Source organism: Melospiza melodia, chromosome 7, assembly GCF_035770615.1.
Source record: "Melospiza melodia melodia isolate bMelMel2 chromosome 7, bMelMel2.pri, whole genome shotgun sequence".
NCBI lineage: Eukaryota > Metazoa > Chordata > Aves > Passeriformes > Passerellidae > Melospiza > Melospiza melodia.
The window spans coordinates 12600147-12671787 of NC_086200.1; the positions used below are offsets into that span (position 1 = coordinate 12600147).

General features: G+C 48.6%; 4 protein-coding genes across 4 annotated transcripts; 3 read left to right on the top strand and 1 right to left on the bottom strand.

The window, feature by feature from the left end:
- The first annotated feature begins 9372 nt into the window (after positions 1-9372).
- Positions 9373-10068, top strand: LOC134420879 (olfactory receptor 14J1-like). The gene has a single exon (XM_063161289.1). It carries the CDS (start codon positions 9373-9375, stop codon positions 10066-10068), a length of 696 nt encoding a protein of 231 aa, XP_063017359.1.
- Positions 10069-32644: 22576 nt separating this feature from the next.
- LOC134420880 (olfactory receptor 14J1-like) lies at positions 32645-33196 on the top strand (the record flags this gene model as incomplete). The annotated part of the gene is made up of 1 exon (XM_063161290.1): positions 32645-33196. A coding segment is annotated over one exon (552 nt), but the record flags the coding sequence as incomplete, so codon positions are not given.
- A 16854-nt stretch (positions 33197-50050) lies between these two features.
- Positions 50051-54528, top strand: LOC134420881 (olfactory receptor 14J1-like; the record flags this gene model as incomplete). The annotated part of the gene is made up of 2 exons (XM_063161291.1): positions 50051-50512; positions 54517-54528. Coding segments are annotated over 2 exons (474 nt in total), but the record flags the coding sequence as incomplete, so codon positions are not given.
- A 16168-nt stretch (positions 54529-70696) lies between these two features.
- On the bottom strand, positions 70697-71410 carry LOC134420582 (olfactory receptor 14A16-like; the record flags this gene model as incomplete). Its single annotated transcript, XM_063160738.1, has 1 exon — positions 70697-71410. A coding segment is annotated over one exon (714 nt), but the record flags the coding sequence as incomplete, so codon positions are not given.
- Positions 71411-71641: the final 231 nt, after the last annotated feature.

A 71641-nucleotide genomic window follows, 5' to 3' on the forward strand; every position in this document is an offset into this window, starting at 1 on the left:
GAAGGAGAGGGGGCTGAAGAGAGCAGTGCTGGGGCAGGATGAGGGCACTGTTGGTGTGTGGGAGGTGCCAGGCACAGCTGGGCAGGGGAACACTGTCCTGAGTGCCCGGCTGTCTCTGCCCTGCTCTCTCAGGCACAGCACCACAACATCTTCTCTTGGTTCTGCCCTGCCCTGATATTGTCACTGTTATCTGCTGCTCTCAGGGAGGCTCTAGCATTTGCAGCAGCTGAATCAGGCACTGCCCTTGGCATTCCTGCCAGGCAGGGCTGTCCATGGGAATGGGGTGTCCAAGCTTCCCTGGCACCTGTGGGGCTGTGGGCAAAGCAGTCCATGGGAAAGGGGAATTAGCTGAGCCCCCTCCCTGAGATCCCATCATGGGCAGAGCCGGGGATCTCCTTGCTGTGCCCTTCCAAGCTCTGAGCTGCCCCCCTGGGGGTCTGCATACACAGGCCTCGCTGCTCCTGGCACACCAAGCCAGCACACCTGAAGCTCAGGAAGGGACCTGGGTGAAGGTTTTCGCAGAGCAGGAACAAGGGTGGGTGAGTCCCAGTGGGACAATCTAGAGGGAATGGCCAAGGTTTGGCTCAAAGCAGCCTCTCCAGACTTGTCACTGTCCTTTCTCCATGTGCAGGCACAGCAAATGTCCAACAGCAGCTCCATCAGCCACTTCCTCCTGCTGGCATTGGCAGACACGCGGCAGCTGCAGCTCCTGCGCTTCTGCCTCTTGCTGGGCATCTCCCTGGCTGCCCTCCTGGGCAACGGCCTCATCATCAGCACCGTAGCCTGCGGCCACCACCTGCACACGCCCATGTTCTTCTTCCTGCTCAACCTGGCCCTCACTGACCTGGGCTCCATCTGCACCTGTCGACGGAAGGGAACCAGGACATCAGTTTGATCATCACAGGCTCAATTTTATTGATCAGTACAGCGGGTTAAATACAGTTAATAATGAGCTTCATACATATTGCAAAAGTTGAGCTCAGGATTGGTCAGCTTACATATCAGCACCTACGCCTACTTCTACATTCCTATGGTTCTACTTTTGATACTTTCTACATATTCTTAGGATGTGTTCAGGACTAATCTCAACTCCCTATCCTCATGTTGCAGCAAGGTCACTGCTGACTCTTCCTTTTAGCTTGCTGACTGCTGACTTTTCTCCTTCAGTTTAACCAGTGGCATTATATCAGTGTGGCCTTTCTCAGCTAACCAATTATTAATAATACTCTCCACATTTCCCCCGTTTTCTTCTTGTGCAAGGAGATTAGTTTGCCATGTTTTTGCTATTGTATGGCTGACCATGTTTTGGATACAGTTAAAGATACAAGGCAAAATAAGCAAAAACAGTAAAATTACACCCAGCAATCCTATAGCATAGATCACAAGGTTCCTCAGCCACGGTCCGAGTCCCAGGCCTTTAAGCCATTCGTCAATTCCTAAACCGTCTTCTTCCTTAAGTTTGTGAAGTCCCTGTTGTAACTCTTTTATCTTAGTGTGAATGGACACTGAATGATCAGACAGATTCATGCAACACATTCCCTCGAACTCTTCACATCCATGCCCTTGTGCTAAGAGCAAAAAATCTACAGCAGCTCTATTTTGCAAAACAGCATGGTTAACACTTTGCACATCTGCAGTTAACATGTCTAGAATTCGTGATGTCTTGTTCAGCTCATCCCTTGCCCAGCATCCTAATTGTTTTGCTAAATTCATGGCTTTATTGGCAGATCCTCCTGGTAAGATAGTTGAAACCACCACCTGTTTGAATGTGCCCCAAAACCGTGGATCTCCTATCTGGCTGCAGTCTAAGTCATGTATGCTACGTTTTCTCCTGTTTGAATTTTGACTCAGCTGCATTAGCAAGGACACATTAGGATGAAACAATGACAATTTTCCCAAAAAACAGGGTCCACCCTGTGGTTTAGCTGGTATACAATTCCACGCCCTGTCTCCACAAATCAAAAATATTCCTGTGGGTAATTTCATTGGTGCTGTGATATTTGTGCTGTTACATTGACTGTAATGCTGTGGAGAGAATTCACTCACATTCAGGGATGAATCTAGGGTGGCCCATGTTTCTTTAGGTTGGTTTAAATTCTGAGCACCCGAAAGTTTGAAGCTAAACCATCCACCAGCTGTAGTGTTAGATATGCTGGCATTTGTACTTCCAAAAAGATCCAATTATTCAGGAGGAGAATGCAAAGAGGTGTTAAGTGATTGGATTAGTAAGCATTGACGATAGCCATCACTCTGACCTGCAGAATATCCTTGTTGCACTGGCAATGTGATGTTTGACATGTTAGACATACATAAGGTTTGATTGTTTATCAAACTGCAAAATTCTCCAGGAGACCACACCGGAAGTCCCACCAGGCATGTTCGAAATGGGTTAGTGACTCCTCCAAGACTAAGACAAAGTGATGATTGGTTAGTTTGATTAGCAAGCGTTACCCATAAATTTTCCCTTGGTTGACTAAAGTGTGTTACTCCTACTGCTTCACTTGCTACAGCATTGAGCAGTATTACAAAAACAAACCTCATTTTTCTTTCTGCTTGCTTTGCTTCTCCTTTTCTTCCCTCTGCTTACGTTGTTTTTCCTTTCTTCGCTGTCTTTTCCCTGGTTTGCTAGATTGTCTATTGTAAGGCTGAGTCAATTTTTGAATATACTGATCTAATTCTAAATCAGCATCCTTGCTCACAGGTATAGCACGAGGTAAGTTTGCAGGCAAATCAGCTTTGCAGCGAGCTGCTATGATGCATGAGGCTTTAGTAATTTCAAATATTCTAAGGTTTTCCTGTAACTTCCACCTAAGATATGCTATAACCACTTGTTCTGCACTCTCAAAGAGCTGTAATCCTGTCCGTCCTGGCAGGCCAGTACTTTGTTCAAGAGCTCTAACCCAGATATGATTTCGAATCCACTTTCCAAAACAAGATGTACACCATAAATATCCCAATGACTTCTGTGAATACCAATAAACCTGATTACAATCTGCACAATGCAAAGCTACCCATGCATAGCATTTATCTTTATCCTTTTTGCAAACATAACAAGGAAGCGAATGTAAGTAAGGACCAGTATAAAATTGTGTATCTTCAAGCCAAAGCAACCAATTCAATGGTGGTGATCGCAAAGCCTCTTCAGCCTTTTTACTATATGAGGCTAACAGCTCAAGGTCTTTCTTTAACACAAGGTGTATCTTATTTCGTAATCGTAGTTCTTGTTCGTTATCCTCCTCAACAACTATATCCTCCCGAGGGTCCCACAACAGTAAAATTGTTCTAATCATAGAAAATTAATTAGCAATCACTGATACCCCTATTCAAATGAGACCGTTCCCTTTTTTGCCTTCTTTTTCTTATCTGTCTTCAATCTTGCTGCTCCTAATTTCACTGGTCCTGCCACTTTCAAACTTAATTTTTTCAACTTATCAATGCAGCAATCTAATGCTCTATCAGGATCCCCTTGGAAGGGTCCTACAACTGAATGCTGTGTTAAAGGCACTAATTTCCTACACCTTATAGAAACTATTTGTGATTTACTTTGAACCTTAATTCTATTTACAATACATTGTATTTCCCATCGATAATAAGCAAGAACCTTCTGTTCAGGAGACTCATAAAGATTTAAAGCTATATATGCGTTTTGCCCCGTTTGTCTCCTTAATTCATCTTGCCAGCTTTTTCCCCACGTATGCTCGTGTTCACAAGTATGACACCACAAATCCCGTAATAATGATTGTTCTATCCAAAAAGTTCTTTTACAACCCCCACAACGTAGAGCTATCCAGGCAGCACAATGTGGATTGTGACAGTCAAGGCAATGTAGTTTCGCTGGATCTGTTAAATGAAAAGTTGATAATGAGTCAATGAAACCAATCAACTCCTGGGCCGTCCGGTAGTGACGTCTCAGTGCTCTGTCCACCGCTTCCGAATACCCCTTCAATTGAAACAGCAGTGGTTGTAGGACTAGAAGCAGTTTCCTCCCCAGTCGCTCCCTGTCCTCCTCCGTAAGGCGATCCACCAGAGGCTGCATCAAAAACAGGTTTAGTCCACTTAGCAGGCACCCACAAAGGCCCTGTAGGTGAGGAAACACAAAGATACCCCCGACCCCAATATAATACCTTTGCAGGTTTTTCCCATAATCCTGAACTTGGGTTCTTATACTTAACCCAGACCTCTGTTTCCTTAGTATTTTCCTGACCTGACCTCGGATGATGTTTCATTGCAGGGGGGGTATCATCTTCCCCAAAAATGCATAAATGATTAATCACATATAAAACCTTAGCCAAACATGCTTGTGGATCTGTCAAATCTTGATGTTTTTCAATATACTGCTTAAGGGTACCGTTTGCTCTTTCCCGTAAAGCCTTCCTTAACTGTATCAGTAACTCATACAATCGTTTATTATTCACTTCCTTAATTGCTGCTTCCTCTATTCGTTTGACTACTCCTGCAACATACATAGAGTCTGTGACCACATTTAAAGGCTCCTGTAAGTTGGACACCGCCCATACTACTGCTAACAATTCCAAAGTTTGTAAGCTATCTGCAGGGTCTGCTGTGAGGAGTTGATGCTTCCATTGTCCTTTTTCTTGCCAGGTAACAGCAGCACGCCTTGATTTCTTTCCTGCATCTGTAAAAACTGTAATAGCTCCTTCTATGGGGTTTTCTTCTCTCAAAGGTCGAGTAATCCAGTTCCATTCTGTCATCCATTGCAAAACTCTAGGCACTAATTTACTAGTCTCTACTTTAGCAGGTGACATCAATAATGCTTCTTGTAAATTCCTTGAATTTATCAAGTACCAGTCCAAGGTTTCTTTTTCCATAGGCAGTCTAATAGTAGCAGGTTCTCTACCATCCACTTCAAGAATTCTGAGACGCCCCTTTTTGATTAATGCAGCCAATTGTTCAATTTTTGAAGATATTGTTTTCTTATGCTGTAGTGGTGGTGATAACCATTCCAACACCCGTATCTCCCCCGTTTTCTTTCGCAACTGAGAGAGAGCACCAAGCAAGTGGCAAGGGCTATTCCAGATAGTAAGGTCAATGGGGTGGTCGAGTTGTCGACGAGACACATACCCTTGCTGTACACAGTTACTAATTTGCTGCAAAGCAAGATGGTGCTCCTTTGTCAGGTGTACAGGAGTAGTAGGGTCCACACCTTTTAACAAAGGCCGTAGGGCTTCTAATAAGTGATTTGGTATTCCCACAATAGGCTTCAGCCACTGTAAGTCTCCCAGCAACTTCTGTGCATCATGTAGAGTTTCAATGTGCAATTGTAATTCCAATTTTTGTGGTATCACTATTTGATCCGTCAAAGTCCATCCCAAATATTTCCAGGGCTTTGTAGTCTGAATTTTCTCTGCAGCAATAACAAGTGAATATGCAGCAAGAGTATTTTTAATGGTGTTAATCTGTAAAGAGGAGAATGGCTGTTGCTGTGCAAACAAAATATCGTCCATGTAATGATATATTATAGTTGCTGGCCATTTACGACGTAGTGGCTGTAATGCTGCATCAACATAAAGCTGACATAAAGTGGGAGAGTTGCGCATGCCCTGCGGAAGAGATGTCCATTCAAATCTTTTATCTGGTTCCCCACGATTTATTGCTGGTAAAGTAAAAGCAAATCTCTTCATGTCATCAGGATGCAGGCCAATAGTGAAAAAACAATCCTTTAGGTCAATAATTAAAAGTGGCCAGTGTTCTGGAATCATAGCTGGATTTGGAAGACCAGGCTGTAAGGCCCCCATTGGTTCCATTTGGTCATTTACAGCCCTCAAATCATGTATCAAACGATATTTCCCTGATTTCTTTTTGATTACAAAAATAGGTGTATTCCAAGGGCTTGTGGACCGTCGCAGGTGTCCCTTTGTATATTGTTCCTGTACCAATTCATGGGCATGCATAAGACTCTCCCCTTTTAATGGCCATTGCTTAACCACCACCGGTGTATCCGTTTTCCAGGTGAGTGGAATGGGGAAAGTCCAAGCAATGGCAATTACCCCAAAGGGTGCTGATTAGTTAACACCACTCCCAATTGTGTTAAAATGTCCCTTCCAATTAAGCAGGAAACTGTAGGAGGCAGTTGAACAATTGAAAACACAGCAGATATTTGTTGATTCTCAATGCACACAGACAAAGACGGCGACCTGCTTGCCAATGTAAATCCTCCCACTCCTGTGAGCATGTTTGATGAAGGAAATAGAGGCCAATGTTGTGGCCAGGCTTCTGGAGAAATGATGCTAGTATCTGCTCCTGTATCCAATAATCCATAAAGGGTTATGCTTTGATGCCCATAGGTAATTTCAACCTTTTGCTTTGGTCTATTTTGTAAATCCACAGTTAAAAGGGTAACACCAGTAGAGCCAAAACCTTTTTCATCCCGTGCTTGCCCAGTAAATGATTGTATTCCTGATGTCATTTGTGACAGTGGTACCAATTGTGCAATGCGTTGTCCTTTTGTAATTTTAATCGGAGGATAAAGGGTGTAAGCCATAATTTGTATTTCCCCGGTAAAGTCCGCATCGATAACACCAGGCAAAACAAATAATCCCAACATAGTTATAGAGGAACGTCCCAGCAATAATGCTCCACATGTTTGTCCGTTTAGTATAAGAGGACCCTTTATTCCAGTGGGTATCCTCTCAGGCCGGTTTGTCATTAGTGTGACGTCTACTGCTGCTGATAAGTCCAAGCCGAGGCTCCCGGTTGTTGCGGGTTGCAGACAGGAGGTGGCAGTGATGTCACGGCAGCTGCTGGTGTCTCCGATGTCACGGCGGCAACTTGTGTCTGGGCACGGCCCCCATGATTCGCGCTCTGCAAATGGTTTCCCGACCGGCGCCTACAAGCCGTAGTGTTGTGGGAGCTGGATCTGCAGTGTTGACACCATACGCCAGTTGCTCGGCACGTTCGGCGTGTATGTCCTTCGTTGCCGCATCGGTAACACTTGAGGAATGGCTTCGAACCCCCTTGAGTGAATGCCTGAGAGCCATTTCGGAGAGGAGCAAGAGCAGCTAGCACCTGATTTTGAGTGGACTCTGCTTGATTTTGCAACCCCAATCCTAATTCCTTTAAGGCTTCTGCTATAAATGCCTGTGAAGCTGTTGGCATTAATGCCATTCGCTCTAATGCTTCTTCAATAGTCCAATTTGCCCTAAAGTAGCTAACACTCTCTGGGTTGCTGGATTGCTATTTTGCAAGGCACACTGCTTCAATAGCGCCCCCTTCATGTGATCTGCCACACCAGCCCGATCTATAGCAGTAGCTGCTCTATCTATAAAATTTCCAAATGATTCTTCCCTTCCTTGCTTAATACCCATATAAGCCGGTAACCCTCCTGGCTCTTTAACCATATCTATTGCAGCACGCACCAACCTCATAGACTCTCTAAGTTTATCAGCTCCCGATATCATCTGTGCCTCTGTACGCAAATATGCCCCTAAGCCCATCAGCTCCTCTACTGTCACTCCATGTAATGGGTCTCCCTGGGCTCGTTGTACAGCAACCGATTCATTTACCAACGCGTGCTAATGGGCATTAAATAATAACTGCTGATGCTGAGTAAATATCAACCGAACTATTCCTCTTAAATCATTAGGACATAAAACCTGAGTATTAAAAAGATAATCTAACATTTGCTTAACAGGTTCACTTTTTACTCCAAACTGACTAACCGTAGAATGTAGCTGAGTTTACAGCTTCCAATCTAAGGGAGTATATTCTGCTATATTATGCGTAAGGTTCCCCTGTGCATCATATTGTGGTGTGTATGTGACCGGACATGCAAGACTAGAAGCTATTTCCACCGCCTCACCATCCCCCATTTGCAATACTTCTTTCGCCAAAGCAGCCCAAGCTTCCCTCCTCTGTTTAGCCATCTCCCCCCATGGATCACGGTGTGCCCCTGGGATGGGATCTGGCCCTTTAAGGGTGCTATGCTGCTGGCGCTTCGGTGCAGACACCGAGTTTTCGCGCGGGGGGGGCAGTGAAGCAGAGGCTGGCTCGCGCGGGGGAAGCGGGAGCCCCCCCTCCCCCGCTGGAGCTGACAGTGAAACCGGAGCCGACTCAAGCGGAGCCGGCCTGCGAGGGGGAACCAGCCCCCCCGCTGGAGCCGGCTCGGGCGGGGGAATGGGCCCTTCCCCCACCGAAGCTGTAACCGGAGCCGGCTCACTGAGGGGTAGCGGCGAAGATAAGGCTGGCGGCGGAGGCGAAGCTGGCTTGCCGCTCCCCCCACCATCCGACCCGCCTGAAGCTGGTGGCGGAGGCAAAGCTGGCTTGCTCCTACCTCCACCATCCGAGTCGCCCTCCCCCTCTGACAGAAAAGGTGCAGACGGTTCCACTGCGCCTATAGAGAAATCCTCCACACCACTTTGCTGGGGACTCTTAGGCATAAGTACTTTAGTTACAGAGGGTGCCAGGGGATCATCTTCACGACCATACCATATATTCCTCTTATGAGCTTCTGTTGCCCTTTCTGCTGCCTTTCTCTCAGAGACCTGCTGAAGTAACGTGTTATACACCACCCGCCATAACTTCCCGAATTTCTTTGCTGACTTATCATCATCTAGTACTGTATCCCACAATATTTCCCCAAACTTTCTCCACTCTGATAACTCATGAACTGTATGAGGATTAGAAAAGATACCCTTAGCATGGCCATAAGCTAATAACCCTGGCAACTCCTTTTTTAAATCTATCCCTTTTATCCCACGCCGCTCTAAATAGGCGGTAAATAAATCATATGCCGCTTGCCTATCCATACCTATTAATCAGCGCGCGCTGTTGCAGCTCTCCAGGCTCCGGCGGACATGTATTGGCTTAAGTCACAGTTGTGAACCTTAAGGGTGCTTCAAATTCCGGCACCGTCCCAGCTGCAAGGACCCAAACCCAACTTCCGGACCGTGGCGTAATCCCTTTTTCTTTTAATCCGAGAAAAAGGGCAGAGATTCGGTTATGCCCGCATTCTCCACCATTTGTCGACGGAAGGGAACCAGGACATCAGTTTGATCATCACAGGCTCAATTTTATTGATCAGTACAGCGGGTTAAATACAGTTAATAATGAGCTTCATACATATTGCAAAAGTTGAGCTCAGGATTGGTCAGCTTACATATCAGCACCTACGCCTACTTCTACATTCCTATGGTTCTACTTTTGATACTTTCTACATATTCTTAGGATGTGTTCAGGACTAATCTCAACTCCCTATCCTCATGTTGCAGCAAGGTCACTGCTGACTCTTCCTTTTAGCTTGCTGACTGCTGACTTTTCTCCTTCAGTTTAACCAGTGGCATTATATCAGTGTGGCCTTTCTCAGCTAACCAATTATTAATAATGCTCTCCACATGCACCACTGTCCCCAAAGCCATGCACAATTCCCTCTGGGACACCAGGAACATCTCCTACTCAGGATGTGCTGCTCAGCTCTTTTTCTTTGTGTTATTCCTCTCAGCAGAGCTTTCCCTTCTGACCATCATGTGCTACGACCGCTACGTGTCCATCTGCAAACCCCTGCACTACGGGACCCTCCTGGGCAGCAGAGCTTGTGCCCACATGGCAGCAGCTGCCTGGGCCAGTGCCTTTCTCAATGCTCTCATGAACACAGCCAATACATTTTCATTGCCCCTGTGTAAAGGTAATGCCCTGGATCAATTCTTCTGTGAAATCCCCCATATCCTCAAGCTCTCCTGCTCATACTCCTATCTCAGAGAACTTGGGCTTATTGTGATTGGTGCCAGTTTAGCCTTTGGTTTTTTTGTGTTCATTGTTTTCTCCTATGTGCAGATCTTCAGGGCTGTGCTGAGGATCCCCTCAGAGCAGGGAAGGCACAAATCCTTTTCCACCTGCCTCCCTCACCTGGCCGTGCTCTCCCTGTTCCTCAGCACTGGCTTTTTTGCCTACCTGAAACCCTCCTCCATTTCCTCCCAATCCCTGGATGTGGCCCTGTCAGTTCTGTACTCGGTGGTGCCTCCTGCCCTGAACCCCCTCATCTACAGCCTGAGGAACCAGGAGCGCAAGGCTGCTGTGTGGACACTGATGACTGGCTGCTATCAGAAATATTAAACTGCTGGCCAGTCTCTTACAATCATTTGTAATGAAAGTCACTTTTGATACTTCTTGTTTGTTTGGTTGTGAGTTTTTTCTTTTCTTTTACTGTTTTCATATGGTCGACAAGGACATGTCATTCTTTGTGCCATTTCTCATTTTGTTTCTCTCCACCTTCCATGTGGCCAAAGACTGTGTCAATGAGAGGCTGGTTTCCTTGTGGCTCTAAAGGAACTAAAGGAACTCCCAGCAAAGTTTTCTGCAGAGATGCCCTTTTGTTGTCTCCTCTGGAGCTGCAGCACCAATGTCTGTGTGCAGAGCTGGGGCAGATCAGTGCTGGCACAGCAGCTGTGCCCAGCAGCAGCAGCACTTGGTGTTGCCAGTGCTGCTGCCATGGCCCTGCCCTGCTGCCCTGGTGGCCCTGGTGTTGCTGCAGGGCCTGAGTGCTCTCGGGGCTGGGCACAGCCCTGGGGATGGCAGTGCCGGGGCTGCAGCAGGGACAGGCCATGGGCACTGCTGGGGCAGCGATGATGCCTCAGGCCAGGGCCTGGGGGCTCCAGGCTCCTTGCCCAGGCTCTCTCAAGAATACGCCCAGGCCAATGCTCAGCACAGAAAACCCCCGTGAGCAGCCCCAGGCTGGCCGTGGGGAGGCTGGGGGCAAACAGCATGGCTGGGGCTCTGCAAGGGCCCTGGGGCAGACGGGAAGGAGCAGCAGAGCAGGGGCTGATCCATCCCCAGTGCGCTGGACAGCCCAGGGCAGCGTCCCAGAGCATCCTGATGGAGCTGCCAACAACATCCCCCCTCTGCAGCCCTGGCCTCTCCCCCAGCTCACACAGGTGCCCCATCCTTGCAGGCACTCACACGGCAGCACTGGCTCAGCAGCCCCTGTTTGCATTGCACACAGCAGGGGGAGCACCCCCATGCTGTTGGTGTGGGGACATGAACCTGAGGGAGCACAAATGCCATCAGCCCCTGGGGCCAGCAAGGGCTGGGGGACACCAGGGAAACCACTCAGCTTTGTCCTTGCCTCTGCAGTCAGCCAGAAAGTTTGTTCCCATCAGCAGGGAGTTTCCTGTGCCACAGCAGATAGTGTTGCTCAGAGCCAGGGCTGCCTGGCAGCCACCCCCAAACTGCCCTGAGCATTTCCTCTGCTTCACATTTGCTTTCTTTCCTCGTCCCTGATACAGATTTCTTCCTATTGCCCATCCCTTTTCCTTCCCCTGCAAACTGCCCATCCCTGTGTGCCCTTTTCTCTCCAGCCCCACTCCCCATTGCAGTTCCTGACCTGGCACCATGGGAACGTCCCTTGGGCAGCAGGATCATCCTACAAGTGCTGCAGGTATTGTCTGCAGGCTCCTGCCGAGCCTGGTGCTGCTCCCTTGCCAGAGGCACCCCAGGCCAGGGGGGCACATCTGGGCTGCTGTGTCTGCCTCTGGGGCTCCCTGTTCTGGGCAGTGAGGAGGAGCTGCAGAGGCTCTGCAGGACTGACAGGATGGGCTTTGGGGCTGGCAGGAGAAGCTGAGGGACCTGGGCTGCTGGAGCTTCTGAAGAGGAGGCCCAGGGCTCCTCCTGCAACTGCTCCAAGGGTGGTTCCAGAGAATTCCAGAATCAGCAAGGTTGGAAAAGACCTTGGAGATGATCGAGTCCAACCTCTGCCCTGACACTGCTTTGTCTCCCTGACCTCCTCCTCTCCAAGATAAACAACCCCAGCTCCCTCAGCTGCTCCTCACAGGACTTGTGTTCCAGACCCCTCACCAGCCTATTTGCCCTTCTCTGGACACACTCCAGCCCCTCCATGGCCTTCCTAAATTGGGGGCTCAGAACCGGACACAGCACTCGAGGTGTGGCCTCACCAATGTCGAGTGTAGGGGAAGAATCCCTGCCCTGCTCCTGCTGGCCACACCATTCCTGATCCAGGCCAGGAGCCATTGGCCTTCTTGCCCACCTGGGCACACTGCTGGCACATGTCCAGCCTGCTGCCCATCAGTCCCTGCAGGTCCCTTTCTGCCTGGCTGCTCTCCAGCCATTCTGGCCCCAGCCTGTAGCACTGCAGGTGTTGTTGTGGCCAAAGCGCAGTACCTGGGACTTGGTCTTGTTCAACCTCACCTTGTTGGATTTGGGCCCTGAATGCAGCCTGTCCAGGGCCCTGTGCAGAGCCCTCCTACCCTCCAGCAGATCCACACTCACACCCACCTTGGTGTCATCTGCAGATTTGCTGATGTTGGACACAATCCCTTCATCCAGACCATTAATGCAGACATTGGAATCCACACTGGCTAGCACTAACCCCTCGGCCATCCTGTGGGTGCCCTGTCATCACGATGGCACTCAGGGTGATCTGTTCCATAACCTTGCTGGGCACCCAGGTCAGGCTGACAGGCCTGGAGTTCCCCAGCTCCTCCTTCCAGCCCTTCTTGGGGATGGGCTCACACTGGCACCTCCAGTCCTCTGGGCCCTCCCTGCTGAGCCAGCACTGATGGTGAATGATGGAGAGCAGCTTGGGGAGCTCATCCACAGCTCGTTCATCCCCCTGGGATGGATCCCATCTGCTCCCAGAGACACCTGTGAGTATCTGAGTGGCTCAGCAGGTCACCAACTGCTTCCTCCTGGATTCCAGGGGGCTGTTCTGCTCCCTGTGCCATTCCACCAGCTCAGGAGAACACTTGTCCCAAGGGCAACTTGACTTGTTTTTGGAAAATGAGGCAAAGAAGGGGTTAAGTGCCTCAGCCTTTCCCTCATATTTGGTAACCATATCTCCCCCAATAATGAATGGAGATTGTCCTTGTACTTTGTTTTGCTATTAATGTATTTATAGAAACATTTTTATTCTCCTCCAGAGAAATGGCCTGGGGAAGCCTTAAGCTTTCACCTCTCTAACTTTCTTTCTGCATGACCTAACAACATCCTCACACATTTCCTGAGTTACCTGCCTCTCTGTCCAAAGGTGATGCACCTTCCTTTTTTTCCCCAAGTTCCTGCAAAAGGCCCATCATGGACACAATGTCACCTTTTGGGCTGAAGTATGCCTCAGAGGAGGACAATACAAGAGTCTATCAATTAAAAGAAAGAAAGCAAGCTAGGAAAGTAAAAGAAGAAGAAGAGGCTGGGAAGGCTAACAAAAACTGGGACCCCCTTGACCACGTACCTCCTCCTACCCTTGCAGTACCTCAAATCCTTCCTCCAATTCCTCTTGCTGTGGACCCAGTTCCTCCTCCTCTCCCAGCTGTCATTCCTTTACCACCTCCTAACCCAGTTATACCTCCACCACCTTCCCCTCAACCCTCTCCTTACTCTCTTTACCCTTCACTACTGTTCCCTTACCTCTGCCCTCTCATGCACCCCTAATTCACCAGCAAGTTCCTGCTCCGCCTCCCCCACCACAAATGAGAAGCCAAACAACATCTCAGAATCTCATGCCCAAGAGTGAAGTTAACCAGTCAGCCTCCACAGCTGATGTTTTACCACTTGGACCAAAGTGGATGAAGTGGAAAAATTGTTCCCCCTCAGAGAAGTTCCCATGGGTGGGGTGGCCAGTGAGATTGGATTTGTAAACGCTCCTTTGACTGCGTCCGAAGTTGGAAACTTTAAGAAAGAATTGGGAAATTTAGTGGAAGACCCAGTAGGAATAGCAAATCAAATTGACTGATTTTTTAGCCCCTAATATTTAGACATGAGGAGATTTGTACATCTTAAACATCCTATTTTCCCCAGAAGAGACTCGAATAATAAGAACTACAGGAATGAAAATTTGTGAGCCAGAAAACCAACCCGAGCCCCAAGGTAACAGAAAATGCCTTTAGTGGAGCCTGACTGGGACCCTAATCAAGAAGAGGGGAGTAGGAATATGAGAGATCACAGGTCCCTGATGACCAGAGGGATAAAAGAATCAGTCCCTAGAGGGAGTAATACCAAGTTAGCGTTTGACAGCACCCAGGAAAAAGATGAGACCCCAGCACCATGGCTTAATAGGCTAAAGCAAAACTTCCAGATTTACTCTAATGTTGACCTAGATAGCCCCAAAGGCCAGATCCTTCTCAACATACAATTTGTAACTAAATCCTGGCCAGATATTAGATGAAAGTTAGAAAGAATAGGGGACTGGCAGGAAAAAAGTATAATGAACTGCTGAGAGAAGTCATAAGAGTATATCTGAGAAGAAAAAAAGACAAAAACAAAAGCTAAAATTATGGTAGCCATAGGCAGCGAAAGTGGAGGAGCCAACAAGGATGGGCCAGTAGAATCACTTAGAAGAGACAAAGATTTTCTTGGACCAAAAGGGGCTAAGGCTCTACTCAATGAAAAATATTGTTATTACTGTGGAGGGAAAGGACACCTAAAGAGAAACTGTAAGAAAGTCCAATTAGATGAAGCCATAGCCTGGGAGCAAGAAACTCTAGAGAACATCTTAAAAAGAGACGAGAAATATGCGAAATAAGGGCGTCAAGGGTTGTATGCCCAGGGGAATTTAATGAATCATCTAGAAGAGCCCTTTGTAAATTTTGAGATTGGTTCCCAGAATGATGAATTTGAAGTTTTAGTTGATACCAGAGCAGACAAGTCATGTGTGACAAAATACCAACAGGAATCACAGTCGGTAAAAAGGTCTCCAAAGTACGAGGGGCCAAAGGAGAACCATTGGAGGCCCAGATTATAGAAGATGTAGAAATTAGAGGAAATTCAAGAGAGCTAAGTTCATTTACATCCCCAAGTTCGGTTGTGATTTATTAGGATATGATTTACAAATCAAATTAGGAATTGGAGTAATGCCAAAAGAAGGAAAAATGGTAGTACAAATAATGGTCTTAACTAAGGGAGACATAGATGAAATGAATCCAAATGTGTGGGTGGGGGAGGGAAAAATTGGTTGTTTGAATATTCCACCAATAGAAGTGGAGATGCAGAAAGACATATCCGCCATTTGGGTAAGGCAGTATCCAATTTCCCCAGAGGGAAAGAAAGGACCAGCCCCAGTAACTAACCAGCTGTTAAAGGAAGGATTTTAGAACCATGCATGTCTCCACATAATACTCCCATACTAGCATTGAGAAAAGCTGATGGAAGGTATTGATTAGCACAAGATTCAAGAGAAGTTAATAAAAGAACGGTTGCGAGGCACCCGGTAGTACAAAACCCGTACACATTGTTTTAAGCCAAGTACCAGAGGAGCATGCATGGGTCTCTGTCATGGATTTAAAGGATGTCTTCTGGGCATGTCCCCTGGCTGAAGAGTGCCGGAACTGGTTTGCCTTTGAATGGGAGGACATTGAAAAGAAAAGAAAACAGCAACTAAGGTGGACACATCTTCCCCAGGGGTTTACAGAATCCCCCAATCTCTTTGGCAAGCTCTAGAAGAACTCCTAGAACAGTTTAAACCTGAGAATGGAGTAAATATTTTACAATATGTTGATAATTTACTTGCATCAGAGGGAGAACAAGACAAAGTTAGAAGTTCTAGCATACAGTTCCTAAATTTCTTAGGGGAAAAAGGCCTAAAAGTATCACAAAAGAAACTGCAATTTGTGAAAAAAAAGTAACATATCTAGGACATATAATCACCCAAGAGTATAACAGGTGAAGCCCCAAGAGAATGTTGGGAATTCTGTCCATCCCTGCCCCAATAACCCCAAAAGAGACGTTAGAAAATTACTAGGTTTGTGTGAGCATTGCAGATTATGGCTTGATCAGTATAATAAGTGTTAAATTTCCATATGGCAAATTGAACAAATCAGAGCCTGTAACCTGGACCTCAAATGACAAGGAACAGCTTCGGTATCTGAAAATTAAATTGTCCCCTGCCCCTGTACTGAGCCTATCAGACCTTATAAAGATCTTTGACCTATTGGTAAACGTGGAAGAGGGGACAGCTTGCGGAGTCCTTACACGGGATAGGGGAGGATTCAGGAAGCCGGTTGCATCTCTCTCCAAGTTACCAGATCCAGTAGCCAGAGAGTGGCCAGCCTGTGTGCAAGTGATAGCAGCAACAGCCACCCCAATAGAAGACACACAGAAACTAACCTGAAAGGGGAAGATCCGGGTTCATACCCCACACAATGTAAAAGCTGTTTTAAGTCACAAGGCCCCTCAGTGGCTAACCGACTCCCAAATACTAAAGTATGAAGTCATCTTAATAAGTACCAAGGGCCTTGAATGTGTCACTTCAAAATGTTTACATCCAGCCCAGTTCCTCACAGGAGAGCTGTTAACAGACCTGGAGCATGATTGTTTAGAAATTATTGAAATGCAGACTAAAGTGATAGAAGATTTAGAAAAAAGGCCGCTCGAATACGGGAGAATTTTATTTACAGATGGATCATCACAAATGGTAGCCAGTAAACGGGTCTCAGGGTATGCAGTCATAGATGGGCAGAACATGCAAGTTGAGGAAATGGGAAAGCTACCCTCAAATTGGTCTGCCCAGTGCTGTGAAATCTGTGCCCTGAAGAGACGGCTAGATTTACTAGAAAAAGATAAAGGAACAATCTATACCGACTCCCAGTACGCATTTGGAATTGTCCATACATTTGGAAAAATATGGGAAGAATGGGGGCACATAAATTCTAAAGGCAAAAATTTAATACATTAAGAGATAAGAAAATTAGTACTAGAGTTCCTAAGGAAACCAATAGAGATAGCCAAAGGTCACATAGAAGGACATCAAAAAGGGGACACCCTTGAAATAAAGGGAAATCATTTAGCTGATCAAGTAGTGAAAGAAGTAGCTTTGGACCAAGGTAGACCAATTAAAATTCTTAAGATAGAGGGAACACCTAGTAGAGAAAGAAAAGAGAAAAGACCCATCTTTGACGAGAACGAATTAGGAGAGTTAGAAAAGATGAGAGGACAGCAAAAAGAAAATGGAGAATGGTGGACCCCTGATGGACGGCAAATTTTAAATAAAGCTCTAGCCAGAAAGGTGATAACGGAGTTACACGAGTTGACCCATTGGGGAATACAAGGATTATGTGACCACTTTCCAAGGGATCATATGTGCATGGGAGTATGTACCATAAGAAAGGCAGTTACCAAGGGATGTTTAACTTGCCAAAAAAATCAATCAGAAATTAATGAGAAGAGTACTGTCTGATCTGGGGAAAGAGAGTTGTCCTTGTGGCCGTTCCAAAGTGTGCAGGTAGACTTCACAGAAATGTCCCCTGTCCAGGGACACAGACACTTATTAGTGACCATGGATCACCTCACCCATTGGGTAGAGGCGTTCCTGACCAAAACAGAGACAGCCCAAGCAGCCACAAAAGCAATCCTAGAAAACATCATTCCCCAATATGGGTTGATAAATAATGTTGATTCTGACCAATGTCCACATTTTGCTGCCCAAGTCTTAAAACAAATTGTTGAAGCCCTGGGAATGAAATGGAGGTTGCACAGCCCATTGGCATCCCCAGAGCTCCAGAAGAGTAGAAAGAATGAATAAAACCATCAAAAACATGTTAACTAAATTAGTTACAGAAACCCAGATGAATTGGCTTAAATGTCTACTCTTAGCACTGTTACAAATTAGAACAAGGCCTCAAACAGGTATAAGAGTCTCACCTTATGAAATGATGTTTGGACTCCCCTTCTTGACAACCCCGTATAGCACGGCAATTTATCCAGAAGGAGAGACAGCCACCCAAAAATAGGTAAAGGCCATAGGAAGGAGATTCAAAGATCTGAGGAAAAAGGATTATCTCCCTCAAACCTCTCCCTTAGACACTAAGGAACATAACATCAATCCAGGAGATTGGGTGTTAGTTAAATCATGGAACTCTGCACCTTTAACCTCTAAGTTTGAAGGCCCTTTTCAGGTCCTACTCACCACCAATACAGCCATACAACCCAAGAGAAGGGGTGGACACATATAACCCAGACTAAAGGACCTGCACCACCTCCCACTGAAGAGTCAAAACCAACCACATCCCCTACTAAGTCTTCTAATGAATGGATTTGACTAATCACTCAGACAATCTAAAGCTAACCCTCCAGAGGAGACCTAAAGACTATTGGAGACTGTCTATAGTCAAAAACTTGTTAAGAACTGTTTAAATAATCAAAACTTGTTAAGAACTGTTAAAAATTGCAGTTAATGCTATTTATATTTTACTTTTGAGTTTGAAAAGTAGATACTTTCCTGTTGCATGTATTATTAGTTAGTGTTTATTAAATAATGAAGAATTTTTAGTTTGCGTTGGAGCCTTTGTTTGTTTCGGCGTATATTATGATTTTGTAGGATTAGGCATAAGGTGTATTATGATTTTGTAGGATTAGCATAAAATCATACTATTATTTTGTAGGGTTAGGCATAAGAGTAAATACCTTGTTATTTGTTTGGTGTGAGTATTTTATCTATCATTTTGGATACTGAAAATTCTTAAAGTCATCTGACCATTGAGTTCAAGGTTTTTAGGTCATGTTTTTGTGTTAAAAAGTTAAAATACCCCAGTGAACTCCAATCTTAGTGTACAAAGCAATCTCCTATAAAACATCCCTCAGGGCAAGAATAAATTAGTAAAGGAAAGAGAAATGTGTTGACACTGAGAGAATAAAAAGTCTGTACTAAAACCAACGAGCTCTTCTGTAGGAGAAAAGCATAACCAGGAGGCAAGGCTGGGTGAGTCTACAGTCCGCCTAAAAACAGCCACTCCAATCACTGGGTGCAGCTCAGTAGTTGTAGAGTTTAGGGGAATGCCTCATACCAGACTCCTGGGAATGCTCTTACTGATCTTACTGGTTAACATCACGCTGGGAAGTCAGAAGAGCCCATGTGCTAAATGTTACTACCTCCTTTACAGTGGGGAAGAAACCAGATCTTTAATACGAGTACATACAAATTTAAACTTAAACTGTGTCAACCTCTCTCTGTTAGCAACCTGTCTAGGGGAAGGCAAGACTTACTGGATTTCACAAAATATAGAATGACTGCAATGACTGCTTGGGAAGCGTCATATAGGAGATGCTTGGCTTTGCTTTGAACGTAAGTCCAATCAAAAAGGCAAAGCAAACTTAATAAAAGAGAAAGAAGTAACAACATCAGTAAATGAGAAGGAAGACCTAGAAACATCTCGTGGGAAAAACTTGTTCATAGATTTAGTGGAAAATATCAGGAAATAGTTACATTTAACTAATTGCTGGATCTGTGGAAATACACAAATGGCCGAAGTCTGGCCTTGGGAAGGGATCAGCTTAAGACCAATAGATATCCTAAAATAGACACAAACAAGACAAAAAGTACCAGCTATTGGACATATAGGAACAGAATGGTGGGAATGAAAGTCTAAAATAATTGGAGAAGAGTAGTGTATATCTAGGAAAGGGAAAATGCATAAAATGTATAAATTTATAAAACCCCAGTAGGAGAAATATCCTGTAAGAGATATTTAGAAATAAAACATCCATTAGCTGGGGAGGTCCCTAGAGAACCCAATAAATACTGGAAGCATTATTTATTCTTTATATATTGGATAAATAAATATTATTTATTAAATAATAAACAATACCATTTAAATTTATTAATTTTAATTTTCATTAAATATTGAATAACATTATTAATTTATTAAAATATTATTTATTAAATAATAGGAAGTAATATTAATTTATTAAAAGAGTATTTTAATATTATTAAATCATACATTAAGCAATATTATTATATATTAATGTTATATATAATATTAATATTATATATATTATAATAGATATTATATTATATTATATTATATTATATTATATTATATTATATTATATTATATTATATTATATTATATTATATTATATTATATTATATTATATTATATTATATTATATTATATATTATATTATATTATATTATATTATATTATTATATATAATATTATTGATTAATATATATTATATATCATATATTATTATTATTATATATAATATATATTATATTTCATATAAAATAATATATCATATATATACTAATATATATATTATAATTATATAGCATATATTATGTATTATATAATATATATTATATATAAAATAATAATAATTATATACAATATATAATTATATATATATAATATAATATATATAAAATAATATTATTAATGTTAATTGTATATTAGTTATATATAAGTTATATATAATAATATTTAATAATCAATATAGAATCTATATAATATAATATAATATAATATAATATAATATAATATAATATAATATAATATAATATAATACATATTATATATATAATCTATGTTATATATTAATATAATAGTAATAATAATAATAATAATAATAATAGTAATAATAATAATAATAATAATAATAATAATAATAATAATAATAATAATAATAATAATAGTAATAAATAAATTTAACACTGAAAATCCATTGAGAAGAAAGAAACAGGGTGTATCTACCGAGAAGGATCTAAACTCCATGAGTGTACTGGAAAAGGAATAAATAAAGGAATTAATAAAGTAATAAATAAAGAAATAAATAAAGGAATAAAAGGAATAGACCCATTCTGGGGAGTGAGAGAAATATCCAAGTACTGGGAATTTCCAATGACTCTCAGTGATGCTTCCTGGAAAGCTCCAGAAAACCTGGTTTGGATATGTGGGAATGTGGCTTACACTGAATTACCCGGGGAGTGGAGCAGCACTTGCACTATCGGAATTATTACACCGTCATTTTTCTTACTCCCAAAAGAGTCTGGATTGAACCAAGGGGTCCCAGTATATGATGATTTGAACAAATCTAGCTGACCAAAAAGAAACTTAATTGAAATTGGAGGAACACAGACACGGAAAAACACAGTATGGATCCCCAGGAAATAATTTGCACTCATGGATCGGCGACCCGGGTTAAAGATGGGTCCTGTGGACACCGGACCCCAATTTATATGGGGTTAAATCGGATTCTGAGATTACAGGCAGTACTCGAGATGGTATCGAACCAAGCCTCTCTAGCTTTAGACCACATAAATGACCAACTATCCCAGACTAGAACTGTAGTGTATCAAATCAGACTAGCAGTAGATTATTTATTAGCTGATGATGGAAACATATGTGGAACATTTAACTCCTCTGAGTGCTGCTTGGAAATAGACGACTGCAGTGAAGTCATTAGAAATATCTCAAAGGAAATCTGGAATTTAGCTTAAGTTGGAACACAAGAGTGGACCCCTACATTCGATACCAGCTGGTGGGACAATTTCTGGTCATTAAAAAATCTGGTGGGAAAAACCAGCCTTTTTCATCTTATGTGAAATTGCTGGTTTGATCCTCCTACCTTGCATGCTCCCCTTTATAATCCGAGTTGTAGCATCTGCTGTACAAGCAAGTGTAATGATACCAAAAGAGCTTAATAAAAAAGAAGTAAAAGTAATCATGATAATGAATGATCAAGAATGTGAAGATGCCAAGCAAATTTACAACCAATATTAAAAATTGTACTTTCAAGAAGAAGTAATTGCTAAATGATGTAGGCTTGAGCCCAGTCAAACAATTAGAGGGGGCAATTGTAGAGAATCAATTGTTAAATGAGTTGATATAAAGTTCATTGTTAAAGGAGTTAATATAAAGTTCCAATGTTATTTATAGATTGTTTGTTGAATGTTTAATAGTTATGTCAAGTTCCAAAGCTAGTTAAAGGATTTATAATTATGTAAATCTCCTCACTGTCAGGTGTCACCCCCACTGCTCCTGTTAGCGTTCAGAAGCACATAATCACGAGAAGGATTCTATGCAGGTGCTTTTATTGAAGAGCTCTGGGTGTCAGGGGTACAAACACAAATCTGTCTCTGACATGCATTCGGGACAAACATGTTTTTATATTCAATCCTTATATAACTTTCATGTTCATTATTAAACTTATATTGTTCTATTGTATACATAGATTTCATCCAAGCATGGGCTCCTCGTGACCCCCCCCTCAAACATCTAACATAGTTTCTCAGGATTCTTCTTATGATTATACAATAATTGTATTGTAATTTAATTACTAAACAATCATCACATCTAACAATTATATCTTTTATCATATACTGCTTACGCAGGTGCAATTTCACATGATCTGGCAAACACAAATTCTTACATTTTCAGAGTCTATTTTAAACATTTTCCAGGGCCTCACTAAGTCTAGCTTCTTTCTAATTCCTCAGATTTTATGATTTTAAAACCTTTTACTGTCACTCCCACTCATCTAAGATGGCGAACCATCCGACACCATAAAGAAGAGGACTGTGTCACATAATAACCAAATACAAAAATGCCATAAGACCTAGCAGAAAAGAATGACCTAACAAAAACCCCTAGAACAACAAGCCACCATGCAAATGAAGAATTAAAATAACACCTCTAACCAAAGAAAACATGAGCATGGTCAGAGCTTTTTGCCTTCGTCACCCTAACCAGAGCAGGCCAAGAGCAGCACAGGGACCATGGACCTGAAACCAGCAGTGCCTACCCAGAGACTCTTGAAAGGAGAGAAAACCCAGCCAAGCCAGGCCTTGCTCAGCATTGCAGTTCCCTGCCCAGAGCCTTGGGCTCCCTGCAATCCTGCCCTCAAGGATCTGCTCTCACCAGGCCCTGGGCAGCCTTTGGCACTCCCTGCCCTCCCTGGGGCCCAGCCATGCTCCAAGGCACTTGGAGTTTTGCTGCTGACTCCTTGAGCAGCTTCTCCATCCTTCTCTGCGTGCCTGAGGCTCCTGGAGCCAGCCCCAAATCCAGCGTGGGGCTGATTAAAATACAGAAAGCCCTCAGGAGCTCTTTGTCTCCCTTCCATTATCATCCAGTCTCCGGGGCTTTTGCAGTGATTGGAGTCAGTTTGGAGTTCTCTTCAGGAGGGAGATTCCAAAGTGCACATCAGGATTTTTCTTTTCAGTCAACGGAATATTTTTTTTTTGTTTTCATTTCAGAGAAGAAGGGACAGAAGCATTTCCCAGGTGATCTTGATGCTGAATGTCTCCTTAGGATGTCTGGGCAGGGAGAAGAATGAGCCCCTTGCAGGCTGACCCTGTTTGGACAAGCTGCTCCTCACTCCCAACCTCACTATGTCTGACATGGCCCACCGGGGAGTGACATCTCAAAACACATAAAAAAATGAAAGTATTTTTCCTTATAAAAAAAATTTAATTAATAAATAAATTTATAAACATAATATTGTAATTTATAATATTTTTATTATTTTTATTACATTAGTTTTATATTTTCCTTTAAAAATCTATACATTTTTTAGCAATAAAAAAATTGTCTCTCATGCTAAGAATGCCTTTCATTAATTCATTAATTTAATTAATTAAAAACACAATTCCTTTCATTAATTAATTATTATTTCTTGGCGACTTATTTCTTCCTCTTTATGGCAATTAGTTATATTTGTCGTCTTTTTATCATCTTTTTTATCATCTTTTTCATCATCTTTTTCTCACACAGGGTCAAGGGGCAGCATTTTGGGGTCCTTGGAGACATTTCTGGGGCACATTTGGGGCATTTTGGGTCTGGAGAGGGAATTCAGAGAGAACTTGAAGGTCTGGAGGGCACTTGGGGAAGCCGGGTGGGCACTTGGAGGGGCACTCAGGGATTCTGAGGGACAGTTCGGGGTCCGGGGAAGCACTTGGGGATCCAGGGGGGCCCTTGGAGGTCAGGGAGGGGAATTTGGGGCCCTTCGGAGTCCGGGCAGGGCCTTGGGAGAAGATCTGACGGGACTCTCTGGGGCGTGGGGGGTGATGGGAGTTGTAGGCGCAGGTATCATACGATTTAATATGGCCGCGGAGCATCACGGGAGTTTTAGGCGCAGCTGCAATGGCTCTCGGTAGGGGCGCGGAGCATGACGGGAGATGAAGTCTCGGCTGGAATAGCGCCGGACGTGCTCCGCGGAGCATGATGGGAGCTGTAGTCCCGGAAGGTGCTCGATCACGATGTTTGGGGGTCCGGGACGGCTGTTAGGGGACACTTTTGCGTCCGAGCCGCAACTTGAAACCCTCACGGGAACTTAAAAAATTCAGGAGTCCTTGCGGGTAGCTCGGGGAGCTCTAACCGTGCTCTTTAGGGCGCGAGTCACGGCAGGAGTTTTAGGCGCGGGACTGTTCTGAGGGGCTCTGGGGCCGCAGGGGATGAGAGGAGATGAATTTCCACAAGTGGCTGTACCGAGCATCTGAGGGGTTGGGAGCACTCAGGGGGTCCCGGGCGCTTTCGGGGGCTCCCGAATGGGCGGTGAGGGGGCACTGAGGCATCGTGGAGGGTCTGGGGAACACTGAGGGGACAGATGTGGGCGGATCCTGGGGGGGGGGGGGTGTACTGTGGAGCGCGGGGCATGACGGGCGTTGTAGTCCCGGCTCCATTGGGGCTCAATAGGGCCGCGAGGTGCAATGGGAGTTGTATGCAAGGAGAAAATATGGCGCCTTTTTGGGCACCGCCCCTAGGTCCGGATTCCTAGTGATGATTGGCTGCGAGCGGTGATGGGTGGGAACCTCGGCAAATGGGATGTGGTGGAGGCGGGAACAGCCAAATCACCCTCCTACAGTCCTCCCAGGGACAGTCCAGTCCATTCCCAGTACAGACCAGTATAACCCCACTAAAGCCCTTTTAATTCCAAGTAGAACCCAGTTCAACCCCAGTGTCCCTCCAATCCCTCCCAGTGCAGCCCTGTCGGTCCCAATACACCTGAGTTCATTCCCAGTCGTTCCCAGTTCCTCCCAATGTGATCCACAGGATGCCCCAGTGTCCCCAGTTTTCTCCGCAATGCCCCCAGTGTCCTCAGGTTGTCCCAGTCCTCCCCAGTGTCACTCCCAGTATGTCTCAGTGTCTCCCACAGTGTTCCCAGTATGTCCCAGTCCTCCCCAGTGTCACTCCCAGTATGTCCTAGTGTCTCCCACAGCGTTCCCAGTGTCCCCAGTATGTCCCAGTCCTCCCCAGTGTTTCCAAGGACAGTTTCATTTCTCACGGTGGCCGTGGCAGCCAAACCCAGCAGTGGGGTCAGTGCAGTGTCCATGGCCACAGCCCCTTGGAGGGGCCCAGTGCAGCTTGGGCTGATGATCCACCCTCACAGCTGGCCCAGGGCAGCTCTGCAGTGCCTTTGGTGGCACCTGGGGCTGGCACACACCTGAGCAGTGTGTCTGTTTGCAGTGGGAAACTCAGGAGTTTGAGATTGCTTCAAAAAACCCCAAAAATGTGAAAAGCCCTCTTAGGCTGGGTGCAGCCAGCTCTGCAAGCACAGCAGGGCCCAGGGCAGTGAGGACAGACAGGATGGGGCTGGGCAATGTGGAGCAAGGTTGTCCACACTGGGTCAGAGCTCCAGGCACAGCTTCTGTGAGCAGGCCAAAGCTGCTGAGGAGAGACCCTGGGTCAATATCAACCACAGAATGCTGCAATCACCTCTGCTCTGAAGAGAAATTTAATCAAAGACACCCTTTAAAATAGGAATGTATATTTTATTACTGCTCTTTGAAATCTTTCTCTGTAACTGGACTAGGAAAACTTTAATGACCCTCTCAGGGCCTTGCTGTTGTTTTCATCAGACTCAGTCCTTGAGAGTGTCTTCAAATAACTTCTCAATAACATAGTGTTAAATTTAAACTCCAAATTTTCTTGGAGTTTTAATGGGTCCCACTGAGGGACACCACTGGGAAAGGGTCCCCAGGTTCCAGTTAGAGCAGAACCCTGGAGGCAGTGATGGCACCTGGGGACAAGAAAGGCAAAGGTGTCTCTGGTGCTGAGCACACCTGGATGTGTTTCAGGAATGCAAAGGGCCAAGGCCTCAGCCCCAGCCCCTGGCCAGGCAGATCCTGTCCCTCCCTCCTTGCTCAGGGCTCTTCCCGGGATGGGCACTGGCATGTGGGGATGTGCAATGCCAAGGGCAGGAGCATGGGGCGGCCCCTGCCAGGCTGCTGAGCAGGGACAAGGAGGCAATGAGGCCCCAGCCCTGCAAGGGTCACTTGTCTCCTGCTCCTGCCTCAAGCCCAGGGCCAGCAGCCATGGCCAAAGTGCTGCCCAGGTTGGCTCTGGCAGGGCTGTCTTGCAGCTGCTGCCTTTCCCTGTGCCCTGTGCAGCCCAGGCTGTCCCACGGTGTCCCTGCCCTGTGCCTCTGTCCCTGCAGGCTGTTGGCATCCCCCGGCTGCCCCACCTGGCTGGGCCCTTCCTTTGCTGACAGCTCTGCCTCCTGCCTGCCTCTGCCTGCCCACACAAAGCCTGGGGCTGATACCAAAAGGGTTCATTCCATTTTTACCTTGCCTGTGAACTTTCAGCACAGGAACAAGGCATGCAGGCGCTGCTTTCCCAGCAAGGATGGTTGGAAGAGAAGAAGACATCTGGCTCAAGGGGGCAGGAATAGAGAAAACAAGGAGTGAATCTGGGAAGTTGGGTTTGATTTTATGGAAATGGGTGAATTGAAATTCACATTTAGGGACTGTATATAAGCAACACACTGGTAGAATTGCATGTCCACATGAGGTTAGGAGTTATCCCATGTTGGACCTCAGGCCTGAATAAATTATTCCCTCTGAAATAGCAAATTAGTGTTAAGGAGGCTTTTTCTGATATCTCAGAGATTTGGTGACAGCGGGGCCTTACAGAACAAAGGAGTCAGCTGTGACACTGTGCAAATTCATGGAACAAAGAGTCCACTGTGACACAGCAGAACCCCATGGAACCAAAATCCATTTTGGAACATTGGGGCCTCATTGAACCAATGGTCCATTGTGATACTGCGTGTCAGACAAGAGCATTGTGACCCTGAGAAACCTCTTGGAACCAAGGGGCCATTGTGACACAGCAAGGCCTGGTGGACCATGGGTCCATTGTGACACTGCAGAACCTCACGGAACCAAGGTGACCGTGTTCTACTGCAGAACTTCATGGGACAAAGGGTCCATGGTGACACTGCAGAACCAAGGAGACTGCTGCTGGCAGTGTGAGAGCTCATGGCACCAGAAGTTCATTGTGACACAGCAAGGCCTGATGGAACCAAGGGTCCCTTGTTAAACTGTGTGGCCTCATGGAACCATGAGCCATTGTGACACAACAGGGCCTCATGGAACCATGGAGACCATTTTTACACTTGGAGGCCTTGAGAAACCAAATGGCCATTGTGGAACTTCAGAGCCTTTTGGAGCCAAGGGAACCATGGTGACACTGTGGGGCTCCATGAAACCAATGGTCTGTTGTGACACTGCAAGGCCCTATGCAATCATGGAGACCATTGTGACACTACAAGGCCTCATGGAAGCAAGGAACCATTGTGACACTGTGGGGTCTTGGCAGGCCAGGGGGCAGTTGTCACACTGTGTGGCACCATGGAACCAAGGAGTCCATTTTGACACTGCAGGGCCCCATGGAACTAAAGATTCATGCAGCAGTCCAGGACCCCATGCAACCAAAGTTCAATTGTGACATTGTGGGGCCTCATGGAATCCTGGAGGCCATGATGACACTTGGAGGCCTCGTTGAATCAAGGGGCTCTGCAGGGCCTCATGGAACCAAGGAGACCCTTCTGACATTGTGAGTCCCCGTGGAACCATGGGTCCACTGTGATACTGCAGCCCCAAGGAGACCCCTGTGACACTGCCAGGCCTCAAGGAAGCAAGGGACCATTGTGAAACACTGGAGCCCCATGGAAACAAGAGGCCAGAGTGACACATCTGGGCCTGATGGAACCAAGGATCCAATATGACACCACCAGTGTGACACTGCAGGGCCCCATGGAAACAAGGGAACAGGGAACAGGTCTGGTTGCTTGGCCTGACTGGTCCAACTGCCCTTGGCATGTCCAGGGTCTCTTCTCATGTATCCCTGAAACCCTGGGGCTCTGGGCTTTCCTTCAAATGGAAAAGAACTGCCCTTCTCATTCAAGCATCCATGGCCAAATTGGGATTCCCCCTCCACAATTCCCAATATCCAGGGATTGTTCCCAGATAAAAGCTGCCATTACAACACGTCTCGCTGCCCTCGGCTTCCTGAGAGCTGGGTCTCACCTGACTGCAGACACTGGGTCTTTGTGCTTTCCTTCCTATGGAAAAGAAACATCCCTCCTGCACAGGCACCCACGGCCAAAACTTTTACTTATCCTCCAAAATTCCTACATTCAAGGGTTTTTTCTCCCAGACAAGATCTCCCAGTACAAATAGGTCTGGCTGGTCTTGGCTTCTGGTGGTTGCCTTAAATCTGCCCTGAAAGCCTGGGGTTCTGCCCTTTCCTTCCTAAGGGAAAAGAACCATCCTACTTCACCAGGTGCCCACAGCTGAAATTGGGATTCCACCTTCAAAAGTCCGATATCCAATTATTGCTCCTACACAAAAGCTGACATTACAGACAGGTCTGGCTGGCCTTGGTCTCTGGTGCCTGCAGTTCATCAGCCCCTGAAGCACTGGGGTTCTGTGCTTTCCTTCCTATGGAAAAGAATCTTCTTATTCCTCCATGGCCAAAATTGCTACTCCTCCTAAAACATTAACTATATGAAGGGTTTCTCCCAGACAAAACCTGCCAGCTCTGGCTGGCACTGTGGGCTCTGATGGCCACCTCTCATTTACCCCTGAAACACTGGGGCTTTTTGCCTTCCTTGTGATGGAAACAGAACAGTCTCCTCATCCAGGGGCCATGGCCAAATTTGAGTTTTGGCCCCTAAATTTCATATATCCAAGGATAGCTCCCAAGCAAAAGCTGCCAGGAGAGACAAGTCTGGCTAGCTTGGCCTCCCAGAGCTGCTTCTCATCTACCATGAAACCCTGGGGCTCTCTGCTTTCCTTCAGATGGAAAAGAAAGGGCCTTTTTATCAAGGGACCAGTGGCCAAAACTTGTATTCTACCTCCCAAATTCTGTGTATTCAAGGATTTCTCTCACGCACAAGCTGCAATTCCAGAAAGGTCTGGCTCGCCTTGGCCCTTGGTGGCTGCTGCTCATCTGCCTCTGAAACACTGGGCCTCTGCTTTCCTTCCAATGGAAGAGAATCGTTGCTCACATCAAAGTGCCCATGGGCAAAACTGAAATTTGGCCTAAAAAATTCCATCTATACAAGGATTGCTCCAAGGTAAAAGTAGCCAGGACACACAGGTCTGACTGCTTTTGTCCTGAGGTGATTTTCTTAGACTATGAGCAGAATGTTTTCATTTGCCAATACCATGGAGAGGGCCCAGAGATCTCCCAAGGTGGGGTTTGGAGGCCTGAAGCACATGAGCACAAAATAGGGACAAAGGGGCTCTGTGCTCAGTGGGGTGGAGACTGAGGACAGCAGAGGAGAGCCCTGGAATGGACTGAATGGTGGTTTCAGAGATGGTGGATCCTTTTGACATAGTAGAGAACAGACAGAGAAGGAAAGAATTAATACAAAGGGCAGATAGGGAGGGCCAGACAGGACCCAAAGAGAAAGGAATTTCCCTCCCAGGGCAGGGCTGTGGTGCAGCACATCCCCCAGAAGGAGTCTGGGTCAGCCCCAGGCTCTGTGTGGGCAGGCAGAGGCAGGCAGGAGGCAGAGCTGTCAGCAAAGGAAGGGCCCAGCCAGGTGGGGCAGCCGGGGGATGCCGACAGCCTGCAGGGACAGAGGCGCAGGGCAGGGACACCGTGGGACAGCCTGGGCTGCACAGGGCACAGGGATGGGCAGCAGCTGCAAGACAGCCCTGACAGAGCCAACTTGGGCAGCACTTTGGCCATGGCTGCTGGGCCTGGGCCTGAGGCAGGAGCAGGAGACAAGTGACCCTTGCAGGCCTGGGGCCTCATTGCCTCCTTGTCCCTGCTCAGCAGCCTGGCAGGGGCCGCCCCATGCTCCTGCCCTTGCCATTGCACATCCCCACATGCCAGTGCCCATCCCGGGAAGAGCCCTGAGCAAGGAGGGAGGGACAGGATCTGCCTGGCCAGGGGCTGGGGCTGAGGCCTTGGCCCTTTGCATTCCTGAAACACATCCAGGTGTGCTCAGCACCAGAGACACCTTTGCCTTATTTGTCCCCAGCTGTCATCATTGCCTCCAGTGTTCTGCTCTAACTGGAACCTAGGGACACATTGTGACTTGTGTTCCTCAGTGGGACCCATAACAACTTCAAGAAACTTTGGAGTTTAAATTAAACTTTGATTTATTGAGAAGTTTTCTGAACACTCTCTCAGGGACTGAGTCTGATGTAAACAACACCAAAGCCCCGAGAGGGTCATTAAAATCCTTGTGCTGTGTCTGTGCTGCTGAGCTGGGCTGGGCTCCTGGCACAGAGGCAGCTCCTTGAAAACCAAGAAGAGCTTCAAAAAGACATTTCTGCTGAGGAGCAGCTCCTCTCCTAACCCAGCAGGGCTGGGGCACTGCCTGAAGCCACCCCGGGCACAGCACAGAGGCACAGAGAGCTTCAATCAGGCAGGACTGGGAAGGGGCTGAGAAGTGTCTGGGGCAGAATCACTGCCAGCCATTGGCACAGGAACCTCTGGCTGCAGGACAATGCAGCTGCAGCTCCTCCAGTGATCTCCTAAAGCTGGAATATCTCAATGCCTACAGACTCTGTGAGTACAACTCTGAATATTCCTGGTGCAGGGGAGGTGAAATGCCCAGGAAGCTTTGACATGCTGAGGAATGCTGGTCAGTCATAAAATATTTCCAATACAAGGATTTCATTAAAAATTAGGACATTTCCAAAGACTTTGTATTCAGTTTCCTAATATTGGAGAATGGCAGGGACCGGGGGGATTAATAATAAAATCGGATTATGAATTATTAATTATGAAATTTTAAAAGTTCACAAGACATTGGAACTGTTATTTTTGTGTTCTGTAGATTCACAGGAGATCCTGAATGTACTTTCAGCCATTCTGCTCATGGACAGCACCAGAATGCCCTCTGCTGGACGCATCAGGCTCAGTCTGAGCTGTCCTTTGTCCCACGTGCAAACAGAACCTGCCCCAGCCAGTGCCCTGCAAACAGGCAGGGTTCTGTAGGGCCAAGGAGAGTGCACAGAGATTTGGGGTCTGTGAGTGCTGGCATGGAGAGATCAGGCACAGGGAAACACCTGCAGGAGGGAAATCTCCAGGAAGCAGAGAGAAGATTGGGCAAGGAGAGAAAACAATACCCAGAGATGCTGTGGCAGGAAGAGTTTAGAGATGCCCACAGGATCCCCTCCAGTGCAGCCCCTCCCTCTGAACAAGCCCCCTCCCTCCTGTGCCCCAGCCAAGCCTCTGCTCTCAGGGCTGGGGCTCCAAGGCGTGCAGCCCCTCCTGTGCAGGCAGAGCTGCAGCAGAGCCGTGGGGCAGCTCTGCAGCCCTGGGCCCAGTTCCCTCTGCAGAGCACAGGGCTGGGAGCAGCTGCCCGGCCCTGGGGGCTCTGGCAGGGGGCACAGCTGGCTCAGGGTGATGCTGTCCCCAGTGCCCGGCTCTGAGCAATGCTGTCAGTGCAGCCAGGTAAGGAGCTGCACTCCCTCAATCCAATGCCATCATAAGGACACCTGGAATCTCCCTGAGATTTCAGTCCAAGCTTTGAGCTTCAATCCAGGATACAAACCTGTTCTGTAGCATCTCTGTGTTATCTAAAAGCCCCATGGTGTGACACAGAATGTCTATGATGAGAAAATGCTGTTGGGTTGGTGAAATGAGCCCCGTCCTGGGTACAAATGTGGGGCTGAGACCTTGAGAAGGGGATGGACATTTGGTGGACTGTGGGGATCCATCTGCTCTCAGCAATGTCAGGATGGTTTTTAAAGGAAACATGGGAGGGTGATCATCCTCTGTCTGGGAAAGGTGATAGCCTAGAGAATCCTAGAACAGGACAGGGTGACAGACCTCCTCCCCTTCGTCTCCACTCACTACCTTGCCTCAGAGAACTCACTGTTCTCCCTGAGGGCAGCAGAAATGCAGAGAGTTTCTGACATCCAAAAATAATCAGCAGGGGAGATGAAGAAAAACTGTAAATAACACTAGTACATTTAAACAGACTATAGCATTCCTGTTCTCTGGCAGTGGGAGGGCAGATGCTGACAGGGCTGTCTGTGTTAACAGAGATTCAAAGTGGAACACGAGGACAGATCCCTGTGCACCTCCTATGTCTGCACATCAAGGCTGAACTATAAAAACCTCTGTGTGTACCTGCCCTGAACCTGAAGTCCCACTCAGGCAGCACCAGCCAGGGCTCTACACTTGGAGCTGAAGGAAAATCTGCTGGAAATTGAAAAGGGTGTGAGAGTGTTACAGGAGAAGGGCCTATGGAAATAGGCTTTGATTTTGCTGGAAGAAGTTTCTCCCAACTGGTCACTGACTTTTCTCAATGAACAGCTCCCAATGGCCAGAGAAATCAAATGTCCAACAGCAGCTCCATCAGGCACTTCCTCCTGCTGGCATTGGCAGACACGCGGCAGCTGCAGCTCCTGCACTTCTGCCTCTTGCTGGGCATCTCCCTGGCTGCCCTCCTGGGCAACGGCCTCATCATCAGCGCCGTAGCCTGCAGCCACCACCTGCACACGCCCATGTTCTTCTTCCTGTTCAACCTGGCCCTCACTGACCTGGGCATGATCTGCACCACTGTCCCCAAAGCCATGCACAATTCCCTCTGGGACACCAGGAACATCTCCTACACAGGATGTGCTGCACAGCTCTTTTTCTTTGTGTTCTTCATCTCAGCAGAGCTTTCCCTGCTGACCATCATGTGCTACGACCGCTACGTGTCCATCTGCAAACCCCTGCACTACGGGACCCTCCTGGGCAGCAGAGCTTGTGCCCACATGGCAGCAGCTGCCTGGGCCACTGGCTTTCTCTATTCACTGCTGCACACAGCCAATACATTTTCCCTGCCCCTGTGCCATGGCAATGCCCTGGGCCAGTTCTTCTGTGAAATCCCACAGATCCTCAAGCTCTCCTGCTCCAAATCCTACCTCAGGGAGCTTGGGCTTCTGGCTGTAAGTGTCTGTGTAGCCTCAAGCTGTTTTGTGTTCATTGTTTTCTCCTATGTGCAGATCTTCAGGGCTGTGCTGAGGATCCCCTCTGAGCAGGGACGGCACAAAGCCTTTTCCACCTGCCTCCCTCACCTGGCTGTGGTCTCCCTGTTTCTCAGCACTACCTTTTTTGCCTACCTGAAGCCCCCCTCCATCTCCTCCCCATCCCTTGATCTAGCCCTGTCAGTTTTGTACTCAGTGGTGACTCCAGCCCTGAACCCCCTCATCTACAGCCTGAGGAACCAGCAGCTCAAGGCTTCCATGTGGGCACTGATGACTGGATGCTTTCAGAAACATTAAACTACTGGCCCGTTTCTGCCAATCACTTGTAATAAAAGTAATCTTCAATACTTCTTGTTAGTTCCACTTTAGAGCTTCTTTATCTTTGTTTTAATTTTAAAATATTGTCTACAAAGTGATGTCATTGTTTGTGCCGTTTCTCATTATGTTTCCCTTCTCCTTTACTGTGACCCACAGCCTGTTTCTATGAGGAGCTGTGATCTCAGTGGCTTTAAAGGAACAAAAGGATCTCCCAGCAAAGTTTTCACCAGAGATCCTCCTTTTGTTCCTTCTCTGGAGCTGCAGCAGCAATGTCTGTGTGCAGAGCTGGGGGCAGATCAGTGCTGGCCCAGCAGCTGTGCCCAGCAGCAGCAGCACTTGGTGTTGCCAGTGCTGCTGCCATGGCCCTGCCCCGCTGCCCTGGTGGCCCTGGTGTTGCTGCAGGGCCTGAGTGCTCTCGGGGCCGGGCACAGCCCTGGGGGTGGCCGTGCCGGGGCTGCAGCAGGGACAGGCCATGGGCACTGCTGGGGCAGCCCTGACGCCTCAGCCCAGGGCCTGGGGGCTCCAGGCTCCTTGCCCAGGCTCTCTCAAGAACACAGCCAGACCAATGCTCAGCACAGAAACCCCCGTGAGCAGCCCCATGCTGTTGGTGTGGGGACATGAACCTGAGGGAGCACAAATGCCATCAGCCCCTGGGGCCAGCAAGGGCTGGGGGGTCACCAGCTTTGTCCGGGCCTCTGCAGTCAGCCAGAAAGTTTGTTCCCATCAGCTGGGAGTTTCCTGTCCCACTGCAGACGCTGTTGCTCAGAGCCAGGGCTGCCTGGCAGCCACCCCCAGACTGCCCTGAGCATTTCCTTGGCTTCACCTTTGCTTTCTTTGCTCTGTCTGGCACAAATTTCTTCCTGTTGCCCATCCCTGTTCCCTGCCCTGCAAACAGCCCATCCCTGTTTGCCCTTTCCTCTCTGGCCCCACTCCCCATTGCAGTTCCTGACTTGGCACCATGGAAACATCCCTTGGGGAGCAGGATCATCCTACCAGTGCTGCAGGAATCTTCTGCAGGATCATCCTACAACTGCTGCAGGAATTGTCTGCAGGCTCCTGCAGTGTCTTCTGCTGCTCCCTTGCCAGAGGCACACCAGGCCAGGGGGGCACATCTGGGCTGCTGTGTCTGGCTCTGGGGCTCCCTGTTCTGGGCAGTGAGGAGGGGCTGCAGAGGCTCTGCAGGACTGACAGGATGGGCTTTGGGGCTGGCAGGAGAAGCTGAGGGACCTGGGCTGCTGGAGCTTCTGAAGAGGAGGCCCAGGACTCATCATGCAACTGCTCCAAGGGTGGTTTCAGAAAATCACAGAATCACTCAGAATGGAAAAGACCTTGGAGAACATCAAGTCCAACCTGTGCCCTGACACCAGCTTGTGTCCCTGAGCCTCTTCTTCTCACCAATAAAAAACCCAAGCTCCCTCAACCACACCACACATGACTTGTTCTCCTTTCTCCCCAGCCTTGTTGCCCTTCTCTGGACATGCTCCAGCCCTTCCATGGCCTTCCTAAATTGGGGGGCCCAGAACTGGACACAGCATTTAAGGGGCTGCCCAACCAGTCCTGAGCACAGGGGGAGAATCCCTGCCCTGCTCCTGCTGGCCACACCATTCCTGATCCAGGCCAGGAGCCATTGGCCTTCTTGCCCACCTGGGCACTCTGCTGGCTCATGCCCAGCCTGCTGCCCATCAGTCCCTGTAGGTCCCTTTCTGCCTGGCTGCTGTCCAGCCACTCTGTCCCCAGCCTGTAGCACTGCAGGGGTTGTTGTGGCCAAAGTGCAGGACCCAGCACTTGGACTTGTTGAACCTCACCTTGTTGGATTTGGGCCCTGGATCCAGCCTGTCCAGGTCCCTGTGCAGAGCCCACCTACCCTCCAGCAGATCCACACTCACACCCAGCTTGGTGTCATCTGCAGATTTCCTGATGCTGGACTCAGAAATGTCCCCTGTCCAGGGACACAGACACTTATTAGTGACCGTGGATCACCTCACCCATTGGGTAGAGGCATTCCCGACCAAAACAGAGACAGCCCAAGCAGCCACAAAAGCAATCCTAGAAAACATCAATCCCCAATATGGGTTGATAAATAATGTCGATTCTGACCAAGGTCCACAATTTGCTGCCAAAGTCTTACAACAAGTTGTTGAAGCCCTGGGAATGAAATGGAGGTTGCACAACCCATTGGCATCCCTGGAGCTCCAGAAGAGTAGAAAGAATGAATAAAACCATGAAAAACACGTTAACTAAATTAGTTACAGAAACCCAGATGAATTGGCTTAAATGTCTACCCTTAGCACTGTTACAAATTAGAACAAGGCCTCAAACAGGTATAAGAGTCTCACCTTATGAAATGATGTTTGGACTCCCCTTCTTGACAACCCCGTATAGCACGGAAATTTATCCAGAAGGAGAGACAGCCACCCAAAAATAGGTAAAGGCCATAGGAAGGAGATTCAAAGATCTGAGGAAAAAGGGTTATCTCCCTCAAACCTCTCCCTTAGACACTAAGGGACATAACATCAATCCAGGGGACTGGGTGTTAGCAAAATCATGGAACTCTGCACCTTTAACCTCTAAGTTTGAAGGCCCTTTTCAGGTCCTACTCACCACCAATACAGCCATACGACCCAAGAGAGGGGGTGGACACATATAACCCAGACTAAAGGACCTGCACCACCTCCCACTGAAGAGTCAAAACCAACCACATCCCCTACTAAGTCTTCTAATGAATGGAATGTGACTAATCACTCAGACAATCTAAAACTAACCCTCCAGAGGAGACCTAAAGACTATTGGAGACTGTCTATAGTCAAAAACTTGTTAAGAACTGTTTAAATAATCAAAACTTGTTAAGAACTGTTAAAAATTGCAGTTAATGCTATTTATATTTTACTTTTGAGTTTGAAAAGTTGATACTCTTCTGTTGCATGTATTATTAGTTAGTGTTTATTAAATAATGAAGAATTTTTAGTTTGCGTTGGAGCCTTTGTTTGTTTCGGCGTATATTATGATTTTGTAGGATTAGGCATAAGGTGTATTATGATTTTGTAGGATTAGCATAAAATCATACTATTATTTTGTAGGGTTAGGCATAAGAGTAAATACCTTGTTATTTGTTTGGTGTGAGTATTTTATCTATCATTTTGGATGCCGAAAATTCTTAAAGTCATCTGACCATTGAGTTCAAGGTTTTTAGATTAATGCTTTTGTGTTAAAAATTTAAAATACCCCAGTGAACTCCAATCTTAGTGTATAAAGTAATCTCCTATACAACATCCCTCAGGGCAAAAATAAATTAGTAAAGAAAAGTCAAATGTGTTGACACTGAGAGAATAAAAAACTCTGTACTAAAACCAACGAGCTCTTCTGTAGGAGAAAAGCATAACCAGGAGGCAAGGCTGGGTGAGTCTACATTCCGCCTAAAAACAGCCACTCCAATCACTGGGTGCAGCTCAGTAGTTGTAGAGTTTAGGGGAATGCCTCATACCAGACTCCTGGGAATGCTCTTACTGATCTTACTGGTTAACATCACGCTGGGAAGTCAGAAGAGCCCATGTGCTAAATGTTACTACCTCCTTTACAGAGGGGAAGAAACCGGATCTTTAATACGAGTACATACAAATTTAAACCTAAACTGTGTCAACCTCTCTCTGTTAGCAACCTGTCAAGGGGAAGGCAAGACTTACTGGATTTCACAAAATATAGAATGACTGCAATGACTGCTTGGGAAGCGTCATATAGGAGATGCTTGGCTTTGCTTTGAACCTAAGTCCAATTAAAAGGCAAAGCAAACTTAATAAAAGAGAAAGAAGTAACAACATCAGTAGATGAGAAAGAAGACCTAGAAACATCTCGTGGGAAAAACTTGTTCACAGATTTAGTGGGAAAGATCAGTAAAGAGTTACATTTAACTAATTGCTGGATCTGTGGAAATACACAAATGGCCGAAGTCTGGCCTTGGGAAGGGATCAGCTTAAGACCAATAGATATCCTAAAATAGACACAAACAAGACAAAAAGTACCAGCTATTGGACATATAGGAACAGAATGGTGGGAATGAAAGTCTAAAATAATTGGAGAAGAGTAGTGTATATCTAGGAAAGGGAAAATGCATAAAATGTATAAATTTATAAAACCCCAGTAGGAGAAATATCCTGTAAGAGATATTTAGAAATAAAACATCCATTAGCTGGGGAGGTCCCTAGAGAACCCAATAAATACCTGAAGTATTATTTATTCTTTATATATTGGATAAATAAATATTATTTATTAAATAACAAACAATACCATTTTAATTTATTAATTTTAAACTTATTAAATAATGAATAATATTTTAATTTATTAGAATATTATTTATTAAATAATAGGAAGTAATATTAATTTATTAAAAGAGTATTTTAATATTATTAAATCATTCATTAAATATTATTATATATTAATGTTATATATAATATTAATATTATATTATATTATATTATATTATATTATATTATATTATATTATATTATATTATATTATATTATATTATATTATATTATATTATATTATATTATATTAATATATATTATTATATATAATATTATTGATTAATATATATTATATATCATATATTATTATTATAATATATATATTATATATTATATTAAATATAAAATAATATATCATATATATACTAAAATATATATTATAATTATATATCATATATTATGTATTATATATGATATATTATATATAAAAATATTAATTATATGTAATATATATAATTATATATATAATATAATATAATATATATAAAATTAATATTATTATATTAATTGTATATTAGTTATATATAAGTTATATATAATGTATTTAATAATCAATATAGAATCTATTATATATATTATAATATAATATAATATAATATAATATAATATAATATAGTATAATATAATATAATATAGTATAATATAATATATATAATATATATAATATAATATAATATAATATAATATAATATAATATAATATAATACATATTATATATATAAGCTATGTTATATATTAATATAATAGTAGTAATAATAATAATAATAATAATAATAATAATGATAATAATAATAATAATAATAATAATAATAATAATAATAATAATAATAGTAATAAATACATTTAACACTGAAAATCCATTGAGAAGAAAGAAACAGGGTGTATCTACCGAGAAGGATCTAAACTCCATGAGTGTACTGGAAAAGGAATTAATGAAGGAATAAATAAAGTAATAAATAAAGAAATAAATAAAGGAATAAAAGGAATAGACCCATTCTGGGGAGTGAGAGAAATATCCAAGTACTGGGAATTTCCAATGACTCTCAGTGATGCTTCCTGGAAAGCTCCAGAAAACCTGGTTTGGATATGTGGGAATGTGGCTTACACTGAATTACCCGGGGAGTGGAGCAGCACTTGCACTATCGGAATTATTACACCGTCATTTTTCTTACTCCCAAAAGAGTCTGGATTGAACCAAGGGGTCCCAGTATGTGATTATTTCAACAAATCTAGCTGACCAATAAGAAACTTAATTGAATTTGGAGGAACACAGACACGGAAAAACACAGTATGGAACACCCAGGAAATAATTTGCACTCATGGATCGGCGACCCGGGTTAAAGATGGGTCCTGGGGACACCGGAGCCCAATTTATACGGGGTTAAATCGGATTCTGAGATTACAGGCAGTACTCGAGATGGTATCGAACCAAGCCTCTCTAGCTTTAGACCACATAAATGACCAACTATCCCAAGACTAGAACTGTAGTGTATCAAATCACACTAGCAGTAGATTATTTACTAGCCCATGAAGGAAGTACATGTGGAAAATTTAACTCCTCTGAGTGCTGATTAGAAATGGATGACTGCAGAAGTCATTAGAAATATCTCAAAGGAAATCTGGAAGTTAGCTTATGTTGGAAAACAAGAGTGGACCCCTACATTTGATACCAGCTGGTGGGACAATTTCTGGTCATTAAAAGGAAACTGGTGGGGAAAAAAAACCTTTTTCATCTTATGTGAAATTGCTGGTTTGATCCTCCTACCTTGCATGCTCCCCTGTATAATCCGAGTTGTAGCATCTGCTGTACAAGCAAGTGTAATGACACCAAAGGAGCTTAATAAAAAAGAAGTAAAAGTAATCATGAAGATGAATGATCAAGAACGTGAAGATGCCAAGCAAATTTACAACCAATATTAAAAATTGTACTTTCAAGAAGAAGTAATTGCTAAATGATGCAGGCTTGACCCCAACTGAACAATTAGAGGGGGAAATTGTAGAGAATCAATTGTTAAAGGAGTTGATATAAAGTTCATTGTTAAAGGAGTTAATATAAAGTTCCAATGTTAATTATAGATTGTTTGTTGAATGTTGAATAGTTATGTCAAGTTCCAATGCCAGTTAAAGGATTTATAATTACTTAAATCCCCTCACTGTCAGGTGTTCCCCCCACTGCTCCCGTCAGCATTCAGAAACACATAATCATGAGAATGATTCTGTGCAGGTGCTTTTATTGAAGAGCTCTGGGTGTCAGGGGTACAAACCCAAATCTGTCTCCGACATGCATTCGGGAAAAACATGTTTTTATAGTCAATCCTTATATAACTTTCATGTTTATTATTAAACTTATATTGTTCTATTGTATACATAGATTTCATCCAAGCATGGGCTCCTCGTGACCACCCCCCTCAAACATCTAACATAGTTTCTCAGGATTATTCTTATGAGTATACAATAATTGTATTTAATTACTAAACAATCATCACATCTAACAATTATATCTTTTATCATATACTGCTTATGCAGGTGCAATTTCACATGATCTGGCAAACACAAAGCCTAACATTACCAGAGTCTATTTTTAACATTTTTCTACAGCCCCACTATGTCTAGCTTCTTTCTAATTCCCCGAATTTTAAGATATTAGAATCTTTTACTATCATTCCCACTCCCATCTAAGATGTTGAACCACCCAACACCATAAAGAAGAGGACTGTGTCAGATAATAACCAAATATGAAAATGCCATTAGGCATAACAGAAAAGAATGACCTAATGAAAACCCCTAGAACAACAAGCCACCATGCAAATGAAGAATTAAAATAACACTTCTAAACAGAGAAAACATAACACAACATCAGGACCGTGGTCAGAGCTTTTGCTTTCGTCACACTAACCAGAGCAGGCCAAGAGCAGCACAGGGACCATGGACCTGAAACCAACAGCGCCTACCCAGAGACTCTTGAAAGGAGAGAAAACCCAGCCAAGCCAGGCCTTGCTCAGCATTGCAGTTCCCTGCTCAGAGCCTTGGGCTCCCTGCAATCCTGGCCTCAAGGATCTGCTCTCACCAGGCCTTGGGCAGCCTTTGGCACTCCCTGCCCTCCCTGGGGCCCAGCCATGCTCCAAGGCACTTGGAGTTTTGCTGCTGACTCCTTGAGCAGCTTCTCCATCCTTCTCTGTGTGCCTGAGGCTCCTGGAGCCAGCCCCAAATCCAGCGTGGGGCTGATTAAAATACAGAAAGCCCTCAGGAGCTCTTTGTCTCCCTTCCACTGTTTTTGAGTCTCCAGGGCTTGTGCAGTGATTGGAGTCGGTTTGGAGTTCTCTTCAGGAGGGAGATTCCAAAGTGCACATCAGGATTTTTCTTTTCAGTCAACGGAATATTTTTTTTTTGTTTTCATTTCAGAGAAGAAGGGACAGAAGCATTTCCCAGGTGATCTTGATGCTGAATGTCTCCTTAGGAGGTGTGGGCAGGGAGAAGAATGAGCCCCTTGCAGGCTGAGCCTGTTTGGACAAGCTGCTCCTCACCCCCAACCTCACTATGTCTGACATGGCCCACCGGGGACTGACATCTCAAAACACATAAAAAAATGAAAGTATTTTTCTTTATAAAAAAATTTAATTAATAAATAAAGTTATAAACATAATATTCTAATTTATAATAATATTTTTATTATTTTTATTACATTAGTTTTATATTTTTCTTTAAAAATCTATACATCTTTTAGCAATAAAAAAATTGTCTCTCATGCTAAGAATTCCTTTAATTAATGAATTAATTTAATTAATTAAAACCACAATTCTCTTCATTAATTAATTATTATTTCTTGGCGACTTATTTCTTCCTCTTTATGGTAATTAGTTATATTTGTCGTCTTTTTATCATCTTTTTTTATCATCTTTTTCATCATCTTTTTCTCACACAGGGTCAAGGGGCAGCACTTTGGGGTCCCTGCAGACATTTCTGGGGCACATGGGCACATTTGGAGCACTTTTGGGTCTGGAGAGGGAATTCAGAGAGAACTTGAGGGTCTGGAGGACACTTGGGGAAGCCGGGTGGGCACTTGGAGGGGCACTCAGGGATCCCGAGGGACAGTTCGGGGTCCGGGGCAGCACTTGGGGGTGCAGGGGGCCCCTTGGAGGTCAGGGAGGGGAATTTCGGGCCCTTCGGGTCCGGGCGGGCCCTTGGGGAAAGCGCTGACGGGACTCTCTGGGGCGCGGGGGTTGATGGAAGTTGTAGGCGCAGGTATCATACGATTTAATAGGGCCGCGGAGCATCACGGGAGTTCGAGGCGCAATTGCAATGGCTCTCGGTGGGGCGCGGGGAATGACGGGAGATGAAGTCCCGACTGGAATAGCGCCGGACGTGCACCGCGGAGCATGTTGGGAGCTGAAGTCCCGGAAGTGGCTCGATCACGATGTTTGGGGGTCCGGGACGGCTGTTAGGGGACACTTTTGCGTCCGAGCCGCGACTTGAAACCCTCACGGGAACTTACGGGGAGCTCTAACCGGACTCTGTAGGGCGCGGGACACGGCAGAGTTTTAGGCGCGGGGCTGTTCTGAGGGGATCTGGGGCCGCAGGGGATGAGAGGAGATGAATTTTTACAAGTGACTGTACCGAGCATCTGTGGTGTCAGGACTCAGGAGGTCCGGGGCGCTTTCGGGGGCTCCCGAATGGGCGGTGAGGGGGCACTGAGGGATCGTGGAGGGTCTGGGGAACACTGATGGGACAGACGGGGGCGGATCCTGGGGTACTGTGGAGCGCGGGGCATGACGGGCGTTGTAGTCCCGGCTCCAATGCGGCCTAATGTGGCCGCGAGGAGTCATGGGAGTTGTATGCAAGGAGAAAATATGGCCCCTTTTTGGGCACGGCCCCTAGGCCCAGATTCCTAGTGATGATTGGCTGGGAACGGTGATGGGTGGGAGCCTCGGCAAATGGGATGTGGCGGAGGCGGGAACAGCGAAATCACCCTCCTACCGTCCTTCCAGGGACAGTCCAGTCCATTCCAGTACAGACCAATATAACCCCACTAAAGCCCATTTCATTCCAAGTAGAACCCAGTTCAACCCCAGTGGCCCTCCAGTCCCTCCCAGTGCAGCCCTGTCGGTCCCAATACACTTGAGTTCATTCCCAGTCGTTCCCAGTTCCTCCCAACCTGATCCATATGATGCCCCAGTGTCCCCAGTTTTCTCTGTAATGCCACCAGTGTCCTCAGGTTGTCCCAGTCCTCCCCAGTGTCACTTCCAGTATGTCCCAGTGTCTCCCACAGCGTTCCCAGTACGTCCCAGTCCTCCCCAGTGTCACTCCCAGTATGTCCCAGTGTCTCCCACAGCGTTCCCAGTGTTCCCCAGTTAGTCCCAGTCCTCCCCAGTGTTTCCAAGGACAGTTTCATTTCTCTCGGTGGCAGCCGTGGCAGCCAAACCCAGCAGTGGGGTCAGTGCAGTGCCCATGGCCACAGCCCCTTGCAGGGCCCAGTGCAGCTTGGGCTGATGATCCACCCTCACAGCTGGCCCAGGGCAGCTCTGCAGTGCCTTTGGTGGCACCTGGGGCTGGCACACACCTGAGCAGTGTGTCTGTTTGCACTGGGGAAACTCAGCAGTTTGAGATTGCTGCAAAAAGTAAAAAAAGGGAAAACCCCTCTTAGGCTGAGTGCAGCCAGCTCTCCAAGCACAGCAGGGCCCAGGGCAGTGAGGACAGACAGGATGGGGCTGGGCAATGTGGAGCAAGGTTGTCCACACTGGGTCAGAGCTCCAGGCACAGCTTCTGTGAGCAGGCCAAAGCTGCTGAGGAGAGACCCTGGGTCAATATCAATCACAGAATGCTGCAATCACCTCTGCGCTAAGGAGAAATTTAATCAAAGACACCCTTTAAAATAGGAATGTATATTTTATTCCTGCTCTTTGAAATCTTTCTCCATGATTGGACTAGGAAAACTTTAATGACCCTCTCAGGGCTTTGCTGTTGTTTATATCAGACTCAGTCTTTGAGAGTCAATAACACAAAGTTAAATTTAAACTCCAAATTTTCTTGAAGTTTTAATGGCTCCCACAGAGGGACACCACTGGGAAAGTGTCCCCAGGTTCCAGTTAGAGCAGAACACTGGAAGCAGTGATGGCAGCTGGGGACAAAGAAGGCAAAGGTGTCTCTGGTGCTGAGCAAAGCTGGATGTCTTTCAGGAATGCAAAGGGCCAAGGCCTGAGCCCCAGCCCCTGGCCAGGCAGATCCTGTCCCTCCCTCCTTGCTCAGGACTCTTCCCGGGATGGGCACTGGCATGTGGGGATGTGCAAAGGCAAGGGCAGGAGCATGGGGCGGCCGCTGCCAGGCTGCTGAGCAGGGACAAGGAGGCAATGAGGCCCCAGCCCTGCAAGGGTCACTTGTCCCCTCATGGCCTCAGGCCCAGGACCAGCAGCCATGGCCAAAGTGCTGCCGAAGTTGGCTCTGGCAGGGCTGTCTTGCAGCTGCTGCCCATCCCTGTGCCCTGTGCAGCCCAGGCTGTCCCACGGTGTCCCTGCCCTGTGCCTCTGTCCCTGCAGGCTGTCGGCATCCCCCGGCTGCCCCACCTGGCTGGGCCCTTCCTTTGCTGACAGCTCTGCCTCCTGCCTGCCTCTGCCTGCCCACACAAAGCCTGGGGCTGACCCAGGCTCCTTCTGGGGGATGTGCTGTGCCACAGCCCTGCCCTGGGAGGGAAATTCCTTTCCATAGCAAGGCCTGGTGGACCATGGGTCCATTGTGACACTGTAGAACATCACGGAACCAAGGTGACCGTGTTCTACTGTGGAACCTCATGGAACCAAGGGTGGAAAACCAACTGCAAAACCAAGGAGACTGATGCTGGCAGTGTGAGAGCTCATGGAACCAGAAGTCCATTATGACACAGCAAGGCCTGATGGAACCAAGGGTCCCTTGTTAAACTGTGTGGCCTCATGGAACCGTGAGCCATTGTGACCCAGCAGGGCCTCATGGAACCATGGAGGCCATTTTTACGCTTGGAGGCCTTGAGAAACCAAAAGGCCATTGTAGCACTTGTGGAGCCAAGGGGACCACAGTGACATTGTGGGGCTCCATGTAACCAATGGTCTGTTGTGACACTGCAAGGCCTTATGGGATCATGCAGACCATTGTGACACTAGAAGGCCTTATGGAAGCTAGGAACCATTGTGACATTGTGTGGGCTTGGCAGGCCAAGGGGCAGTTGTCACACTGTGTGGCACCATGGAACCAAGGAGGCCATTGTGACACTCCAGGGCCCCTTGGAACTAAGGATCCATGGAACAGTGCAGGACCCCATGGAACCAAAGGTCCATTGGGACATTGCAGGGCCTCATGGAATCCTGGAGGCCATGATGACACTTGGAGGCCTAGTTGAATCAAGGGGCTCTGCAGGGCCTCATGGAACCAGGGAGACCCTTCTGACATTGTGAGTCCCTATGGAACCAAGGGTTCATTGTGACACTGCAGCACCAAGGAGACCCCTGTGACACTGCCAGGCCTCATGGAAGCAAGGGACCATTGTGACACTGTGAAGACCCATGGACACAAGAGGCCAGTGGGTCACATCTGGACCTGATGGAACCAAGGATCCAATATGACACCACCACTGTGACACTGCAGGGCCCCATGGAAACAAGGGAACAGGGAACAGGTCTGGTTGGCTTGGCCTGACTGGTCCAACTGCCCTTGGCATGTCGAGGGTCTCTTCTCATGTACCCCTGAAACCCTGGGGCTCTGGGCTTTCCTTCAAATGGAAAAGAACTGCCTTTCTCATTCAAGCATCAATGGCCAAAATGGGATTCCCCCTCCAAAATTCCCAACATCCAGGGATTGCTTCCAGACAAAAGCTGCCATTACAGACAGGTCTGGCTGCCCTTGTCTTCTTTAGAGCTGGCTCTCACCTGCCTTCAAACACTGGGGCTCAGTGCTTTCCTTCCTATAGAAAAGAACCGTCTCTCCTGCCCAGGTGGCCATATCTGAATTTTGTATTTTTCCTCCAAAATTCCTATGTTCAAGGGGTTTTCCTCCCAGACAAAAGCTCCCAGGACAGACAGCTCTGGCTGGCCTTGGCCTCTGGTGGTTGCCTGAATTCTGCCCTGAAACACTGGGGCTCTGCCCTTTCCATCCTAAGGGAAAAGATGGCATCTTCTTCTCCAGGTGCCCATGGCTGAAACTGGGATTCCACCTTCAAAAGTCCGATATCCAATTATTGCTCCTACACAAAAGCTGACATTACAGACAGGTCTGGCTGGCCTTGGTCTCTGGTGCCTGCAGTTCATCAGCCCCTGAAGCACTGGGGTTCTGTGCTTTCCTTCCTATGGAAAAGAATCTTCTTATTCCTCAATGGCCAAAATTGCTACTCCTCCTAAAATATTAACTACATGAAAGGTTTCTCCCAGACAAAACCTGCCAGCTCTCCCTGGTGCAGTGGGCTCTGATGGCCACCTGTCATCTACCCCTGAAACACTGGGGCTCTCTGCCTTCCTTCCCATGGAAATAGAACAGTCTCCTCGTCCAGGGGCCGTGGCCAAATTTGAGATCTGGCCCCTAAATTTCATATATCCAAGGAGAGCTCCCAAGCAAAAGCTGCCAGGAGAGACGAGTCTAGCTGGCTTGGCCTCCCAGGGGCTGCTTCTCATCTACCATCAAACCCAGGGGCTCTCTGCTTTCCTTCAGATGGAAAAGAAAGGGCCTTTTCATCAAGGGACCAGTGGCCAAAACTTGTATTCTACCTCCCAAATTCTGTGTATCCAAGGATTTCTCTCAGGTACAAGCTGCAATTCCAGCAAGGTCTGGCTCACCTTGGCCCTTGGTGGCTGCTGCTCATCTGCCTCTGAAACACTGGGCCTCTGCTTTCCTTCCAATGGAAAAGAATCGTTCACATCAAAGTGCCCATGGGCAAAACTGAAATTCGGCCTAAAAAATTCCATCTATACAAGGATTGCTCCAAGGAAAAAGTAGCCAGGACACAAAGGTCTGACTGGTCTTGTCCTGAGGTGATTTTCTTAGTCTATGAGCAGAATGTTTTCATTTGCCAATACCTTGGAGAGGGCTGAGAGATCTCCCAAGGTGGGGTTTGGAGGCCTCAAGCACATGAGCACAATATAGGGACAAAGCATCACTGTGCTCAGTGGGGTGGAGACTGAGGACAGCAGAGGAGAGCCCTGGGAGGGACTGGACGGTGGTTTCAGAGATGGTGGCTCCTTTTGACATAGTAGAGATCAGACAAAGAAAGAATTAATGCAAAGGGCAGATAGGGAGGGCCAGACAGGACCCAAAGAGAAAGGATCTTCCCTTTCTTTCCCTTGTGGAACAGCACATCCCCCAGAAGGAGCCTGGATCAGCCCCAGGCTTTGTGTGGGCAGGCAGAGGCAGAGCTGTCAGCAAAGGAAGGGCCCAGCCAGGTGGGGCAGCCGGGGGATGCCGACAGCCTGCAGGGACAGAGGTGCAGGGCAGGGACACCGTGGGACAGCCTGGGCTGCACAGGGCACAGGGATGGGCAGCAGCTGCAAGACAGCCCTGCCAGAGCCAACTTCGGCAGCACTTTGGCCATGGCTGCTGGCCCTGGGCCTGAGGCAGGAGCAGGAGACAAGTGACCCTTGCAGGGCTGGGGCCTCATTGCCTCCTTGTCCCTGCTCAGCAGCCTGGCAGGGGCCGCCCCATGCTCCTGCCCTTGCCATTGCACATCCCCACATGCCAGTGCCCATCCCGGGAAGAGCCCTGAGCAAGGAGGGAGGGACAGGATCTGCCTGGCCAGGGGCTGGGGCTCAGCCCTTGGCCCTTGGCATTCCTCAAACACGTCCAGGTGTGCTCAGCACCAGAGACACCTTTGCTTTATTTGTCCCCAGCTGTCATCTTTGCCTCCAGTGTTCTGCTCTAACTGGAACCTAGGGACACTTTGTGACTTGTGTTCCTCAGTGGGACCCATAACAACTTCAAGAAACTTTGGAGTTTAAATTAAACTTTGATTTATTGAGAAGTTTTCTGAACACTCTCTCAGGGACTGAGTCTGATGTAAACAACACCAAAGCCCCGAGAGGGTCATTAAAATCCTTGTGCTGTGTCTGTGCTGCTGAGCTGGGCTGGGCTCCTGGCACAGAGGAAGCTCCTCTAAAACGAAGAAGAGCTTCAAAAAGACATTTCTGCTGAGGAGCAGCTCCTCTCCCAGCCCAGCAGGACTGGGGCACTGCCTGCAGCCACCCCAGGCACAGCACAGAGGCACAGAGAGCTTCAATCAGGCAGGGCTGGGAAGGGGCTGAGAAGTGTCTGGGGCAGAATCACTGCCAGCCATTGGCACAGGAACCTCTGGCTGCAGGACAATGCAGCTGCAGCTCCTCCAGTGATCTCCTAAAGCTGGAATATCTCAATGCCTACAGACTCTGTGAGTACAACTCTGAATATTCCTGGTGCAGGGGAGGTGAAATGCCCATGAAGCTTTGACATGCTGAGGAATGCTGGTCAGTCATAAAATATTTCCAATACAAGGATTTCATTAAAAATTAGGACATTTCGAAAGACTTTGTATTCAGTTTCCTAATATTGGAGAATGGCAGGGACCGGGGGGATTAATAATAAAGATGGATTATGAATTATTAATTATGAAATTTTAAAAGTTCACAAGACATTGGAACTGTTATTTTTGTGTTCTGTAGATTCACAGGAGATCCCTAATGTACTTTCAGCCATTCTGCCCATGGACAGCACCAGAATCCCCTCTGCTCGACCCATCAGGCTCAGTCTGAGCTGTCCTTTGTCTCATCTGCAAACAGAACCTGCCCCAGCCAGTGCCCTGCAAACAGGCAGGGTTCTGTATGGCCAAGGAGAGGGCACAGAGATTTGGGGTCTGTGAGTGCTGGCAGGGAGAGATCAGGCACAGGGAAACACCTGCTGGAGGGAAATCTCCAGGAAGCAGAGAGAAGATCAGGCAAGGAGAGAAAACAATACCCAGAGATGCTGTGGCAGGGAGAGTTTAGAGATGCCCACAGGATCCCCTCCAGTGCAGCCCCTCCCTCTGAACAAGCCCCCTCCCTCCTGTGCCCCAGCCCAGCCTCTGCCCTCAGGGCCGGGGCTCCAAGGCGTGCAGCCCCTCCTGTGCAGGCAGAGCTGCAGCAGAGCCGTGGGGCAGCTCTTTAGCCCCGGGCCCAGTTCCCTCTGCAGAGCGCATGGTTGGGAGCAGCTGCCTGGCACTGAGGGCTCTGGCAGGGGGCACAGCTGGCTCAGGGTGACGCTGTCCCCAGTGCCCGGCTCTGGGCAATGCTGTCAGTGCAGCCAGGGAAGGAGCTGCATCTCCCTCCATCGAATGCCATCATAAGGACACCTTGAATCTCCCTGAGATTTCAGTCCAAGCTTTGAGCTTCCCTCCAGGATACAAACCTGTCCTGTAGCATCTCTGTGTTATCTAAAAGCCCCACAGTGCGACACAGAATGTCTATGATGAGAAAATGCTGTTGGGTTGGTGAAATGAGCCCCGTCCTGGGTACAAATGTGGGGCTGAGACCTTGAGAAGGGGATGGACATTTGGTGGACTGTGGGGATCCATCTGCTCTCAGCAATGTCAGGATGGTTTTTAAAGGAAACATGGGAGGGTGATCATCCTCTGTCTGGGAAAGGTGATAGCCTAGAGAATCCTAGAACAGGACAGGGTGACAGACCTCCTTCCCTCCCTCTCCACTCACCACCTTGCCTCAGAGAACTCACTGTTCTCCCTGAGGGCAGCAGAAATGCACAGAGTTTCTGACATCCAAAAATAATCAGCAGGGGAGATGAAGAAAAGCTGTAAATAACACTAGTACATTTAAACAGACGATACCATTCCTGTTCTCTGGCAGTGGGAGGGCAGATGCTGACAGGGCTGTCTGTGTTAACAGAGATTCAAAGTGGAACACGAGGACAGATCCCTGTGCCCCTGCTATGTCTGCACATCGAGGCTGAACAATAAAAACCTCTGTGTGTACCTGCCCTGAACCTGAAGTCCCATTCAGGCAGCACCAGCCAGGGCTCCACACTTGGAGCTGAAGGAAAATCTGCTGGAAATTGAAAAGGGTGTGAGAGTGTTACAGGAGAAGGGCCTATGGAAATAGGCTTTGATTTTGCTGGAAGAAGTTTCTCCCAACCGGTCACTGACTTTTCTCCATGAACAGCTCCCAATGGCCAGAGAAATCAAATGTCCAACAGCAGCTCCATCAGGTACTTCCTCCTGCTGGCGCTGGAAGACACGCGGCAGCTGCAGCTCCTGCACTTCTGCCTCTTGCTGGCCATCTCCCTGGCTGCCCTCCTGGGCAACGGCCTCATCATCAGCGCCGTAGCCTGTGGCCACCACCTGCACATGCCCATGTTCTTCTTCCTGCTCAACCTGGCCCTCAGTGACCTGGGCTCCATCTGCACCACTGTCCCCAAAGCCATGCACAATTCCCTCTGGGACACCAGGAACATCTCCCACACTGGATGTGCTGCTCAGCTCTTTTTCTTTGTGTTCTTCATCTCAGCAGAGCTTTCCCTCCTGACCATCATGTGCTATGACCGCTACGTGTCCATCTGCAAACCCCTGCACTACGGGACCCTCCTGGGCAGCAGAGCTTGTGCCCACATGGCAGCAGCTGCCTGGGCCAGTGCCTTTCTCAATGCTCTGCTGCACACAGCCAATACATTTTCCCTGCCCCTGTGCCATGGCAATGCCCTGGGCCAGTTCTTCTGTGAAATCCCCCAGATCCTCAAGCTCTCCTGCTCCAAATCCTACCTCAGGGAGCTTGGGCTTATGGCTGTAAGTGTCTGTGTAGGCTCAAGCTGTTTTGTGTTCATTGTTTTCTCCTATGTGCAGATTTTCAGGGCTGTGCTAAGGATTCCCTCTGAGCAGGGACGGCACAAAGCCTTTTCCACCTGCCTCCCTCACCTGGCTGTGCTCTCCCTGTTTGTCAGCACTGGTGTATTTACCTATCTGAAGCCCCGCTCCATGTCCTCCCCATCCCTGGATCTGGCCCTCTCAGTTCTGTATTCAGTGGTGCCTCCAGCCCTGAACCCTCTCATCTACAGCCTGAGGAACCAGGAGCTCAAGGCTGCAGTGTGGACACTGATGACTGGATGCTTTAAGAAACATTAAACTGCTGGCCAATTTCTGCAAATAACTTGTAATAAAAGTTTTCTTTGAGGTTTCTTGTTGGTTTGGTTGTAGTGGTATTTTTTGCTTTGTTTTAGGTATTCATATTGTCCAGAAAAAAAAATGCAACTCTTTGTACCATTTTTAAATTTGTTTCTCTCCACCCTCCCTGTGAACACAGTTTGTGTTAATGCAATGCTCTAGGTGGCTGTAAATGAACTAAAGGATCTCCCAGAAGAGTTTTCTGCAGAGATGCCCTTTTGTTGCCTTCTCTGGAGCTGCAGCAGCAATGTCTGTGTGCAGAGATATGGCAGATCAGTGCTGGCCCAGCAGCAGTGCCCAGCAGCAGCAGCACTTGGTGTTGCCAGTGCTGCTGCTGTGGCCCTGCCCCGCTGCCCTGGTGGCCCTGGTGTTGCTGTGGGGCCTGAGTGCTCTCGGGGCCGGGCACAGCCCTGGGGGTGGCAGTGCCGGGGCTGCAGCAGGGACAGGCCATGGGCACTGCTGGGGCAGCGCTGATGCCTCAGGCCAGGGCCTGGGGGCTCCAGGCTCCTTGCCCAGGCTCTCTCAAGAACACACCCAGGCCAATGCTCAGCACAGAAAACCCCCGTGAGCAGCCCCAGGGTGGCCGTGTGCAGGCTGGGGGCAAACAGCATGGCTGGGGCTCTGCAAGGGCCCTGGGGCAGACGGGAAGGAGCAGCAGAGCAGGGGCTGATCCATCCCCAGTGCTGCACAGCCCAGGGCAGCATCCCAGAGCGTCCTGATGGAGCTGCCAACAACATCCCCCCTCTGCAGCCCTGGCCTCTCCCCCAGCTCACACAGGTGCCCCATCCTTGCAGGCACAGACACGGCAGCACTGGCTGAGCAGCCCCTGTTTGCATTGCACACAGCAGGGGGAGCACCCCCATGCTGTTGGTGTGGGGACATGAACCTGAGGGAGCACAAATGCCATCAGCCCCTGGGGCCAGCAAGGGCTGGGGGACACCAGGGAAACCACTCAGCTTTGTCCTGGCCTCTGCAGTCAGCCAGAAAGTTTGTTCCCATCAGCTGGGAGTTTCCTGTTCCACTGCAGACGCTGTTGCTCAGAGCCAGGGCTGCCTGGCAGCCACCCCCAAACTGCCCTGAGCATTTCCTTGCCTTCACCTTTGCTTTCTTTACTCTTCCTACTACAAATCTCTTCCTATAATGCAGCCTTGTTCCCTCCCCTGCAAACAGCCAATCCCTGTTTGCCCTTTCCTCTCGGGCCCCACTCCCCATTGCATTTCCTTACTTGGCACCACGGGAGCATCCCTTGGGGAGCAGGATCATCCTACAAGTGCTGCAGGAATTGTCTGCAGGCTCCTGCAGTGCCTGGTGCTGCTCCCTTGCCAGAGGCACCCCAGGCCAGGGGGGCCCATCTGGGCTGCTGTGTCTGGCTCTGGGGCTCCCTGTTCTGGGCAGTGAGGAGGAGCTGCAGAGGCTCTGCAGGACTGACAGGATGGGCTTTGGGGCTGGCAGGAGAAGCTGAGGGACGTGGGCTGCTGGAGCTTCTGAAGAGGAGGCCCAGGGCTCGTCCTGCAACTGCTCCAAGGGTGGTTTCAGAGAATCCCAGAGTCAGCAAGGTTGGATAAGGCTTGGAGATCATCAAGTCCAACCTGTGCCCTGGCACTGCCTTGTGTCCTCTGATCCTCCTCTTCTCCAGGATAAACAACCACAACTCCCTCAGCTACTCCTCACAGGACTTGTGTTCCAGACCCCTCCCCAGCCTTGTTGCCCTTCTCTGGACATGCTCCAGCCCCTCCATGGCCTTCTTAAATTGCGGGCCCCAGAACTGCAAAGAGCACTAGAGGTGCTGCCCAAGCAGTGCTGACCACAGGGGAAGAATCCCTGCCCTGCCCCTGCTGGCCACACCATTCCTGATCCAGGCCAGGAGCCATTGGCCTTCTTGGCCACCTGGGCACTCTGCTGGCTCATGCCCAGCCTGCTGTCCATCAGTCCCTGAAGGTCCCTTTCTGCCTGGCTGCTGTCCAGCCATTGTCCCCAGCCTGTAGTGCTGCAGGGGTTGTTGTGGCCAAAGTGCAGGACCTGGCACTTGGACTTGTTCAACCTCACCTTGTTGGGTTTGGCCCCTGCATCTATCATGTCCAGGAGCCCTGCTCCCAGCATGAGCCCAGGTGCTGCCCCTGTGTCCTTCCAGTTTCCTTGTCACTCCCAGGATGACCCTGGTCACTTCCCCTCACTCCTGGCAGGGTCCCTCCTCTTCCCAGTATGAGCCCAGGCACTCACAGTCATTCCCCGTTATGCAATTTGTCCCCAACATGGTCCCAGTTGCTCCCCGTTTCTCCCACTTTCATCCAGTGTGTTCCCAGTTCTACCAGTTGCCCATAGTATAGTCCCAGTACCTCCCAGTATGATGCCAGTCTCTCCCAGCAGGGCCCCAGTCACTCACACTTGCCCCCAGTTGCCCCCAGCATGGTCCCAGCTCCCCCTGCACATTCCCAGTGGCTCCCAGTGTGGTCCCAGTCACCACCTGCATGGTCTCAGGCACTCCCAGTATATCCCAGTTGCCCTGAACATACTCGTACTCATTGCCAGGCACTCCCAGTTACCTCAGTGTGGTTCAGCGGCCCCCAGTTTCATCCCAGTCACTGCCAGGACATCCCAGTTGACACCAGCATGCATCCTGTCATTCCCAGTTGTTCCCAGTTCCTCCCAGTGTGTGCGCAGGCAGCTCCCAACATGGGCCTGGTAGCTCCCAGTAACCCCAGTCAGGGTCTATTGACACCCACTATAGTCCCAGTAGGATCCCAGTCACTCCCAGTATGATGCCAGTGGCCCCCAGTGGGATCCCAGTTGCTCCCTGTCAAGGCCAGCAGGACCCCAGTAGTGTCCAGTATGATCCTCATGACTCCCAGTGTCTCCCAGTATATCCCAGTCAACCTCAGCATGCTCCCAGTCACTGCCACTTCCTCCCAGTTGCTTTCAGCATGATTCCAGTTGCCCACAGTGTGATCCCAGTCTCAGCCAGCATGGACCCAGCTGCTCCCACTGTGATCCCAGTATGACCCCAGCTGCTGCCAGAATAGTTCCAGTTGTTCCCAGTTCCTCCCAGTATGATCCCAGTTTTCTCTAGAATAGTCCCAGTCCCTCTCAGCATGGTCCCACTCACTCCCAGTTGCTTCTGGCATGGTCCCAGCTGTTTGCAGTGTGGTTCCAGTGCCCCCAGTATGGTCACAGACACTCCCAGTATATCCCAGTGTGCCCAGTAATGTTCTGGTTAGCTCAGAATGATCCCAGTCTTTCCCAGTTCCTCCCAGTTGCCTCCAGCATGATTTCAGTATCTGGCAGATGCCTGAAGTAATGTCTTAGTTGCTCCCAATATAATCCCAGTTATAGTCTCAGTCCCCTCAGCATGGTTCCAGTACCTTCCAGTTGATCCCAGTTGCTCCCACTCTGTCCACATTTTCCTCCCAGCATGGGCCCAGTAGCTCCCAGTAACCCCCAGTCAGGATCCATTCTCATCTGCTGTAATCCCAGTGGCTCCCAGGATGATCCCAGTTGCACCCAGTCACTCCCAGTATGGTTACAACCACCCCCGGTATGATCCCAGTCACTCGTAGATCCTCCCAGAATGATTCCAGTAATGCCCAGAGTGACTCCCTGTCACTCCCAGTGTGGGCCCTGTTGCTCCCAGTCACCTCCAGCATGGTTCCAGTCAGAGCCAGCACCTTTCCAGTCACTCCCAGTCTGGTTCCAGTAGGATCCCAGTCACTCTCAGATACTCCTAATACTTTTCCAGTCACTCCCAGTATGATGCCTGTCAGTATGACCCCAGCATGGGCCCAGCTGCTCCCATTATCATCCAGTGTGGTTCCAGTTGCTCCCATTTACCCCCACTGTGGTTTCAATCGCTCCCAGCATATTTCAATTACTCCCCGCAGGTTCCCAATTAGTCCCAGTTGTCCTCAGTTGCTTCCAGCCTGATCCCCGTTGCTCACAGCCACTCCCAGTCACCCTCAGTGCAGTCCCAGTTGCTCCAAGTATGATCCAGTATGATCCCAGTTGCCCCCAGCATGGTTCCAGTTGCTCCCTGTTCCTCCCAGTGTGATCCCAGTTGAACCCTGTTGTCCCTTCTATAGTCCCAGTCACTCCTCATGTGATCCCAGTCCCTGCCAGCATGATCCCAGTCATGCCCAGTTGCCCCCAGTGTAGACCCACTCACTCCCACTCACTCCCAGTTGCCCCTACCATGGTCCCAGTTCTCCCTAGCATGGTCCCTCTTGTTCCCAGTCATTCCCAGTATGATTACAAACACTCCCAGTACATCCCAGTTTCCCTCAGCATGTCCATGGTTCTTCCCAGACACTCACAGTGATCCCAGTAAGGTGCTTGTTATCCCAGTATGTTCTCAGTCATGCCCAGCATATCCCAGTTGCCTCCAGCCTGCATCCACTAATTCCCAGTTCCTCCAGTTTGCTTGCAGCATGATGCCAGTTTCTCTCAGTTGCTCCCAGTGGCCCAAAGTGTGATCCCAGTTGCTCCCTTTCAATACCAATAGGAGCCTAGGAAGCTCCAGTATGATCCTTGTCACATGCCAGCACTCCCAGTATGCTCCCAGTATAATCCCAGTAACTTCCAATCACTCCCAGTATGGTCCCAGTTGCCTCCAGCTAGATCAATCCAGTCAGTCCCAGTATGATGCCATTTGCTCCCAGTTGCTCCCAGTATGGGGGATGATGTGCATGGTGTGTTCCCAGTCACTCTCAGACACTCCCAGTATTAGTCCAGTCCCTCCCAGTATGACCCAAAGATGAGCCCAGTGTGCTCCCAGTCCCTGCCAGTATGAACCAGTTGTGCTCCACATGGTTCCAGTTGTTCCCTTTCACCCTCACTTTTGTTCCAGTCCCTTCCAGTCTCTCCCAGTGTACCCCAGTTCCTTCCAGCACATTCCCAGTCACTCCCAGTTCCTTCCAGCATGATCCCATTTGCGCACAACCACTCCCAGTCAGCCTCAGTGTAGGGGCACTCACTGCCAGTATGATCCCAGTCACCTCCAGCATGACCCCAGTTCATCCCAGTATAAACCCAGTGGCTTCCAATCACCCCAGCACGCAACCAGTCACTACCAGTTCCTCCCAGTTGCTCCTTGCATGATCCCAGTATCTCAGAGCTGCTCCTGATCACCCTCAGAATGATCCCAGTCACTCCCAGTATATCCCATCTGTCCCCAGTATAGTCTCAATTGCCCCCTGCAGGCTCCTACTCCATCCCAGTATGATCCAGTCTCCCTCAGTGTGATCGCAGTCTGCCCCAGCATGGGCTCAGCTGCTCCCAGTATGATCCCTGTAGCATCCCAGTACAATCCCAGTCGTTGGAGATGTTGATCTTTGACATCCCTGAATGATCCCTTTTGGTCCTGAAACCGTCTTGCAGAATCCTGAAACAAAGAACTGCTAAAGAAAAGTCACTAATAACTATTTTAAAAAAATCCATTGATAATTATCAAACAATATTGAGAAAATTTCTGGAATGCTCTGGCCACTGTCCTTAATTGAATCACTTGGGCTGAGTCTGACTTGTGGCTTTCCAGGACTTTGAGCTGGTAGCTCTGGCCACCATTTTTTTTTTTTTTCTTTACCTGCACCACTGGGTGGGACAGAGTCCCTGGCCCCAGTCCGAGTGGGCGGACCAAGGACCCCAGGCCTGGCCCACAGAACAGAGCCCCAGGCCTGAGTAGGGGGATCAAAGCCCCCAGACCCGGTGCTGGGCAGGCCAAACAGCCCAGACCTGGCCTGCAGGGCAGGGTCTTTGTTCTCACAGCCCACCCTCACCGTGCTGCCAGTGCCTCGGCAGCAGGAGTGACCGAACGCTTTTTCCCTCTCCCCCCAGAACCACCAGTGCACACTGGCAGCTGGGAAGGAGAAGCTTTCCCTGGGATCTCCATCCCGGATCTGCGGATCTTCTTCACCAGAACAAGTGAACGATGCTTGCTGTCCACCCCCCCACCGAACCCCACGATTCAAATTCCCGTGTTCCTGTTTTCAGCTCCTCAACATCATCCCCATCCCCTCCAGGCTTGTGGCCAGAGGCAGCACCTCTGGAAGCCAAATCCCCCACGCCACTGGTGAACATGAGGGGAGTCAGGCACCCCAAATCCCAGCGAAAAGCCCCTGACCAAACGTGAATCAGCCTGTGAAAAATGTTGTGTCCCAGAAAAACACTGAGTTTGAAAGTTTTCAGCTGGGAGGCACGGGCAGTTAACAAATGAGCCCTGCCTCCCCTGAGGGACAGGCCAGCGTCCCCTTCTTCTCTCCCAGCTTCCACCACAGGGATGTTATGAGAAGCTTGACTAGGCCAATATTCAAGCAGCAATTAATTAATTAATTTATTAATATGGTAAAGTAAGAGCAATACAGCGCTGGGTACAGTGGGGGATGTTTTCCCTCCAACTGCACACCGATAGTTGAGGCATACAGGTATTTATAGGGGTACTCAGCTTTCTCAGCAGTTTCTATTCCCAATTTTTATGTCACAATTCTATACCTATTGTGATGTTTTTTTTCTCAGGATGTATCCCAGAAAGGAGTATCCCCAGATGGTGGTGGTTCGGTTTCCGAAAGAAGGAATTAATCTCCCAGATGGTGTGGTCCAGATTCCAGATGTGGATCCACCTTTTAATTGCAGAGACTATAAATCTCAAAACAGTGATGTCCAGCTTCCCTTGGTCGAAACTATTATTCCTTGAGTTGATGTTCTTCTTCCTTTCTCAAGCTGCTTTTCACTGTTTTGTTAGGATGTGAGATAAGGATGTTTCCTTTCATATATTCTAAAGCTATAGTTTCAAACACCCTTACTACAAGCAATATTCTAAAATTATACTTCAAAAGGTTATTACTGCAAAACTCTTTAAGGCTTAGCTACAAGCAGAAAGTTCCTGTCAAAAAGCAACATCCTTAACGCTTTAATTCAAATGCTCCTAAGTCAACTTAAGACTTATAAAGGCTAATTACGAACAAAAGATAGGTTCAAAGGCCTTCTTTCATGCTTTACTTGCCTCAGTAATTATTAAAATTTGTCTTTATAACTGTCCCATGGTCGGTTTCCACCCATATTACAATCACAAATACCATGTTGCCAGTATGTACCTGACACGAAACACAGCTTTGTATTTCACAGGGGGGCACAGGGACGGCTCCTTTGAGAAGCTGCTGGAAGCTTCCACTGTGTCTGATGCGGAGAGTTTAGTTCAAGCATGGCTTAAAGAAAAAGGCCATGAAGGCATACAGTTGAGAGAACAGTAAAAGGTAGTTGCGAAGCAGTTCCAAAAGCAGTTCCCAGGCTGATTACTATAAACAATTAGACTCTCTCATGTATCACTTTATAAACAATAAGGTTCTCAGACAGTCTTCCCATAACAAGCAAAACACCCTCTCTGGGAAAAGATGGCACCCTGGGAACAGATATGGAAGTTTTGGGAACATTTCATATCACAGTGAGAACACTGGTTTTGTTTTTAATAAACAATTATAGGTATTGTAAAACAAAAGGAGTGGATAGAGTTTCCTCTGTTAGCCTATCATGAACCTGGATTTTGGAATATGCATGAAGTTAATTAACACTGTTATTTAAAGTGACTGATCGATCAATAAATCGGAGTTCGATGCATTAAAGGATGGTCGTCTCCCCTTCACTTCGATAGTCTGGCACAGCCAATTCCTGGTGGCTTCAAAGATGGACCTGCTGCTGGCAAAGGCTGGGCCAGTTACAAATGGTGGCAATGCCTCTGCGATAACAGATTGGAAAAGAAATCAAAATAGAGATTGTGACACAGTTTTAACTCCAGTCAGAGGAGAGCAGAGGGAGAACATGTGAGAAGAACAACTCTGCAGACATCCAGGTAAGTGCAGAAGGAGGGGCAGGAGGTGCTCCAGGCACTGGAGACCCAGGCACCCTGTAGGAGAGCCATGGAGAGAGGGGCCCTGCTCCCAGGCTGCAGCAGCCTGTCCCTGGAGGAATGCACCCCCTGGAAGAGTGACCCATGCTGCAGCAGTTTGGGATGGACTGTTGTCCCTGGCATGGACTCACACTGCAGCAGTTTGCAGAGGGCTGCTGCCCCTGAAATGGACTCACATGGGAGAAGCTCCTGCAGAACTGTCTCCCTTGGGAGGGACCCACGGTGCAGCAGGGGAACCACTCCTCTCCCTGAGCAGGGGCAGAAGCCATGGGTGATGAAATGACCATAACTCACATTCCCCATCTCCCTGCACTGCTGGGATAGGAGGTAGAGCTGGAGGGAGGTGAGTGGCTTATTTTATTTCCCCTTTTCCTGCTCTGACTTTGTTAGCAATAAATGAATTTCACATCTCTAAGCTAAGCCTGTTTTTCCCAGGACAGTATTTGATGAGTGATCTCGCCCAGTCCTTATCTCAACCCACAAACCCTTTATTAAATTTTCTTTGTCCAGCTGCAGAGGGGAATGAGTGAGCAGCCCACATGGATGCCTGGCATTTGGCCTGGGTCAACCCACGACACCTTGGTACCACAGGGTCACAATGGACCCTTGGTTCTATGGGGTCTCATTGGTTCCATCAGGCCCTGCAGGGTCACTTAATTCAACAAGGCCCCAAAGTTTCACCGTGGTCTCCAGGATTCCATGAGGCCCTGCAATGGCAAAATGGACATTTGGATCCACGGGGGCCCAGAGTGTCACAATGGGCTCTTTTGGTTCTACAGCTTCACAATGGCCCCTCGGTTCCATGTGTCCTGCACTGTTCTATGAATCCTTAGTTCCACGGGGTCCTGTAGGGTCACAATGGTCTCCTTGGTTTCATGGTGCCACAGTTGCCATAATTTCCATGGTATCACATCGGCCCTTGGATCCCAAGAGTCCCCAGAGTGTGACAATGGCCCCTTGCTTCCAGGACACCCTGTAGTGTCACAATGGTGCCCATGATTCCATCAGGCCCTGCAGTGTCACCATGGACAGTTGGTTCAATGACACTCCACAATGTCACCACAGCCCCATGGTTCCACAGAGCCTTACTGTGTCACTGTGGTCCCTTTGCTTCCAAGGCTCAGAAGTGCCAGAAGGACCCTTTGGTTCCATCAGGCCTTGAAGTTTCAAAATGGTCTCCATGGTTTCATGAGTACCCCCTGTGTCACAAGAGACTCTTGGTTCCCTGAAGTTCTTCAGTGTCACAATGGGCCCCTGGTTCCATGAGGTTTGGTAGAATCCCAATTGACTCCTTGGTTCCATGAAGCCCTGCAGTGTCACAATGTCCATGGTGTCACCACGGTCTCTTTGGATCCCCAGTATCACCACGGTCTCCTTGGCACCATCCAGGCCTTGTAACAAGAGACAGTGAGCCATTTTGTGCCTTAGATGAAAGGCTGCAGAACTCATGGTTGTGAGGCTGTGTCACTGACAAGAAACAAAAACCACCTGAATCTGAACACCAAATATCATGTCAAGTACCTTCAATCCCAGCCTTGACAGAGGTAGAAAATACGAACAGGGATTCCCCAGTAAATCAAAAACAGGGACCTTATTTGGAATGCAGGCAAAATGCATTCAAGTGCATTCGAATGCACTCGCTATGATGGGGAGGTGATAATCCCCTATTCCAAGAATGAACTTAAGAAGGGCTGACTATTGAAGGAATTACAGAGAACCACAATATAAGAAATTACCAGGTGGCACAGGTAATTCTGGGATAGGGAGACCAGAAAGCAAGAGCAGATGAACCAGTGCAGTCGCCACCAAGAAGATCACGTTCACACGCTGTGTGCAGCAACCCCATCAGGCCGTGCCACCATCCCCGGGTACAAGCGGGATCACGATGGTTCGTTTCACTGATCTCAGGGTGCAAAGACACACAGCAGGGGACTTTCAGTATTAACCAAAACAAATGTACCTTTTATTGAGTGCCTGCAGCAGATGCAACAGAAAGATTAGAAAGGAGATAAAGGATAGAGAGACAGAGAAAAGGAGAGGGGGAATGGCTGCCAACAGAGAGATGAAATCCTTGTGGTCGAACCAATGGATCCGTCTGGTCATGTCAGGGAGAGTCTCAAAGTCTTTGGTTAACTCAGGGCTCTTTTATAATCTACCGCCGGGACGGGAGCAGGACGGCACATGGAGGGAACAGTGGAGAATAAATCCATTGTGAACAGGTACAGACAGTCCAGTTTGGAACAGCACAAACCGGTGCCAGCAGTGAGCAGGGCCCGTTGTTTCAGGACTGGTTCCTATAGGAAACCTCTCGCTTCCTATGGCAGACATCCTGCTCCAGTCAGACCAGCACCCCTGGGTTAGAATTTGAAGGGTCTCAGTCTCAGTCCTTGGGGAGGGCTTCAATCTCCGTACTTGACGGTGGCTGTGAGGCAGATCGGGGATCTTGGGCTGTCTCTTACAGAATGACATCCCAAAACATAGTAGTAATTATGCATTTCCCCTTAAAAATATAATTTATGGAATTAGGAAAATTATAACTATTTTTCTTATTTATAATAGTATTATTCTATATTTGTAATACGAAATTTTAATATTTATATTTAAAAATCCACAGCTTTTTACCAAGCAAAAAATTTATTGGTCATTAGTTCTAAGTAACACAATCCCCAACATAAATACATTGAGAAGCGTGGTTATTGATTTTTCCTTCTTTATGCTAATCAGTCGTATTTTAAATCCTTTTGTTATCTTTTTTATCATTTTCAAAGACAGGATAAAAGGGGCCACTTTGGGGTCCGTGGAGACATTTCTGGGGCACATTTGGAGCAGTTTTGGGTCTGGAGAGGGAATTCAGAGAGAACTTGAGGGTCTGGAGAACACTTGGGGGAGCCGGGTGGGCACTTGGAGGGGCACTCAGGGATTCTGAAGGACAGTTCGGGGTCCGGGGCAGCACTTGGGGATCCAGGGGGCCCTTGGAGGTCAGGGAGGGGAATTTGGGGCCCTTTGGGGTGCGGGCGGGCCCTTGGGGGATTCGGACGGGGCTCGCTGGAGCGCGGGGGCTGATGGGAGTTGTAGGCGCAGAGGGCTAAAGCAGTTTAACGGGGCCGTGGAGCATCACGGGAGTTCGAGGCGCAGCTGCAATGGCTCTTAGTGGGGCGCGGGGTGTGACGGGAGATAAAGTCCCGCCTGGAACAGCACTGGGCATGCGCCGCGGAGCATGATGGGAGCTGTAGTGCCGGAAGTGGCTCCAATGCTTTGTTTGGGGGTCCGGGAAGGCACTTGGCGGACACTTCTGCATCCGAGCCGCGACTTGAGATCCTCGGGGGAACGTAGCCGGTTCGGGAGCGCTTGGGGGGAGCTCGTGGAGCTCTAACCGGGCTCTTTAGGGCGCGCGTCACGGCAGGAGTTTTAGGCGCGGGACTGTGTTATAACGGGCTCTGGGGCCACGGTGGAGGAGAGAAGATGAATTTCCAGAAGCGCCTGTACCGGGCATCTGTGGGGTTGGGAGCACTCAGGGCGTCCGGGGACGCTTTTGGTGGGTCCCAAATGGGCGCTGAGGGGGCACTGAGGGATCCTGGAGGGTCTCGGGGACACTTAAGGGACAAAGGGGTGGCCGATCCCGGGGTTCTTTCGAGCGCGGGGCATGACGGGCGTTGTAGTCCCGGCTGCAATGGGGCTCATTCTGGCCGCGGGGCATGACGGGAGTTGTGGCTACCATAGGCACCGTCCCCGAGTCTCTGATCTCTGGCGCTGATTGGCTGCTCGCGGTGATGGGCGGGAGTCCCGGCAAATGGGATGGGGTGGAGGCGGGAACAGCCCATTCAACTTATCCAGTCCCGCCCAGTACAGCCCAGTTCATCCCCAGTACAGACCAGTACAATCCCAGTACAGCCCTTTTTATCCCAAGTAGAACCCCGTACGAGCCCAGTGCCCCTCCAATCCCTCCCAGTACAGCCCAGTCCCTCCCAATACACCCGAGTTTATTCCCAGTCCCTCCCAGTTCATCCCAATGTCATCCACAGGATGCCCCAGTGTCCCCAGTCTTCTCCGCAATAGCCCCACTGTTCCCAGTATGTCCCAGTATCCCCGAGGGTCACTCCCAGTAGGTCCCAGTGTCCCCAGTATGTCCCAGTCCTCCTCCCCAGTGTCACTCCCAGTATGTCCCTGTATCTCCCACACCGTTCCCAGTGTCCCCAGTATGTCCCAGCCCTCCCCAGTGTTTCCAAGGACAGTTTCATTTCTCTCGGTGGCCGTGGCAGCCAAACCCAGCAGTGGGGTCAGTGCAGTGCCCATGGCCACAGCCCCTTGCAGGGCCCAGTGCAGCTTGGGCTGATGATCCACCCTCACAGCTGGCCCAGGGCAGCTCTGCAGTGCCTTTGGTGGCACCTGGGGCTGGCACACACCTGAGCAGTGTGTCTATTTGCAGTGGGGAAACTCAGCAGTTTCAGATTGCTTCAAAAAACCCCAAAAATGTGAAAACCCCTCTTAGGCTGAGTGCAGCCAGCTCTGCAAGCACAGCAGGGCCCAGGGCAGTGAGGACAGACAGGATGGGGATGGGCAATGTGGAGCAAGGTTGTCCACACTGGGTCAGAGCTTCAGGCACAGCTTCTGTGAGCAGGCCAGAGCTGCTGAGGAGAGATCCTGGGTCAATATCAATCACAGAATGCTGCAATCACCTCTGCTTTACTGAGAAATTTAACAAAAGACACCCTTTAAAACAGGAATATATATTTTATTACTGCTCTTTGAAATCTTTCTCCATGATTGGACTAGGAAAACTTTAATGACCCTCTCAGGCTTTGGTGTTGTTTACGTCAGACTCAGTCCTTGAGAGTGTCTTGAAAAAACTTCTCAGGAACTCAAAGTTAAATTTAACCTCCAAATTTTCTTGAAGTTTTAATGGCTCCCACTGAGGGACACGACTGGAAAGTGTCCCCAGGTTCCAGTTAGAGCAGAACACTGGAGGCAGTGATGACAGCTGGGGACAAACAAGGCAAAGGTGTCTCTGGTGCTAAGAAAAGCTCGATGTGTGTCAGGAATGCAAAGGGCCCAGGCCTGAGCCTAAGCCCCTGGCCAGGCAGATCCTGTCCCTCCCTCCTTGCTCAGGGTTCTTGCTGGGATGGGCACTGGCATGTGGGGCTGTGCAATGGCAAGGGCAGGAGCATGGGGCGGCCCCTGCCAGGCTGCTGAGCAGGGACAAGGAGGCAAAGAGGCCCCAGGCCTGCAAGGGTCACTTGTCTCCTTCTCCTGCCTCAGGCCCAGGGCCAGCAGCCATGGCCAAAGTGCTGCCCAAGTTGGCTCTGGCAGTGCCAACTGGTAGAATTACATGTCCATGTGAGATTGAGGGTTATGCCTCCTAGACCTCAGGCCTGAATAAACGATACCCTCTGAAATAGCAAATGAGTGTTAAGGAGCCTTATTCTGATATTTAAGAGATTTGCTGACAGCGGGGCCTCATAGAACCAAGGAGTCAGCTGTGACACTGTGCAAACTCATGGAACAAAGGGTCCATGGTGACACAGCAGAACCCCGTGGAACCAAAATCCATTTGAGCACATTGGGGCCACATTGAACCAATGGCCTGTTGTGATACTGCGGATCCAAGGAGACGATTGTGACCCTGAGAAATCTCTTGGAACCAAGGGGCCATTGTGACACAGCAAGGCCTGGTGGAACCATGGGTCCATTGTGACACTGCCGAACCTCACGGAACCAAGGTGACCGTGTTCTACTGCAGAACCTCATGGAACAAAGGGTCCATGGTGACACTGCAGAACCAAGGAGACTGCTGCTGGCAGTGTGAGAGCTCATGGAACCACAAGTCCATTGTGACACAGATAGGCCTCGTGGAACCAAGGGTCCCTTGTTAAACTGTGTGGCCTCAAGGAACCATGAGCCATTGTGACACAGCGTGGCCACATGGAGGCACGACGCGACTGTGACACTGCGGATCCAAGGAGACCATTGGGACTGAGGAACCTGATTGAACTAAGAGTCCATTGTTCCACTGTGGGGACCTGTGGGACCAAGGTGAGCGCAGTGACATTGTGGGGCCTCATGGAACAATGGAGACTGTTGTGACACTTTGGGACCCACTGCAACCAAGGGGCCATTAGAGCATGGCAGGGCCTGGTGGAATCAAGGGGACAACAGTGAACACTGTTGGTGGCCATGGGATGAAGTGTCCATTCTAAAACTGTGGAAGCAACAACTCCATTGTGACACTCTGGGGCATCATGGAACCAAAGGTCCATTGTGACACAGCAGGGCCTCATGGAACCATGGAGGCCATTTTTACACTTGGAGGCCTTGTGGAACCAAAGGGCCATTGTGGCACTTTAGGGCCTTGTGGAGCCAAGGGGACCACAGTGACACCGTGGGGCTCCATGAAACCAATGGTCTGTTGTGACACTGCAAGGCCTTGTGGGATCATGGAGACCATTGTGACACTCCAGGCCTCATGGAAGCAAGGAACTATTGTGACACTGTGGAGTTTTGGCAGGCCAAGGGGCAGTTGTCACACTGTGCGACACCATGGAACCAAGGAGTCCATTGTGACACTCCAGGGCGCCATGGAACTAAGGATTCATGGAACAATGCAGGACCCCATGGAACCAAAGGTCCATTGTGACATTGTGAGGCCTCATGGAATCCTGGAGGCCATGATGACACTTGGAGGCCTCGTTGAATCAAGGGGCTCTACAGGGCCTCATGGAACCAAGGAGACCCTTCTGACATTGTGAGTCCCCATGGAACCAAGGGGCCATTGTGACACTGCAGCACCAAGGAGACCCCTATGACACTGCAAAGCCTCATTGAAGCAAGGGACCATTGTGACACTCTGGATACCCAAGGACACAAGAGGCCAGTGTGACACATCTGGGCCTGATGGAACCAAGGATCCAATATGACACCACCTCTGTGACACTGCAGGGCCCCATGGATCCCAGGGAACAGGGAACAGGTCTGTTTGGCTTGGCCTGACTGGTCCAACTGCCCTTGGCATGTCGAGGGTCTCTTCTCACATACCCCTGAAACCCTGGAGCTCTGGGCTTTCCTTCAAATGGAAAAGAACTGCCCTTCTCATTCAAGCATTCATGGCCAGAATGGGCTTCCCCCTCCAAAATTCCCAATATCCAGGGTTGCTCCCAGACAAAAGCTGTCTTTCCCAACAAGCCTGCCTGCCTTTGACTTCCTGAGAGCTTCCTCACGTGCCTAATGGAACAATGCAGACCATTGTGACACTTCTGGGCCTTCAGAAATGAAGTAGCCATTGTGACACTGCAAGGTACCATAGATCCAAGAGACCATTGTGACACTGAGGGCCCACTGTGAAGCAGCAGGGCTTTTTGGAACCAAGATGCCATTGCTGCATTTCAGGGTCTCGTGGAACCAAAGGGGCGTTGTGATCCTGCAGGGCACTGTGGATCCATGGAGAGCATTATGGAATTGCAAGGCCCCATGGAATCATGGAGACCATTGTGATACTGTGGGGCCCCATGGAATCAAAAGGCCACTGCAGGGCCTCATGGAAGCACGGAGCCATTGTGACACTGTAGAAGCAAGGAGAACATTGTGATACTGCAGGGCCTCCTGGAACCAAGGGTAGATGAAACAGGTTTGGCTGGTTTGGCCTCCCAGGGTCTGCCTGACAGGTCCAGCCGATCTTGGAATGTTGAGGGCTGCCTCTCATCAGCCCCTGGAGCACTGGGGCTCTGTGCTTTCCTTCCTATGGAAAAGAACCATCCCTCTTTCCAGGTGTCCATGGACAAAACTGATACTCCCCCTGAAAAATTCCCTATGTTCAAGGGTTCTCCTAGACAAAACCTGCCAGGACAGAGAGCTCTGGCTGGCCTTGTCCTCTGCTGGTCACCCCTCATCTCAAGGAAGCCCTGAGGAAAGTATTTGAACAGGTTTGACCTCTGAAATATCAATGAGTTTCTCCTCCTCTGAAAAACTCAGATGCTCTTCTGATCATGTGTCTTTTATTACTTATTGTGTATTATGCATGAAATATTATTTTCAGGTAAATAACATTAATCTTCTAGTTCTACCAGTGTTATCTGACACAAAACAACTCCTCTACATATGCATCCAGGTAACCTGTTTAAGCAGACACAAGAAGGAATCCAGCAGGAATGATTTGTGTCTGTTCCCATCTGTCCCATCTCCTCTGGAGCTGGAGGTGCAGCCCCAGCCCTTGGCAGGGCTCAAGGGCTCCCAAGCTCAGCTCCCACCCAGAGAACTTGCAGACCCTGGGCTGCTCTTCTTGGCCCCTGCACGCTCAGCCAGGCTGAGATGGACACTGATGGTTTCTGGGCCAGGCTCCCTGAGCCCAGCCCAGCTCCCTGCAAGCTCTGCCAGCTGCCCTGAGCTCTGGACAGCACCAAGGGCCTCTCCCCAGCCCAGCCCAGCCAGCTCTGGCTCCACAGCTCTGCTCAGGCCAGGCTGCTCTGGGCACTGCCCCACAGCCTCAGCCCCTGGCAAGGGCACAGCAGCAGCTGCAGCTGCCACAGGACTCAGCCCCAGCCATGGGGGAAGGAGCTTGGCCAAGCCCAAAGGAGGCTTCCTGGCTGCCCAGCTCCCCTCGGGCTGAGGTGCTGAGGGCTCTGCAGCCCCTGCTGCCATCCCATCTGCCCAGGGCAGCACAAGAGCCGCGGCCTTGGGGCCCCCAAGAGCTGCTCCTGCTCCAAGCCCAGGGCCCATGCCAAAGCTGGGGCAGACACAAAACTGTGCCCATTTCTGTTCATTGCTGCTCTGATGGGGATGCATTCTCAGCCACTTGGAGGTTGCTGATGAATTTTCCTCCTGCAAAGTTCTCTTCTTTCTTGAGCTCTTCAGTTCATGAATTCAGAGAGAAAAGCTCATAAATATTTGTTCAAAGCACTCAAACAAGAAAAGGCTCTGGCAAATATGTAAATTTTCAATTCTTCTGTGGTTAATTGATTATTTCAGAAATGTATTCAAAATTAATGCACTGTACTGAAAACAGAGAAAACCAGAGAGAACTGTTTGATCCAGTTTTTTTTTTTCTGTTTATAGTTTTATATCAACAATGTCCAATATATATTGACACTCAGCACCTTCTAATTCAGTCTCAATAGATATGAAAATCAAGTCTCTTTAAGGCTGACAATCAATAGTACTTTGTCCCCACCACCTCCTGACCATTTTCCTCATCCAACCCCTTGGACTCCTATGCATCAGGAACAAGGGAGTCGCTGTCCCTGGAAGTGTTTAAGCAAAGGCTGGATGTGGCACGCTGTGCCATGGTCTGGGTGAACAAGTGGTGTTGGGTCCCAGGTTGGATTTGATGCTCTCCAAGGTCTTTTCCAGCCCGGTTGATTCTCTGATGATTGTGACACTGCAGGACCCTGGGGATGCAAGGGGCCATTGTGACACTGCGGGGCCTGGTGGCACTAAGGGAACAATGGTGACACTGTGTATGACATGGCAGCACAGAGCCAAGGGGCCACTGTGACACTGTGGGGCTGAATGGAAGCAAGGAGTCCACGGTGACAGTCTGGGTCCTCCTGGAACCACAGAGGCCACTGTGACACTGCGGGGCCTTGTGGAACCAAGGGGCCATTGTGCCACTGTGGAACCAAGGAGACCCTTGGGAGAGCGTGGGGACAATGGAATCAAGTGGGCATTGCAGCATTGCAAGGACTCTGGGAACTGAGGGAACAATTGTGACACTGTGGTGCCCCGTGGAACGAAAGCGTCCCTGGTGACACGGCAGGATCTTGTGTCACCCGGGCTCCATTGTAACACTGCAGCACCAAGGAATTCATTGTGGCAATCTGAGGCCTCATGGAACCAAGAGGCCACTGTGATGTTACCCTGCAGGGCCTTGTGGAACCATGCAGAGCTTTGTGACAGAGCAGGACCTGGTGTCATGATGGGGCCATTGTGACACTACAGGGCCCCATGGAACCAAGGGGCCAGTGCAGCTCCTCAGGGACTCCTGGAATGAAGGAAACATGTTTGACACCGTGGTGACCCTTGCGACGAAGAGGCCATTGTGACACTATGGAACCAAGGAGAGCATTGCTGCACTGTCAGACCTCATGGAACCAAGAATCCATTGTGACACTACAGGGCCTTGGGGGACATGGTGAGATTGTGACACCAAGGGATTCGAGGGAACCAAAAGGAACATTGTGACACTGGGAGGCCTCATGGAATCATGGACACCATTGGGACACTCTGGGGCCTCATGGAACTGTGGTGACACCAAGTTGTCTGGGAGTGCTGATCTGCTGGAGGGTAGGAAGGCTCTGCACAGGGCCCTGGACAGGCTGGATCCAGGGCCCAAATCCAACAAGGTGAGGTTTAAGAAGTCCAAGTCCTGCACTTTGGCCACAACAACCCCTGCAGTGCTGCAGGCTGGGGACAGAGTGGCTGGACAGCAGCCAGGCAAGAAAGGGACCTGCAGGGACTGATGGACAGCAGGCTGGGCATGAGGCAGCAGTGTGCCCAGGTGGCCAAAAAGGCCAATGGCACCTGGCCTGGCTCAGGAATGGTGTGGCCAGCAGGAGCAGGGCAGGGATTCTTCCCCTGTGCTCAGCGCTGGTTGAGCAGCTCCTTAAATGCTGTGTCCAGTTCTGGGCTCCCCAATTTAGGATGGGCATGGAGGGGCTGGAGCATTTCCAGAGAAGGCCAACAAGGCTGGGGAGGGGTGTAGAACACAAGAGCTTTGAGGAGTGGCTGAGGGAGCTGGGGTCGTCATGGAGAAGAGGAGGTTCAGGGGAGACAAGGCAGTGTCAAGGGATAAGTTGGACTTGATGATCTCCAAGGTCTTTTCCCACCTTGCTGACTCTGGGATTCTCTGAAACCACCGTTGCAGCAGTTGCAGGATGAGCCCTGGGCCTCCTCTTCAGAAGCTCCAGCAGCCCAGGTCCCTCAGCTTCTCCTGCCAGCCTCAAAGCCCATCCTGTCAGTCCTGCAGAGCCTCTGCAGCTCCTCCTCACTGCCCAGACCAGGGAGCCCCAGAGCCAGACACAGCAGCCCAGATGTGCCCCCCTGGCCTGGGGTGCCTCTGGCAAGGGAGCAGCACCAGGCACTGCAGGAGCCTGCAGACAATTCCTGCAGCCCTTGTAGGATGATCCTGCTCCCCAAGGGACGTTCCCATGGTGCCAAGTCAGGAACTGCAATGGGGAGTGGGGCCAGAGAGGAAAGGGCAAACAGAGATGGGATGTTTGCAGGGCGAGGACCAGGGCTGGGCAACATAAGAAATTTGTGCCAGACAGAGTAAAGAAAGCCAAGATGAAGCCAAGGAAATGCTCAGGGCAGTTTGGGGGTGGCTGCTAGGCAGGCCTGGCTCTGAGCAACAGCGTCTGCAGTGGGACAGCAAACTCCCAGCTGATGGGAACAAACTTACTGGCTGACTGCAGAGGCCAGGACAAAGCTGAGTGGTTTCCTTGGTGTCCCCCCAGCCCTTGCTGGCCCCAGGGGCTGATTTGTGCCTCTCGAGCATGTCCCCACACCAATAGCATGGGGCTGCTCAACGGGGCTTTTCTGTGTTGAGCATTGGCCTGGCTGTGTTCTTCAGATAGCCTGGGCAAGGAGCCTGGAGCCCCCAGGCCCTGGACTGAGGCATCAGCGCTGCCCCAGCAGTGCCCATGGCCTGTCCCTGCTGCAGCCCCAGCACTGCCACCTCCAGGGCTGTGCCCAGCCCCGAGAGCACTCAGGCCCTGCAGCAACACCAGGGCCACCAGGGCAGCGGGGCAGGGCCACGGCAGCAGCACTGGCAACACCAAGTGCTGCTGCTGCTGCTGGGCACAGCTGCTGTGCCAGCACTGATCTGCCCCAACTCTGCACACAGACATTACTGCTGGAGCTCTAGAGAAGGGACAAAAGGGAGATCTCTGGTGAAAACTCTGCGGGGAGACCCTTTGATTCCTTTAAAGCCACCAAGGGGCCAGCTCCTCATTGACACAGTCTGAGGCCACAGTGAAGTTTGGAGAAACAAAATAAGAAATTATACAAAAAAAATGGCCTTGATTTAGGCAGAATATTAAAAAATGACAACAGAATAAAAAACATAACCAATCCAACAAGAAGTATCAAAGATTACTTGAATTTCAAGAGATATGTAGAAATTTGCAACCAGTTTAATGTTTCCCAAATGGTGCACTCAGCAGTGTCCACACTGCAGCCTTGAGCTCCTGATTCCTCAGGCTGTAGATCAGGGGGTTCAGGGCTGGAGGCACCACTGAGTACAGAACTGACACAGCCAGGTCCAGCAATGGGGAGGAGATGGAGGGGGGGTTCAGGTAGGCAAAAAAGCCAGTGCTGATGAACAGGGAGACCACAGCCAGGTGAGGGAGGCAGGTGGAAAAGGCTTTGTGTTGTCCCTGCTCAGAGGGGATCCTCAGCACAGCCCTGAAAATCTGCACATAGGAGAAAACAATGAACACAAAACAACCAAAACTTAAACAGACACCAAGCAACGAAATCCAAATATTTCGGAAGGTGGAGTGTGAGCAGGAGAGCTTGAGGATCTGGGGGATATCACAGAAGAACTGGCCCAGAGCATTGCCCTTGCACAGGGGCAGGGAAAATGTATTGGCTATATACAGCAGAGCAGTGAGAAAGCCACTGGCCCAGGCAGCTGCTGCCATGTGGGCACAAGCTCTGCTGCCCAGGAGGGTCCCATAGTGCAGGGGTTTGCAGATGGACACGTAGCGGTCGTAGCACATGATGGTCAGGAGGGAAAATTCTGCTCCAATGAAGAAGAGAAAGAAGAAAACCTGTGCAGCACATCCTGCATAGGAGATGTCCCTAGTGTCCCAGAGGGAATTGTGCATGGCTTTGGGGACAGTGGTGCAGATGGAGCCCAGGTCACTGAGGGCCAGGTTGAGCAGGAAGAAGAACATGGGCGTGTGCAGGTGGTGGCTGCAGGCTACGGCGCTGATGATGAGGCCGTTGCCCAGGAGGGCAGCCAGGGAGATGCCCAGCAAGAGGCAGAAGTGCAGGAGCTGCAGGTGCCGTGTGTCTGCCAAAGCCAGCAGGAGGAAGTGACTGATGGAGCTGCTGTTGGACATTTGCTGTCTCCAGACATTGGAACCTTTTGAAGAAAGAATTACAGTGATAATGGAGGTTTCTCC

Excerpts from the sequence above, each read along its gene's own strand:
- LOC134420879 (XM_063161289.1), top strand. The coding sequence starts at position 9,373 with ATGCACAATTCCCTCTGGGACACCAGGAACATCTCCTACTCAGGATGT.